We start from the raw sequence: 53,145 nt of genomic DNA, 5'->3' as shown, positions 1-53,145 counted from the left end.
AAAGCATTTAATTCCCTGACTAGTCCTGCAAACATGACCCCCGAAATGTTGGAAGCCCATATCGTAGTGATACCCAAAGGAGATAAAGACCCCACGCAAACGGCCAACTACAGGCCAATTTCACTGCTTAATGTGGACATCAAAATCTTCTCCAAAATTCTAGCCAATAGATTGCTAAATATTGTCCCTAACATAATCTCATTAGATCAAGTTGGTTTTGTACCGGGCAGGGAAGCCCGGGACAACACTATTAAAGCCATTAATATCCATCATATAATTAGAACCTCCAAACAACAAAGCTTCTTTTTATCCCTGGATGCGGAGAAGGCATTCGACAGGGTTGCTTGGGACTATATGCACGCAGTTCTGCAGCATATTGGCCTGGGCCCGAAACTGATCAATTTCATTCTATCTCTTTATGAAAATCCCTCTGCGAAAATCAGAGTTAACAGTACCCTGTCGAATGCCTTCTCCATCCGAAACGGGACCAGACAAGGCTGCCCCTTATCCCCTATTTTATTTATCCTAACCTTGGAACCTTTACTCAATAGCATTAACCGAAATCAAGATATTAAGGGTGTAAATACAGGAGATAAAATCAGCAAGTTAGCTGCGTACGCTGACGATATACTGTTGTTTCTCTCTGATCCACACATCACCCTTCCGATCCTCCTAGGAGAATTCCATAGATTTGCCGTTTTCTAACTTCAAAATTAATTTTGGTAAATCGTATGCTCTGAATGTCTCCCTCAAATCAACTGTGGTAGCACAGTGTAAAACAAACTTTCCTTTCCAGTGGAATTTAAACAATATCACATATTTAGGTATCAAGATCCCGAGCGACTTAACCAATCTCTATGTTGATAACTACCCGGCCATCCTCAAAAAGATTAATGATGATTTAAAAAATTGGAGTAAACTGCCTGTTTCCTGGTTTGGAAGAGCTGCAATAATTAAGATGAACGTCCTACCTCGTATTTTATACGTGTTTCAGGCCATTCCAATAGGTCTCCCTCCAGCTTTCTTTAGGGCGTATAAATCCGCATGCATTAAATTCCTATGGGGCCTACACAGACCTAGGGTCAACTATGCACAACTCATCCTCCCCAAACATTTAGGGGGGATCGGTTTACCTGACGTACACAACTATTATGCCGCAACCCATTTGACCAGAATCGTAGACTGGAACATCCATGCACAAAAAAAAGATTGGGTATACTTAGAGTCCTTTTCCACTAAACTCCCCATACACTCTTTACCATGGCTAAATCAAAAGCTGACGTCGATTCACACCCACTCATCGCCCCAACGCTGAGATGCTTCCGCGCTATTTGTGCGAAACATTTGATTTCTTCGGTCCCGGGCCCGCTTACTCCTTTGAAGCTTAATCCAGACTTCCCTCCTGGCATGTATGGACACTTTCTCCGAGAACACTGGTCATTTGATTTAATCCTACTACAACACTTCTACTCTAATGGACAAATACTTACAGCTGATCAATTAGCGACAATACATGACATGCCCCCTATACCAAGCTGGACTTTCCAGCAAACCACGCACTACTTACGCTCTGTCGCTAAAATAAAAGATTGCTCTAGAAGACTGACACCCTTCGAATCTTTGTGCATGTCATCCACATCTCAATCACATCTCATTTCTCAAACTCAATCACTCCTCTTCCATAATCATACACCCAAATCTCTTAGAACATGTATAACTTGGGAGAAAGAATTAGACATCACTTTGTCGTCGGAAGAATGGGAAACTATACTTCTCCACATACACAAAGGTTCGCTTAATGTCTGTACCCAAGAAAATGGCTATAAGCTTTTCACACGTTGGTACAGAACTCCGGAACTCTTGCATAAGTGGAGCCCGAGTACCCCTGAAACATGTTGGCGCTGCCAGATAGCAAAAGGCACACTTTTACATGTTTGGTGGGATTGTCCCCGAATTCAGCCCTTTTGGAAATCAGTCCATAAAATAATTCAGAAGTTCACCACTTACACCCTACCCTTTTCCCCAGCACAATTTTTGTTACACCATACTAATTTAGGCACTTCAACCTACCGAAAGTCCCTGCTTATTCATTTAATTAACGCTGCTAAACTTTGTATTCCCAGACACTGGAAATCCCAAACTAGCCCGTCCATCAAAGACTGGACGATGAGAGTCCAGGCAATAGCTGACATGGAGGAACTTATACACATTTCGAAAGATACCCCGCATAAATTCACCCAGAAATGGGCTTGCTGGAAGGATTTTGAGACTACATCAGATTATAAGCTCATTTTTCTCAATCCTTGAATGAACGGCTGACACTGTCCCCATGTTTCCCAAATGTAATTGATCTGGTTGTATTTTTTAATACTGTCACCCTATAACCTGCTAGAATTGCTTATAACCCGTTTATGCAGTGCATTATTGAACTTTATGTGGTTGGTACCGCAAGATTTGAGGTGCCCCCCCTGTAGTTCTTTTGTCCCTAGACCCGTACACTATATTTAGACTCTTTTTTTGTCTTATGATAGCTGAGATGTTATACTTCATTGATATTTACTGATGATTGTTTAAGCTACTTCCCGTACTTCACTCTCGCCTCCCTTCCACCTCTCTTTCAACCCCCCCCCCCCTCCATCCACTCCATCCCCTTTCTTCCCCCCTCTTCTTTCCCTGCCCTTCCTACAATGCCCGTCCCTTCCTCTCCCCCATTTTTCCTTACCATTCTCCCATGTTCTAATCGCAGATCTAAGAGTACCTTGTAATGTAAACGGTTACGCATGACATAAGGCATAGATCCAAAATGCTCTTGTTACAGACAACATAGGATGTTTATACGCTAACACCTTCCGTTTACCTCATTTGATTAAGACTGGAGATTTTGTTTTGCTTTTTTTCTTCATATGCTGTTTACAACATACGTGACTTTGATTGTATGAAAATCTGTTATTTGTTTTCTTATTTACAATAAAATATTTAAAAAAAATAAAAATAAAAAAAATCTTGTTTACCTTGTGATATGAGGATAAAGTCCTCCATTTTTTTAATGTCCTCTATTTTCCTAAGCCAGTGAGTAATGAAAGGGGGGGGGGCATTTTTTCCAATAGAGAGGGATGCAGGATTTCGCCGCATTTATCACGTGCCGTAAAATAGATTTTTTGTACTTCTTAATGGGAATCTGTGAATGGTGCAAGAGAAAGAATGCAGCCTCTTCCGGGATGGAGAAGTCTGTGAATTTTTGTGTTATGCATCGGATCTCTGTCCAGAAGTCCACCAAGCTGGGGCAGGACCAAAAAATGTGGAGCAACGTGCTCCACGTGCTCCATGTGCTCCAAAGCTTCTTCTCCACACCTCCAGCATATGTTCGAGGAACAGGGGACACATTTATGCAGCTTTGATGGTGTCAAGAAGTGAAGTTTAAAATTTGTCTCCTGTATCTTCCTGCACAGTGAGGTTTTCAGAGCCAAAGTTATAATGCGTTGTCTCTGTGCTGGGGAAAACGAGCAATTAAGGTCTTTTTCCCAGTTGGACAGACAGGTTAAGTGTGGGGATCTGTTTGAGAGAGAATGTGGGCCAAAGGGCCTTCGCTCCTGCATAGAGTCTCAAACTCCGTCTGAGGGCGAGCGAAAGTTTGAGGATTGGGGATGGAATGGAGAAAATTATGTTGTTGCGCCGCTCTCCAAAAAGGCAGTTGGAAAAGCCCTGTCGGATCTGTTAGGGTTGAGAAAGAAGGCCATTTTCCGTCAATGACGAACTTAGAAGCATGGCCTAGATTGGAATTTCAAAGTGGGTCCCCGGTTCAAAGTTTGGATGGCCACGTATAGGGAATAGGGGGAAGTCAAAGACGTGAGTGTGTTTTGGGTAGCGATCAGGTGACTGACTTTCAATGAAGCCCCTATAGTGGGATGTGACGTCAATTCTGTGGGTAAATCCTTAAAGCACCACATGGCGCTTCTTAGCGGAATTCGGGAGTGAAATTGTTCTAGTTGCACCCAGAGCTTAGAAAGTTTGTTTTGATTCCAGTCCAATACATGCCCCAGATGGGAGGCCAGGTAGTAGCGTTGCAAGTCAGGGAGAACCAACCCTCCCTGTTGTTTAGACAATGTCAGCTGTGACCGCTTAAGTCTGGGATTTTTGTGGGCCCAGTTAAATTGAGTGAGCAGGGATTGAGCTTGCTTAAAAAACAGGACTGGAATCTGGATCGGGAGAGCTTGGAAAAGATAGGTAAATTTAAGGAGTATGTTCATTTTAATGAGATTGCATCTCCTGAACCAGGAATGGAGGCCAGAATGCCACCCGTGAAGCAAACTGCAGATCTTAGTGACAAGGGGTGGGGGGTAGTTCAACATAAACGTACGCGCGATGTCCGGTGGAATGTAAGTACCTAAGTTCTTAAGGGCTGTATGGGTCCATTTATTTAAAAAATTGGACTGCAAGTCTAGTAACGTTTGCGGGGGGGACTGCAACCCCCATGGCCTCTGATTTCAAGAAGTATCCTGTATATCTGGAATTCCCGAAGGAGATTTGGCAAGGAAACTCTGGGATTCGTCAGCGAGAACAGCATGTTATCCGCGTAGGCAGATATCTTGCACTCAACAGTACCCATTTGGAGTCCCGTTATGTCTGAGTTTTGTCGTATTGTGGAGAGAAAGGGTTCCAATGACAGTGCGAATAATAGGGGCGACAGGGGGAAACCCTGTCTGGTCCCATTCCTGATGTCAAGGGGAGATGAGAGCACCCCATTCGCTTTGACTTGAGCTGAAGGGCGTAAGTATATCTTACTTATCCATGCCAGCATCCGTTCACTCAGACCTATATGGCGAAGGACCGAGAACATGAATGTCCATTTGACCCAATCAAAAGCCTTTTCGGCATCAGTACTCATGAAAAGACAAGGGGTCCCAGATGACTTTGCTTTATGGACCAGGGTAAGCACCTTAATGGTGTTGTCCCTATCTTCCCTGGTGGGAATAAAACCTAACTGGTCAATGTGTATAAGGGACTGCAAGTGCTGTGCCAATCGCGTGGCGAGGATTTTAGAGAATAGTTTTAGGACCAAATTTGGGAGGGAAATGGGTCTGTAGCTCCCACATAGGCCTGGGTCTTTGCCCTCCTTAGGTATCAACGAGATGTGAGCTCTAAGGGCATCCTCAGGAAAATCCCCATTTGAGCTCAGAGTATTAAATAAATTCACCAAGCGCGGGTCGAGAATAGGGAGGAAGGTCTTATAGTATTGTGCGGTATATCCGTCAGGGCCCGGAGCCTTACCCACCTTCGGAGGTCCCACGGCCGTCTGGACTTCTTCCAGTGTGATCGGGTCCTCCAAGTACTCCCGTTATTCCGATGAGAGGGTTGGTAGACCAGAATCGGTTACATATCTGTCTATATTGTCCTGTCCGGACCCTGAATCGGGCAGGTTGTAGAGATCAGAGTAAAATTTCTCAAAGACTTTGGCTATTTGGGTTGGGGTAGAGGCCCTCTGGCCATTCTCATCTATCAACTGTGGTATGTAGGATGCAGATTTCAACTCCTTTACCGTCCGGGCTAAGATTTTTCCGCATTTGTCCCCTGACTCCTACGTCAGTTTACGACAAAACTGGAGTGCCGCTTTCGCTTTAATGGAGTAGGTCAGTAATCTGGGTACGGAGTGTCCCCAATTCAATCTCTAAGGTCCGTGAGGGGGCATGTTTATGTTTCGCTTCCACAGAGGCAAGTGCACAAAACAGATTAGCAAGCTGTTCCTTCCATGCTCGTTTGATGCGCGCCCCGTGCCTGATAAGTACCCTGCGGAGTACTGACTTGTGAGCCTCCCAAATTATCCTGGGTCGCAGTCCTGCGTTTAGTTTTCTTGGAAATAAAGGTCCAATTCCCTGGTCACATCTGCTAAAACTTCTGGTATCTGGAGGAGGCTCTCATTAAGGTGCCAGAATAATGTAGGTAAGGGCTACAGGAGCGTGGTCGGACCAAGTAATATGGCCGATGGAGGAAGAGCTCACCAAGTGCAGTTGGTCATGTGGAATCAAGAAGAGAAGGGGGAGGGAAAGGGGGGCAGCAAGGGAGAGGGTACAAACATGCGGAAATGTCAAGTCCTTTAGCGCACTCAGACCAGCAATCACCCGGACCCCATCAATTTCAACTCCTCCCCTCCATGGTCACCACATCAAGATGAAAGAGGAGCAGCCCCGGTCAGTGCATGGAAAATCCGGTAGGCAAGGGGCTGGGGCCACCATCCCTCCATCCAATGGGAGACTTCACCCGAGCAGCAGTTCTGGGGCCCGCCAATTAGGGTCTCTCCTGCATCGCCATCGGGGGCTGTGTAGAGCATCCAGAGGGAGGCTGGGACCGCCCAAACAGTAAGGGGTAAATCCTCCAGGGGGGTCCAGAGTCAAACTGGAGGGAAGCAGTGTCTCATAACAATAGGCTCAATAAATAAGTCATCCAGGGTGTCACCGAAAGCTGCAGAAGGCAATGTCGGCAAAGAGTAGGTGGGGCCAGAGGGGGGGGGGGGGGCGAGGGGCGCAACCAGGGGGAGGGGACACATATAGGCGGGAATGTCAAGCCCTTCCAGTACAGTGCACTAGGTATCTCTCAGAACCCCCAAAGTGCAACTCCCCCTTCTAAGGTCAAGACTCCAGAAGGGAAGATGAGCCGCCCTGGTCTGTACATGAAAGAACCTGCTGCCAAGGGGTTGGGGCCATCATCCCTTCCTCCAATGGGAGATGCCACCGGCATAACAGCCCTGTGTTCTGTCAAGTGGTGCCCCTCCCACAATGTCGTCGGGGTATATGTGGAGCATCCAGGGGGAGGCAGGGACCACCCAAACAGTGAGGGGTAAAGCCTCCAAGGGGGACCGGTGTCAGACAGGAGGGTAGTGGTGTCTTGTACAAGTTGGTTAATTAGACAAGTCATCCAGTGTGTTCCTGTGAGCAGCGGAAGGAAAGGTCGGTAAGGATTATGAATGGGGGGGGGGGCACTGGAGTGCATAAAACTGCCACCAGATGACCGGGGGCAGAGAGGGCAAGGGGATGAAAGTCAGATCTGGTAGGTGGGGGGGTGAGGAGTGTCCCCCATATTACTCACGTTGGCCATCCCTAGAAGCTAAGCGCTCTGTATACCCAGGACGTTCTTCTGTATAATCTAGCCTATCTGTATACATTAGCCTGTCTTTTGTACACATTAGCCTCTCTGTATAAACTAGCCGGTTCTCTGTATACACTAGTCCGTCTGTATACACTAGTGTATACAGATAGGTTAGATTATACAGAAGAACTGGCTGGGTTACACAGAGAGGCTAGTGTATGCAGACTTGCTAGTGTATACAGACGGACTAGTGTATACAGTAGACCGGCTAGTTTATACAGGGAGGCTAATGTCTACAGAAGACCGGCTAGTTTATATAGAGAGGCTAATGTGTGCAAATGACAGGCTAGTGTATACAAATAGGCTAGATTATAGAGAAGAACATCTTGGGTATGTAGAGATGTATACAGTGTGCAGAGGCTAGATTATAGAGAAGAACGTCCTGTGTATGCAGAGATGGAGGCTAGGGTATACAGAGAGAGACAGGCTAGGGACAGAGAGAGGCTGGGTTACAAAGAGAGGCTAGTGTATGCAGACTTGCTAGTGTATACAGGCGGACTAGTGTATACATAGAGGCTTGGGTATACATAGAGATAATGTATAAAGAGATGGTAGTGTATACAAGAGACAACCAAGAGTATGCAGTGAGGCTCGTGTATACAGAAGACCGGCTACAGAGAGGCAAATTTGTACAAAAGACAGGCTAGTGTATACAGATAGGCTAGATTATACAGAGGAAGGTACTGGGTATGCAGAGATGGAGGCTAGGGTACCCAGAGAGAGACTGTGTTACACAGAGAGGCTAGAGTATGCAGAAGACCGGCTAGTTTATACAGAGAGGCTAATGAGTACAAAAGACAAAATAGCGTATACAGATAGGCTATATTATACAGAACAACTTCCTGGGTATGCAGAGATGGAGGCTAGGGTATACAGAGAGAGAAGCTGGGTTACACAGACTTGCTAGTGTATACAGACGGAATAGTGTATACAGAAGACCGGCTAGTTTATACAGAGAGGCTAATGTGTACAAAAGACAGGCTAGATTATACAGAAGAACATCCTGGGTATGCAGAGATGGAGGCTAGGTTATACAGAGGGAAAGGCTGTTTTACACAGAGAGGCTAGTGTATGCAGACTTGCTAGAGTATACAGACAGACTAGTGTATACAGAGAGGCTATTTTAAACAGAGAGACTATGGAAAACTGAGAGGCAAGAGACAAGCTGACAGTGAGGCCGGGGTATAACAAGAAGCTAGGTTATACAGTATAATTGGAATGAGGCTGGGGTAATAAGATTGGCTTGGGTATACGGCGAGGTACACCCTAGAAAAGAAACTGAAAACAGAAAAGTCAAACAAGGCAATACAGATAGGCTAATGTTATTCCCCTGAGCCTAGTGTATACATAAAAATGGCTAGTGTATACAGAGAGGCTAGTGTGTACAGATGACAAGCTATTGTAGAGAGGCTGGTGTACACAGAGAGATTAAAGTATACAGAAAGGCTAGCGCGTACAGAAGACAGGACTTTATTTTTTGCTAATGCAACTACTTCTGAATCCTGTAAAGCGATACATTGCTTTTTTCATAATTTGGTGCTATTAAAACGTCAGTGGTGTGTTGTCAGAGGTGATATCAATGTGACAGTTAATGTGGAGAACTACAAATATACAAAATAGAACAAAAGAGTGCTAAGTTTATTTTGTTAAGTTATTGACTGACAGACCAATAGAACAATTTACATGGTTTAATATTGCAGAGCGTAATTTAACAGGAAAGAGATCCAAAGCGTTAGTTGCAGTAGCTTCATAAAACTGAGAAATCGTTGCATTGCTCTAAATTTAAAAGTTGTTCCGGTAGCACTGAGAAGACTGATATTAGATGAGTGATCTACACATTTCGTTTACTATTGCAGAGAGATACCGGCTAAATGTTAATATCTTAATATGTGCTGCGTGTAAGGTAGAAATAAGATGGTTTTGTGTGAGTTGGTTTACCAGGATTTAGAGATAGTAATCTGTTTACTCTAATAATAAAGATAGCAAAATAACTCAGATTAATATTGAGACAGTATATACAGGTCAGGTTTAAGTGGAAATACACAAAATATATATGATTGCGGCATAACACGAAAGAACAGCAACGACGTGTCTAGGTTTTTATCATTCTTGTTCATTACATTTCTTTAATCATGTAATGAATATACTCCAAATATAGCATAAGGATGAGAAAGGATAACAACTGGCAGAGGATGACATGGGAAAAAGACAAACTGCATTAGAATTGTGAATGTGAATTAGAGATGAAATGTCAATCCCCATTGGTTACCTACAATTAACCATTAATACAGTTAACACGGCTACATACAGCAAAGTGTGAGCTAAGCATCTAAATAATCCTTAAAATTGCAGCGATTAAGTATTGTAGTTGAAAAGAGATTGGAAGCGTTAGTTGCAGTAGCTTCAAAATGACTGAGAAATACTTTCATTACTCTAAATGTAAAAGTTATCCCGGTAGCAGTGAAGTGGACTGATATTAGATGAGTGATTGTTGTAGTACAAATTCAGTTTCCTATTACGGAGAGATAACAGCTTACTGTGAAATGAGCAATTAAACTGTTCACATTGCATTACTCTTAATATGTGCAGCGTGTAAAGAAGCAATAAGATGGTTTTGTATTATCCTAAAATTAGCAGTATACGTAATAAAGGTTAACTGGATTTAGACATAGCAAACTCTATAATCTAATTTAGCCAAATTAGAAAGGATAATATTGAGACAGTATTGAGACAGGTCGAGCTTAAGTGGAAATACACAAAATATCTAGCTTACCTTTACATTGTTCAATAGAACGTTGCAAAGTAATACCAAGGCAGAATGACGGAATAGCAATTATAGATGATTAATGTAATCATGAAATATCAGCAACGACGTGACTAGGTTTCTATCGTTTTTCAGGATCCTTACGTGTCTTTAAGGATAAGAAAGTATAGTATTATGACATGGCTAATAGACAGATTGCATTAGAGATGTGAGATACTAACATGTAACCATTAATACAGGTAACACGGTTACAAATGGTTATCAGTGTGACAGTTAATGTGGAGAAGAAGTAATATACAAAATAGATTCAGAAAGAGAATCCTATTGCATAGAGGTAGCGAGAGATGGTTGCATTATTCTTAATGTGCAGTGTGTAAAAGGTTTTAAAAAGATGGTTTTGTGAGAATTTGGCTTTAACGTAAAATTAGCTGTAGACATTATAACTATGGTTAGGTTTACAATGATTTAGAGATAGTAATCTCTATAATATAAAAATAATAAGTATAGCAAAACAAATTAGGAAAATATTGAGGCAGTTTAACCACTTGCTTACTGGGCACTTAAACACCCTTCCTGACCAGACCAATTTTCAGCTTTTGGTGCTCTCACACTTTGAATGACAATTACTCAGTCATGCAACACTTTACCCAAATGAATTTTGTGTCCTTTTTTTCCCACAAATAGAGCTTTCTTTTGGTGGTATTTGATCACCTCTGGGGTTTTTATTTTTTGCGCTATAAATGAAAAAAGACCGAAAATGTTGAAAAAAAAACGCATATTTCTTTGTTTCTGTGATAAAATTTTGCAAATTATAATTTTTTTTTCATAAATTTTGGCCACAATTTATACTGCTACATATCTTTGGTAAAAATAACCCAAATTAGTGGATATTATTTGGTCTTTGTGAAAGTTAGAGAGTCTACAAGCTGTGGTGCGAATCGCACAAAATTGATCACACCTGATGTACTGGTGGCCTATCTCATTTCTTGTGACCCGAACAAGTCAGGAAAGTACAAATACCCCCCAAATGACCCCTTTTTTGAAAGTAGACATTCCAAGGTATTTAGTAAGATGCATGGTGAGGTTTTTGATGTTGTCATCTTTTTCCCACAATTCTTTGCAAAATGAAGATTTTTTTTTTTTCTCACAAAACTTTCAATGTAATAGGTTATTTCTCTCACATGGCATGTGTATACCACAAATGACACCCCAAAATACGTTCTGCTACTCCTTCTGAGTATTACGATACCAAATGTGTGAGACTTTTACACAGCCTGGCCACATGCAGAGGCCCAATATTGAAATAGCACCATCAGGCGTTCTAGGAGCATAAATTACACATTTCATTTCTCAACCACCTATTACATTTTTGAAGGCCCTGGAGCACCAGGACAATGGAAATGCCCACAAAGTGACCCCATTTTGGAAAGCTAACACCCCAACGTATAATCTATGAGGCATAATGAGTCGTTTGAATGGTTCATTTTTTTTCCAGAAGTTTTGGGAAAATGTGGAAAAAAAATGAAAACGCATTTTTTTTACGCAAAGTTGTCCATTTATAAGATATTTCCAACACATAGCATGTACATAGCAAAAATTACACCCCAAAATACGTTCTACTACTCCTCCTGAGTATAACGATACCAAATGTGTGAGACTTTTACACAGCCTGGCCACATACAGAGGCCCAATATTGAAATAGCACCATCAGGCGTTCTAGGAGCATAAATTACACATCTTATTTCTCAACCACCTATTACAGTTTTGAAGGCCCTGGAGCACCAGGACAATGGAAATGCCCACAAAGTGACCCCACGTGGCACTGACAACACGTGGCACTGACAGATGGCACTGGAGGCAGATGGCACTGGAGGCAGATGGGGCTGACAGATGGGGCTGACAGATGGGGCTGGCAAATGGGGCTGACAGATGGGGCTGGCAGATGGGGCTGGCAGATGGGGCTGACAGATGGGGCTGGCAGATGTCGCTGGCAGATGGCACTGGGGCTGGCAGATGGCACTGGCAGATGGTGCTGGCTATTTGCTCTGGCTAATTGCTCTGGCAAATGGGGCTGGCAGATGGCGCTGGCAGGTGGCGCTGGCAGGTGTCACTGGCGCTGGCAGGTGGCACTGGCAGGTGGCAAGTGGCACTGGCAGGTGGCACTGGCGGCACTGGGGCTGACGGCACTGGGGCTGACGGATGGCGCTGGCAGGTGGCACTGGCAGGTGGCACTGGCAGGTGGTGCTGGCAGGTGGCACTGGCACGTGGCACTGGCGGCACTGGGGCTGGCGGCACTGGGGCTGACGGCGCTGGCAGGTGGCACTGGTGCTGGCAGGTGGCACTGGCAGGTGGCACTGGCAGGTGGCACTGGCGGTGGCAGGTGGCACTGGCAGGTGGCACTGGCGGCACTGGCACTGGCGGCACTGGGGCTGACGGATGGCACTGGCGCTGGCAGGTGGATCTCGCACTGGCAGGTGGCAATGGCGCTGGCAGGTGGCACTGTCACTGGCGGCACTGACGTCACTGGGGCTGACGGCACTGGGGCTGACGGCACTGGGGCTGACGGATGGCACTGGGGCTGGCAGGTGGCACTGGCGCTGGCAGGTGGCACTAGTGCTGGCAGGTGGCACTGGCAGGTGGCACTGGCGGCACTGGGGCTGACGGCACTGGCGGCACTGGGGCTGACGGCACTGGCGGCACTGGGGCTCACGGCACTGGCGGCACTGGGGCTGACGGCACTGGGGCTGACGGCAGGCACTGGCGCTGGCAGGTGGCACTGGCGGCACTGGCACTGGGCTGACAGATGGCACTGGGCTGACAGATGGCACTGGCACTGGGGCTGACAGATGGCACTGGGGCTGACAGATGGCACTGGGCTGACAGATGGCACTGGTACTGGGGCTGACAGATGGCACTGGGGCTGACAGATGGCACTGGGGCTGACAGTTGGCACTGGGGCTGACAGTGTAACAATTTATCACTTACAGATCGCTCTCCCTCCTCACACGCTGTCTCTGTGTGAGGAGGGAGAGACACGGCAATGGGAGATGATCTCATATGTTTACATATAAGATCATCTCCCATTGGCAGCTGCGATCGCGCTGTGAACGGCCGCTTTGATTGGCCGTTCACGGCGATCTGTATTTGCCTGTCTCCGGAAGACACGGCGAATACAAAACTTCCGCGATGCGTGCCCCCGGCGGTGCGCATTGCGGAAGTAAACACGAGGCCGTCCAGGGACGGCCAGGCGAAGGAACCCGTCTGCTCTAAGGCCGTCATTCGGCCATAGGGCGAGCGGGAAGTGGATATATAGGTCGAGATAAAGTGAATACACAAAAAGGATCAAGGCATAGTTGCAAAGTAATATCTTCATTAAGGCAGAATGTCGGAATAGCAATGAGATTAGATGGTTGCAAGATAACACGAAATATGAGCACGGCTAAAATACAGAAAAACAGTACATAATTTAAGAGTACAGTAGAATATAGTATAAATTATTTAAGATTCAATTGACTTAGCTTGAAAAAATAGAAGTTTAAATCGTTGAGTAAATCGTTGAGTAAATCGTAAATTTATCAGATAAGTTAACTCTGAGATTATGATTAATTTGACAGTTCCATTACGTGGTCCTTTTCCACTCGTATAATCATAATATAATATCAGTAATTGCTATCAGTAAATGTTAAAATTGTAAGATGGCTAACATTAGGATGTGGAATTGATATGGATTTAAAAGCGGTACATTAATTTTCTGAAGCATATGGCAGAAAGACACATTTTGCTGCGGTAAATAGAAATGTTTTGTCATTGTGTTTTAACTGTGACAGTTAAGGTGGACAAAAAAAAGTAATACAGAAAATAGAGTCAAACAGTGGAAACGTTTATTTGCTTATACAATACAACTGTTTTATTGAGATGTTAGACTAGTTTTATTCTCTACATATATGCTTTATAATATAGGCGACCAATAGGACATTTAAATGGCTTAATATTGCAGGGAAGAAGTATCGCTTTTCAACGGTAAGAGATTGAAAGCTTAGCTTGAAAATGGCCGAGAAATAGTTGCGTTAGTCTAAATTTAAAGGATATGCCGGTACCACTGAAAAGCTTATATTAGACTAGTTGATCTTTGCATTACACAATCCTATTATAATTATTATTATTATTACAATCCTCAGTTAATGTCAGAAAAGCAATAAAACTGTTTACATCGTTAGCGAGCGATAGTTACATTACTGTTAGTATATGCAGCATGTCTGGTAGCAAATGGATGATTTTGTGAACATTTTGCATTACCGTACAATTAGCGGTAGACCTCATCGAAGTGAATAGATTTAACCGGATTTTGAGATAGTACTCTCTATTTCTAATAATAAATAAATCAAAATAAGTCAGATTGGTGTTTTGTCAGTGGTGATATGAATGTGACAGTTGATGTGGAGAATTAAAAATATTGCAAAATAGAGCAAACGAGTTACATGGTTTATTTTGATGTATGATAGTTTTATTGCATGCTTGATGTGGATGATTAAAATCGTGTAGTGAGTATAATCTATATTTAGCATAAGAATGAAAAGACATAACATGGCAATGAGACAAATTCCATTAGAGATGTGAGCTAGATGAAATGATGAAATGACTCTGTATAGCCCAGATTGTCTTCTGTTATCACTTAGCCACTAAATTCACTAGCCTCTCTATATACACCAGCATGTTTTCTGCTTTCTGTATACATTACTCTGTCTTCTTTATACCCTGGCCTGTCTTCTATATACACTACCCTCTCTGTTATATACTAGTTTCTCTGTATACACTAGCCGGTCTTCCGCATACAATAGCCTGTCTTCGATATACACTAGCCTATGTTCTGAATACACTAGCCCGTCTTCTGTCTTCTGTATGCCTTAGCCTGTCTTCGGTATACACCAGTCTCTCTGTAAACTAGCATCTCTGTATACCCCAAACTGTCTTCTGTAAACACTTGTCTCTCTTTATAGCCTTTCTAGCCTTTCTTCTGTACACACTAGCTTCTCTGTATACACTAACCAGGCTTCTATATACAATAGCTTCACTGTATGCACTAGCCTCTCTGTATAATCTAGCCTGTAGAAGCCAGCCTTTATTCTGTACTCACTAGCCTTTCATCTGTATGCTGTAGTCTTCTATATATACTAGCTTCTCTGTACACCCTTGTAAACACTGTGTAAACTAGCCAAACTTATGTATACACTCGCCGACTGTATACACTAGACTCTCTGAATACACTAAACCCTCTGTATACCACAGCCTGTCTTTTGTATACACTGAACTGTAAAAAATAGCTAGAATACACCAGCCTGTCTTCTGTACCCACTAGACTCTCTGTATACACTACCCAGTCTTCTGTATACACTGTCAGTTTTGATGTATACCCAAGCCTGTCTTCTGCACACACTAGTTTCTCTATATGCACTGTCCTTTCTGTATACACTCGACTCTCTCTATACACTAACCTCTCTATATACACTAACATCTTTGTATATACTAGCCTCTCTTTAAACTAGCCTCTCTGTGTACCCCAGCCTCACTGTTTTCTCTAGCATCTCTGTATACTCAAGCCTATCTGCATACACGAGTCTGTATTCTGTATACACTAGCCTCTCTTTAAACTAGTCTCTCTGTATACCCCAGAATAACTGTATACTCTAGCCTCTCTGTATACACTGGCATTTCTGTATACATCACCCTATCTGTATTCACTAGCCTCTCTGTATACCCCAGCCTGCCTCTCTATATACACTAGCTTTTCTTCTGAATTTAATAGTCTCAGTCTCTCTCTATAACCAAGCCTGTTTTCTGTATACATTAGCATGTGTCCTGTATACACTAGCCTGTCTTTTTTATTCTCTAGCCTCTCTGTATAAAATAGCCTGCCATCTAAATAAAATACATACTTTGTATTCCCAACCTGTTTTCTGTATAATCTAGCCTACCTTCTGTATACCTTAGCCTCTCTGTATAAACTAGCCTTCCTTCTATATACACTGCCATTTATGAGGTAAACAAAGAGTCTAGTGTACATAAACGACAGGCTGTGTCCTGTATACACTAGCCTGTCTTCTTTATTCTCTAGCCTCTCTGTATACAATAGCCTGCCATCTAAATAAAATACATACTTTGTATACCCAACCGGTTTTCTGTATAAACTAGCCTACCTTCTGTATACCTTAGCCTCTCTGTATAAACTAGCCTTCCTTCTATATACACTGCCATTTATGAGGTAAACAAAGAGTCTAGTGTACATAAACGACAGGCTAGAGTATAAAGAGAGGATAGGGTATACAGAAGAAAGCCTAGTGTATACAGAACACAGGCTAGTACCCTGAGCCTGGGTGAGAGACGATGAGGAGCATTAGGAGGGCTTGGTCTTCCACATCCGACCAAGTGTTCGGCTTGGTTCGGCACACAACACCCACTGTAACAGTGCTAGGTTTCTGTATTACAGAAACAGAACACCAGCAATAAGGGGTATCTTCAGGTGTATACTGTGCAGGAGGCACACAACACCCACTGTAACAGTGCTAAGTTCCCAAGCAGTAAAGACACTGTCCCTGCCTATCGTCCTCTTTTCCTGACCACCGCAACACACTATACAAGGCCGCCACGCTGGCGGCCTTATATAGTGTGGGGTGTGTACTAAACCCCCCTGAGCTATAATTGGCCACAGAAATCCTGCCTCTGGTCAATTGTGGCTCTCCTCTCAGAGGAGGTCACATCTGTTCTTATTATATAGAACTTATTTTGCTCATCGTAAACTTTTTCAATTTGGTCGAACGGCCAGACGCAAGTTGCCCCCGGTGCGGGAACATGGGGGGAGACATGATGCACATGTTTTGGAGATGCCCGAAGTTGATCCGCTACTGGACGGAGGTGACAGGAACCATTGATCGGGTGTTTGGAACCTCCACCAGGATGGAGGCGAGGTATTGTCTCCTGGGATTAGTTGAAGGAGTTGGAAACCCGGGAAGCAGCCAGATGGCAGTTCTGAGATGCCTATTTCAGGCAAGGAAACTGATTGCCCAACCTTGCTTAGCCTCCAATGTTGGCAATGACCTTTTTTTTTTTGCTTGTTTCCCAAGATGACCATGTTGGCGTTTGTCAAGATGGTTGAGAGTGCCCGAAGAGATCGCCTATGGCCCCATCACCTTGAAAGTGCCCAATCTTGTCTGATCTGGGAGGCTAAGCATTGTCGGGCCTGATTAGTAACTGGATGGAAGACCGACTGGGAATACCAGGTGCCGTATGCTTATTTCTTGATCATACATCACGGGACACAGGAGCTTCATTATATAGTGGGTTATATAGGCACCTCTGGTGACTGAACACTGGTTAACCCTCAATTAAGGAGAATTCCTCCCCTATATAACCCCTCCCATATGGGAGGCACCTCAATTTTTTCGCCAGTGTCTATGGTGGTTGGTCACGTAAAACATGTGCTATGAAGAAAGCTCTGTGCAGGTCCCTGCGGGGGCCTAGGGGCTACAACAAACCGGATCCATATCTCGGGCCGATATTTTGACTCCCAAGATGATATGGTACCTGGGCCTCGTCATCTGAAGAAACAAGGTTTTGCCTGTAAGTCCTCTCCTATTGGAAGACTGGGCTCTGGGAAAACCAGACTTGGTGTACTATTTACATAGTGGCACGAAAGTTTCTGGCAGGGTCTTTTACAAGGTCCAGGTAGGAGGTTCTTCTGAGAAGGAACCCCAAAAAAACCTGAAGGTTGGCACAACTCTGTCCGCCGTGATGGGTGAAGGCTGGAATCTGTCTGTTTTCAGCAATTCCTGCGGCGAAGACAGGTAAGGGAAGTTAATCCTATATAAATTATATTATGGATTTCTTCATTGAGTAGTTGTATGTCTTACCTGGTTTCCACCACTAGAGGGAGTAAGAGCAGCCTGATGTATACTTTCAGATAAACACGCTCAGTGAAGCCTGGTTCTCCCAGATGACTCACGTCTCCACTGCAATCTCTGCCACAATGAAGGTAATACAGGGGTCCCATGTAGTCTGGGGGTCCCATGCAGCTCCGATATCGATTCCCTTCCCCCCTGGATACCGGCGGTCCTCGTGCATGTGCGCACACGTGTGCACGCGCGCCAAGTGCGCTCCCGTGCTAATGGAGGAGGGGGGAGTGTGGTTGCGAGCCGTGCACGTCGTTGTGTACGGCGCTGTACTGCGCAGGCGCCAGGCAGCATTTTTAAAAAGCCCAGAGCGTAAGTTGGCTGTAAGTGGAGACACAGGAGCTGTGGGCAGTAAGCATCCCAAGGGATTGGATCCAGGCAAACCTAAGACACCTACTCATCATCAGGTTGTGTAGTTTAAGCATATATATTTATTGTGAGACTTTAAGCACAACAGTGATTGCACTTTGTACTAGTACCTCTGCTTTGTAGCTTAGGACTATGTCTCCTCGTAAGAGGGTCTCAGGGGGAGGTAACAAGGGCATTGGTAAGTCACCACCTAGGTCTAGGGGTTCTAAAAATGCTTGTAGGTTACCATCCCCCCCTGCAAGACTGGAGCCAGCCTCACAGGATGTGTCAGTACCCCTGTCAGGTTTTGCAGCCTCTCCTAATATTTCAGCCCCGGTATACGTCACCGAGGACTCCCTTAGGGCTACATTGGAGGGTTTTGAAGGGAGAATCATGAATTTTATTTCAGCTTCCTTGAAAGATAGCAGGAAAAGGGGTAGATCCCCTCCCTCTGCTGAGATTCCTCTTTAAGATGACACTTCTGACAATGAGGAGAGATCCCTATCTTGGGACAGGGATCTTGAGCAGTCGGATGAATCAGAGGAAGAGGAGAGAGTCCCCTCCTCCCAGGCTCTCAGAAAACAGGTGCAGTATTATACTGAATTGGTGCGTACCACATTCAGAATGCCTGCTGCTGAGATCGCTACGTCCTCTGTTTCTTCCCTGGGAGTCAGGAAAATCCCACAGACAGCCTTTTCCTTTCACATTTATCTCTTAATGGATAAATTGTTGTATGAGGATTGGGGACATCTTTTTGCTCCTCCTAAAAGGTTTTCTATGCTTTATCCTCTGGAGGAAAGTTTCACCAAGAAATGGGGGGTCCCATCTGTCGATGCGGCTGTTTCTTGCGTGAATAGAAACCTGACCTGTCCTTTGGATAATGCTCAGGTATTTAAAGATCCAACTGATAAGAAGCTGGAAACATTATAAAAAGCCTCCTTTTCCATGACTGGCGCTGTAGTGCAACCTACAGTCGCAGCTGTGGGGTTGTGTCAGTTCCTCAAGGAACAGGTTAAGCAGATGCTTGGCCTCCTTCCCAGTGAGGAAGTGGAGAGTTATGCAGAAATACCTCAAATTCTGTGTTTCATGATTGATGCGATTTTGGATTCTGTCCAACAAGCATCTCGTTTGTCTCTCCTGTTGGTACACATGCGAAGGGCCCTATGGCTAAAGAATTGGGCAGCTGAGCTATCATGCAAGAAGCATTTGATTGGGTTCCTGTTTAAAGGGGAACATTTGTTTGGAGAAGAATTAGACAAATTCGTCGAAAAAATTTCAGGGGATAAATCTACTCTCCTTCCAGTCAAAAGGAGCAAACGTCCATCATTCAGGCGTTCTCTCTCTCCCGGAGCATCAAGCTCTAAGCAGTGGCGACAGCCTTCTCAACCCCCCTCTACAGGAAAGGCTCAAGGCCGGGCCCAGGGGCAGAAGAAATCCTGGGGGCAAAAGCCTGCCAAGCAGAGCCCAAAAGCTTCTTTGTGAAGGGGCACCCCCGCTCGGCCGAGTGGGGAGAAGGCTCCTGCAGTTTGCGGAAGCTTGGCGGGAAGAGATCCGGGATAAGTGGGTGGTCTCTTCGGTATCTCTGGGCTACAAGCTGGAGTTTCAGGAGATTCCACCTTCTCACTTTCTAAGGTCAAGGATCCCCAGGGACCCAGTAAAGCAAAGACCACTATTTCTGGCCTTAGATCACTTACTATCCCAGGGGGTGATAGCAGAAGTGGACCCAAAAGATCAGGGTTCGGGGTTTTACTCGAATCTCTTCACCGTTCCAAAGCCAAATTAAAGTGTCAGACCTATTCTGGATCTGAAGGATCTGAACCGGTTTTTACGCATCCGGTCCTTCCGAATGCAGTCAGTTCGCACTGTGGTCTCCTCCCTGCAAGGGGAAGAGTTTATGGCATCAATAGACATCAAGGATGCATATCACCATGTGCCAATATTTCCCGCACACCAAAAGTATCTAAGGTTTGCAGTAGAGCGGTGCCATTTTCAATTTACGGCCTTGCCGTTCGGGCTCGCTACGGCCCCTTGAGTCTTCACAAAGATTCTGGACCCTCTCTTGGCAAACCTAAGAGCTCAGGGTATAGCCGTCATGGCTTATCTAGACGATTTGCTTCTCATAGAGAAAACAGTAGCGCTCCTGAACCACAGTGTTACCAGAACGCTAGAACACCTTTAACGCCTAGGTTGGATTATAAATCTAGAAAAGTCGTCCCTACAGCCTGCTACCAGGTTGGAATACCTGTGTATGATTATCGACACCGCTCAGGGCAAGGTGTTTCTACCAAGGCCAAAAGCCTTGGCCATTGGGGATCTGGTGCACCTAATTCTGGGCAGAAGATCTTCCCCCATTCGGTTGTGCATGAGACTGTTAGGGAAAATGGTCGCCTCCTTTGAGGCCGTTCCATTCGGCCAGTTCCACTCAAGGCCTCTGCAAAGATGCATCCTTGCGGCTTGGAACAGGAACCCCCAGTCCTTGGATCTTCCTATGCGTCTATCCCCAGGAGCACGCAAGAGTCTCGTCTGGTGGTTACAAACCGAGAATTTGCTGAAAGGCAAAACTTTTCTTCCTCTTCCATGGAAGATTATTACGACAGATGCCAGCCTGACAGGCTGGGGAGCAGTGTTGGAGGAGACGTGCTCGCAGGAGAAATGGTCTGTGATCGAGAAGCTATTGCCCATAAATGTCTTGGAGATCCGGGCAGTTTATATGGCTCTCATAAACTGGTCTTTCAGACTACAGGGTCTCCCTGTTCGGGTTCAGTCTGACAATGCAACAGCAGTGGCCTATATCAATCACCAGGGCGGTACCAGGAGTCTGGTTGCGCAAGAAGAGGTGAATCGCATACTTGTCTGGGCAGAAAGGCATGTTCCATGCCTTTCTGCAGTCTTCATTCCAGGAGTGGAAAATTGGCAGGCGGATTTTCTGAGCCCCAAGCAGATGTGCCCAGGAGAATAGGCTCTGCACCCCGACGTGTTTTGGAACATATGTCGCAGGTGGTGTACTCCAGACGTTGATCTGTTTGCGTCCAGGTTCAGCAGAACTGGACAAATTAGTGACAAGAGATACACTCGCTCAGGGGTCGGATGCTCTGACAGTTCCCTGGGATCAGTACAATTTGATTTATGCCTTCCCCCCGTGCCCGCTTCTGTTGCGGTTCCTGGGAAGAGTCAAGAGGGAGACAAAGTCGGTTCTTTTGGTAGTCCCGGCTTGGCCCAGGCGACCGTGGTACGCAGAGATCATGAAGTTGGCAGTAGGCAGGCCGTGGATCCTCCCTCTCCGGCCAGATCTGCTCTCATAGGGTCTAATTTACCATCCTGCTTTACACTGTCTGAATTTGACGGTTTGGCTGCTGAGACCCACATTCTGAGAGACCGTGGGCTTTCAGGGCCAGTCCTTTCTACTCTGGTCAATGCCAGAAAGCCGGCCTCCAGGCTTATTTACTACAAAATCTGGAGGGCGTATGTTTCCTGGTGTGAACTCAGGTAATGGCATCCTAGAAAGTATGTCACTAGCAGGATCTTGGCCTTCCTCCAGTCAGGCCTAGAAATGAATTTGGCCATAAGCACTATCAAGGTGCAGATTTTGGCCTTGTCAGTGTTTTTTCAGAAGCCACTTGCATCACATTCCCTGGTGCAGACTTTCATCCAGGGGGCTATGCTGATAAGGCCGCCAGTCAAACCTCCGGTATGCCCATGGGATCTGAATATAGTTCTCTCAGCTTTGCAGGGGCAACCTTTTGAACCTTTGCATCAGGCTTCGTTAGTTCTTTTGACTAAAAATTTGGTTTTCTTGGTAGCCATATCCACGGCTAGAAGAGTGTCAGAACTAGCAGCTCTCTCCAGCAAAGAGCCGTATCTAATTATTCATAAGGACCGGGAGGTAATGCGTCCCAACAGGTTCTTTCTGCCTATGGTGGTTTCAGGATTCCATTTGAATCAAGATGTAATCCTACCATCCTGTTTTCCGGACCCACAGTCTGCAGAAGAACAATCTTTGCACACTTTGGATGTGGTAAGGGCAATCAGTATCAATCTTCAGGCAACTGCTCAGATAAGGAAAACTGATTGCTTATTTATTTTGCCGGAAGGCCCTAGGAAGGGCCAGGCGGCATCAAAATCCACTCTCTCAAGGTGGATTAGACAGATCATTTCTCAGGCCTATAGTGTTAAAGGGAAGATCCCTCCTTTTCAAGTGAAAGCACACTCAACTAGGGCTGTAAGTGTTTCTTGGGCAGTGCATCACCAGGCCTCCCTGGCTCAGATCTGTAAGGCTGCAACTTGGTCATCAGTCCACACATTCACCAGATTCTATCAGGTGGATGTCAGAGGGCAAGAGGATATCGCCTTTGGGCGCAGTGTACTGCAGGCTGCAGTTTAGGTCCTCCGGTCCTTGGCAGTCTATATATTATGATCTGTGTCTCCCTCCCCTCAATCTGAGCATTGCTTTGGGACATCCCACTATGTAATGAAGCTCCTGTGTCCCATGATGTATAATCAAGAAAATAGGATTTTTATATACAGCTTACCTGTAAAATCCTTTTCTTGAGAGTACATCACGGGACACAGGGCTCCCGCCCCTCTTGGGTTTTACGTGGTTTCCTATTGCTTTGCTACAAAACTGAGGTGCCTCCCATATGGGAGGGGTTATATAGGGAGGAATTCTCCTTAATTGGGGGTTAACCAGTGTCCAATCACCAGAGGTGCCTATATAACCCACTATGTAATGAAGCTCCTGTGTCCCGTGATGTACTCTCAAGAAAAGGATTTTACAGGTAAGCTGTATATAAAAATCCTATTTTTTATGTTGTTGGCGTTGACCTGTTTTTTTCGCTTGTTTCCCAAGATGACCATCTTGGCGTTTGTCAAGAGGGTTGAGAGTGCCCAAAGAAAGTGCCTACGGCCAAATCACCCTGAAAGTGCCTGATCTTGTCTGATCTCGGAGGCTAAGCATTGTCGGGCCTGATTAGTAACTGAATGGAAGACCGACTGGGAATACCAGGTGCCATAGGCTTCTTTTTATGTTGTTGGCGTTGACATGTTTTTTTTTTCCGATTGTTTCCCAAGGTGACCATCTTGGCATTTGTCAAGAGGGCTGAGAGAGCCCAAAGAATTCTCCTACAGCCACATCACCCTGAAAGCGCCCAATCTCATCTGATCTCAGAGGCTAAGCAGGGTCCGGCCTGGAAAGTACCTAATTACAGGTGCCGTAGGAATCTTCAGAGGCTAAGCAGGGTCAGGGTCAGATGGGAGACCGCCAGGGTCTATGTTGTTGGTGTTGACCTGTTTTTTTTCACTTGTTTCCCAAGATGACCATCTTGGCGTTTGTCAAGAGGGTTGAGAGTGTCTGAATAGAACACCTACGGCCACATCACCCTGAAAGCGCACAATCTCATCTGATCTCGGAGGCCTAGCAGTGTACGGCCTGGTTAGTACCTGGATGGGAGACCATCTGTGAATACCAGGTGCCGTAGGCTTCTTTTTACGTTGTTGGCGTTGACCTGTTTATTTTCGCTTGTTTCCCAAGGTGACCTTCTTGCTGTTTGTCAAGAGGGTTGAAAGTGCCCTAAGAGATCGCCTATGGCCACATCATCCTGAAAGCGCTTGATCTTGTCTGGCCTGGGAGGCTATCCAGGGTCAGGCCTGGTTAGTACCAGCATGGGAGACTGCTTGGGAATACCAGGTGCCGTAGGCTTCATTTTATGTTGTTGGCGGTGACCTTTTTTTTTTTTTTTTTTTTGCTTGGTTCCCAAGGTGACCATCTTGACATTTAACAAGAGGGTTGAGAGTGTCCAAAGAGATCACCTACGGCTCCATCACCCTGAAAGCACCCGATCTTGTCTGATCTCGGAGGCTAAGCAGTGTCTGGCCTGGTTAGTACCAGGATGGGAGAACGTCTGGGAATAACAGGTGCCATAGGCTTCTTTTTATGTTGTTGGCCTTGACCTGTTTTTTTTTTCACTTGTTTCTCAAGGCGACCATGTTGGCGTTTGTCAAGAGGGTTGAGAGTGCCCGAAGAGATCACCTACGGCCACATAACCCTGAAAGCACCTGATCTCGTCTGATTTCAGAGGCTAAGCAGCGTCAGGCCTGGTTAGTACCTAGAAGGGAGACTGCCTGGGAAGACCAGGTGCCATAGAAGGATCTGGCCTGGTTAGTGTCTTGATTGGGAGATCGCCTGGGAATACCGGATGCCGTAGGCTTCTTTTTATGATGTTGGTTTTGACCTGTTTTTTTTTTAGCTTGTTTCCCAAGGTGACCATCTTGGCCTTTGTCAAGAGGCTTCAGAGTGTCCAAAGAGAGTGCCTATGGCCAAATCACCCTGAAAGAGCCCAATCTCATCTGATCTCGGAGGCTAAGCAGCGATGAGCCTGGTTAGTACCTGGATGGGAGACAGCCTGGGAATACCAGGTGCCGTAGGCTTCTCATTATGTTGTCGGCGTTGACCTGTTTTTTTCCCCTTGTTTCTCAAGGTGACCATCTTGGCATTTGTCAAGAGGGTTGAGAATGTACAAAAAAATTCCCTACGGGCACAACAACCTAAAAGCGCCCAATCTCGTCTGGTCTCAGAGGCTAAGCAGGGTTGGGCCTGGTTTGTACCTGGATGGGAGACCGCCTGGGTTTTCCAGATGCCGCAGGCTTCTTTTGATGTTGTTGGTGTTGACCTGTTTTTTTCGCTTGGTTCCCAAAGTGATCATCTTGGCATTTGTCAAGAGGGTTGAGAGTGCCTAAAGAGATCGCTTACAGCCGCATCATCCTGAAAGCACCCTATCTCTGATGATCTCGGAGGCTAAGAAGGGTTGGGCCTAGTTAGTACTTGAATGGGAGACGGCCTTGGAATACCAGGTGCCGTATTCTTCTTTTTATGTTGTTGGCGTTGACCTGTTTTTTTTCGCTTGTTTCCCAGGGTGACTATCTTGGCATTTTTCAAGAGGGATGAGAGTACCCAAAGAGATTGCCTATGGGCACATCACCCTGAAAGCGCCCAATCTCCTCTGATCTCAGAGGCTAGAAAGGGTCGCGCCTTGTTAATACCTGGATGGAAGACCGCCTGGGAATACTAGGTGCTGTTGGCTTCTTTTTATGTTGTTGGCGTTGACTTGTTTTTTTTGTTTGTTTCCCAAGGTGACCATCTTGGTGTTTGTCAAGAGGGTTGAGCGTGCCTGAAAAAATCGACTATGGCTGCATCACCCTGAAATAGCCCAATCTCATTTGATCTCAGAGGCTAAGCAGGGTTGGGACCTGGTTAGTACCTGGATGGGAGACCGCCTGGGATTTCTCGATGCCATAGGCTTTTTTTTTAAGTTGTTGGCATTGACTTTTTTTTTTTTGCTTGTTTCCCAAGGTGACCATCTTGGCGTTTGTCAAGAGGGTTGAAAGTGCCTGAAGAGATTGCCTACGGGCACATCACCCTGAAAGCACCCGATCTTGTTTGATGTTGGAGGCTAAGAAGAGTCGGGCCTTGTTAGTACCTGGATGGGAGACCGCCGGGGAATACCAGGTGTCGTAGGCTTCATTTTATGTTGTTGGCGTTGACCTGTATTTTTTTTCGCTTGTTTGCCAAGGTGACCACCTTGGTGTTTGTCAAGAGGGTTGAGAGTGCCTGAAGAGATTGCCTATGGCCACATCACTCTGAAAGCACCCAATCTCGTCTGATCTTGGAGGCTAAGAAGAGTCAGGCCTGGTTAGTACCTGGATGGGAGACCACCTGGGAATACCAGTTATTGTAGACTTCTTTTTATGTTGTTGGCGTTGATTTGTTTTTTTTTCCGCTTGTGTCCCAAGGTGACCATCTTGGCATTTGTCAAGAGGGTTGAGAGTGCCCAAAGAGATCGCTTGAAGCAGCATCACCCTGAAAGAGCCCTATGTCTTCTCATCTCTGAGGCTAAGAAGGGTTGGGCCTAGTTAGTACCTGGATGGGAGATGGCGTTGAAATACCAGGTGCCGTATTCTTCTTTTTATGTTGTTGACATTGACCTGTTTTTTTTCGCTTGTATCTCAAGGTGACTATCTTGGCATTTGTCAAGAGGGTTGAGAGTGCCCAAAGAGATTGCCTATGGGCACATAACCCTGAAAGCGCCCGATCTCCTCTGATTTCAGAGGCTAAACAGGGTTGGGCCTTGCTAGTACCTGGATTGGAGACCACCTGGGAATACTAGGTGCTGTAGGCTTCTTTTTATGTTGTTGGCGTTGACTTGTTTTTGTTTTGTTTGTTTACCAAGGTGACCATCTTGGTGTTTGTCAAGAGGGTTGAGAGTGCCTGAAGAGCTCGCCTATGGCCACATAACCCTGAACGCACCAGATCTCGTCTTATCTCAGAGACTAAACAGGGTCAGGCCTTGTTAATACCCGGATGGGAGACCACCTGGGAATACTAGGTGCTGTAGACTTCTTCTTATGTTGTTGGCGTTGATTTGTTTTTTTTGTTTGTTTCCCAAGGTGACCATCTTGGCATTAGTCAAGAGGGTTGAGAGTGCCTGAAGAAATCTCCTACGGCCACATCACCCTGAAAGAGCCCAATCTCATCTGTAGGGATGACCGAACGGTTCGCCTGGCGGTCGTTTCGCGGCGAATTTCGGCTGTTTGCGGTCCGTCCGATCGGCGGACTATTGCCGCTGTTCACCTGGCGAACTTCCGTGTTTACTGTGTAAAAGAACTTTGACCTATGATGACACATCCATCATGTGGTACAGGGCAGCCAATTGAGACATTACAGAACATGGACACTTGGACATTCCCCCTAACTTATAAATAGACCCAATCCGGTGGCTATTTTACATTCTTTCGTATGTCACTATAGGGAGAGGTTGCTGTGTGGAGCAGGGAGAGACGGCAGTGACCCAAATTGCTAGCTATTAGGTCCACACAAGTTCTTTTAAGGACTGGTATGGTATAGGTGTTAGGTGTAGTTCAGGATATAGGTTTGAGGCACTGCTATTCAAGTCATTGTTGCAGCAGCCTGTCTTTTGTCAGTGTAGAGAGAGGGACAGGATGCTGTGTGCAGCAGGGACAGTCAGTTTAATCATTAGCTGTTACCATTAGGTCCACAAAAGTCCTTTTCAGGACTGGTATGGTAAAGTAGTACAGGATATAGTTTTGAGTGCTATTCAAGTTATTGTTGCAGCAGCCTGTGTTTTTCAGTTTAAATAGGGACAGGCAGGAAGCTGTGTGTGGCAGTGAGGGACAGTCAGTTTAATCAGTAGCTGTTACTATTAGGTCCACAAAGGTTCTTTTCAGGACTGGTATGGTAATAGGCTTGTACACGTATAATATTCTTTCTTCAGTACAGTCTGCTAATCACAACCTACTAGTTCCACAAAGGTCCTTATAAGGACTGGTAAGGTATAGCGTACTACAGTACATAGGGTTGAGTGAGGTACAGTCTGCTATTTCTTAAGGACTGGTATAGGTCCACAATATATAGGGTTGAGGTGCACTACTGCTGACTGCTGTCATATTCTGCAGCAGTCCTTTATGAGTATAGGGACTGAGGTACAGTCTGCTAATCACAACCTACTAGTTCCACAAAGGTCCTTCTAAGGACTGGTAAGGTATAGTGTACTACAGTATATAGGGTTGAGTGAGGTACAGTCTGCTATTCCTTAAGGACTGGTATAGGTCCACAATATATATGGTTGAGGTGCACTACTGCTGACTTCTGCCCTATTCTGCAGCAGTCCTTTATCAGTATAGGGACTGAGGTACAGTCTGCTAATCACAATCTACTAGTTCCACAAAGGTCCTTCTAAGGACTGGTAAGGTATAGTGTACTACAGTATATAGGGTTGAGTGAGGTACAGTCTGCTAATCACAACCTACTAGTTCCACAAAGCTCCTTCTAAGGACTGGTAAGGTATAGTGTAGTATAGTATATAGGGTTGAGTGAGGTAAAGTCTGCTATTCTTTAAGGACTGGTATAGGTCCACAATATATAGGGTTGAGGTGCACTACTGCTGACTGCTGCCCTATTCTGCAGCAGTCCTTTATCAGTATAGGGACTGAGGTACAGTCTGCTAATCACAACCTACCAGTTCCACAAAGGTCCTTATAAGGACTGGTAAGGTATAGTGTACTACAGTACATAGGGTTAAGTGAGGTACAGTCTACTATTCCTTAACCACTTCAATACAGGGCACTTAAACACCTTCCTGCCCAGACCAATTTTGAGCTTTCAGCGCTGTCGCACTTTGAATGACTATTGCGCGGTCATGCTACACTGCACCCAAATGAAATTTTTATCATTTTTTTCCCACAAATAGAGCTTTCTTTTGGTGGTATTTGATCACCTCTACGGTTTTTATTTTTTGCGCTACAAATAAAAAAATACCGAAAATTTTGAAAAAAAAATGTTTTTTTTGTTTCAGTTTCAAAACTTTGTAAATAAGTACATTTTCTCCTTCACTGATGGGCACTGATGGGGCTACACTGATGGGCACTGATAAGGCGGCACTGATGGGCACCAATGTGGCACCAATGAAGTGGCACTGATAGGCAGCACTGATAGGCGGCACTGATGGGCGACACGGACGGGTGACATGGATGGGCGACACGGACGGACACTGATAGGTGGCACAAATTGGCACTGATAGCTGGCACGGATGGGCGGCACAGATGGGCATGGATAGGCGGCACAGATGGGCATGGATAGGCGGCACAGATGGGCATGGATGGGCACTGATAGGCGGCACAGGTGGGCACTGATAGGCGGCACAGGTGGGCACTGATAGGTGGCACAGGTGGGCACTCATAGGTGGCATTGGTGTTATACTATAGTAATGGATGCCAATCAGTCCCAAACAATAATGCATGCCAATCAGTGATGCCCATTGTGGGCACTGATTGGCATCCATTATTGGCACTGATTGGCACCCATTGTGCTGACTGGCATCCCTGGTGGTCTAGGGAGGATTACCTTTTCCCTGGTGGTCTGGTGGCGTCCCTGGTGGTCCAGTGAGGGCATCCTCGAGGGGGCTGTGCTGATAATCGATCAGCACAGACCACCCCTGTCAGAGGAGCAGCCGATCGGCTCTCCTCTACTCGCGTCTGACAGACGCGAGTGAGGGAAAGCCGATCACCGGCTCTTCCCATTTACACTGTGATCGGCCGTGATTGGACACGGCTGATCACGTGGTAAAGAGTCTCCGTCGGAGACTCTTTACCGAGATCGTAGTTGCCGGGTGTCAGACTGACACCCCGCAACAACGATCGCCGCGATGCGCGCCCCCGGGGGCGCGCAGCGGCTCATAATCCTGATCACGTCATATGACGTCCGGTCAGGATTATGCAACCACTTTGCAGCCGTCAATTGCCTATAGGGCGGGCGGCAAGTGGTTAAGGACTGGTATAGGTCCACAATATATAGGGTTGAGGTGCACTACTGCTGACTGCTGCCCTATTCTGCAGCAGTCCTTTATCAGTATAGGGACTGAGGTACAGTATGCTAATCACAACCTACTAGTTCCACAAAGGTCCTTAAGGACTGGTATAGGTGTACTATTTGGTGTGCAGTATATAGTTGTGTAATACACGTATAAAATACTTGCACATACTTGACTTCCTCCTGGGGCTGCTTATTATGAGGGGCTCCCACAATCCCTGTGCTATGCTCATTATGAGTGGCTCCCACCATCCCTGTACTATGCTCATTATGAGGGGCTCCCACCATCCCTGCGCTGTGCTGACTTCCTCCTGGGGCTGCTTATTATGAGGGGCTCCCACCATCCCTGTGCTATGCTGACTTACTCCTGGGGCTATACCTCTGCTGTGCATATTATGAGGGGCTCCCACCATCCCTGTGCTATGCTCATTATGAGGAGCTCCCACCATCCCTGTGCTATGCACATTATGAGGGGCTCCCACCATCCCTGTGCTATGCTGACTTCCTCCTGGGGCTGCTTATTATGAGAGGCTCCCACCATCCCTGTGCTGTGCTGATTTCCTCCTGGGGCTGCTTATTATGAGGGGCTCCCACCATCCCTGTGCTATGCTGACTTACTCCTGGGGCTGTACCTCTGCTGTGCATATTATGCGGGGCTCCCACCATCCCTGTGCTATGCTCATTATGAGGGGCTCCCACCATCCCTGTGCTATGCTGACTTACTCCTGGGGCTGTACCTCTGCTGTGCATATTATGCGGGGCTCCCACCATCCCTGTGCTATGCTCATTATGAGGAGCTCCCACCATCCCTGTGCTATGCACATTATGAGGGGCTCCCACCATCCCTGTGCTATGCTGACTTACTCCTGGGGCTGTACCTCTGCTGTGCATATTATGCGGGGCTCCCACCATCCCTGTGCTATGCTCATTATGAGGGGCTCCCACCATCCCTGTACTATGCTGACTTACTCCTGGGTCTGTACCTCTGCTGTGCATATTATGAGGGGCTCCCACCATCCCTGTGCTATGCTCATTATGAGGGGCTCCCACCATCCCTGTGCTATGCTCATTATGAGGGGCTCCCACCATCCCTGTGCTATGCTCATTATGAGGGGCTCCCACCATCCCTGTGCTATGCTGACTTACTCCTGGGGCTGCTTACGGTGCAGGTGTCAGTGCTGTATATCACGGTGCTGGTGTTAGTGCTGTATATCACGGTGCTGGTGTCAGTGCTTTATGTACACTGCTGATGTCAGTGCTCTCTATCACGATGATGGTGTCAGATCACTCTATCACGGTCAAGGTGTCATTGCTGTATGTCACACTGCTGATGTCAGTGCTCTCTATCACGGTGCTGGTGTCAGATCACTCTATCACGGTCAAGGTGTCATTGCTGTATGTCACGCTGCTGATGTCAGTGCTCTCTATCACGGTGCTGGTGTCAAATCACTCTATCACGGTGCAGGTGTCATTGCTGTATGTCACGCTCGTGGTGATCATCTCCTGCACCCTCGTCTTTGCCTACCCTGAACTTCCCTCTCCTCCATTGCCTTCATGCGCTCCACAGTCCTGAATTGTCACAATTTCACATATAAAAAAAGAATGCTTGCAGTTGTCGATCCCAGATTCACCTCATACATGTGTTATGTCATTGGCCATGTGGTGGGACTATGTTTGCACAGCTAGTAATTATTTTGGGGCTGCAAATTTGACCTGTAGGTTTGCAAAGTTCGCCTTCCATTGAAGTCAATGGGGCCCGCCGCGAACGTTACAGTTCGCGAACTATTTGCCGCGTTCGCGGTCGGCGTTCGTGAAACGTCCCGTCGGAAGTTCGTCCATCACTACTCATCTGATCTCAGAGGCTAAGCAGGGTTGGGACCAGTTTAGTACCTGGATGGGAGACCGCCTGGGATTTCCAGATGCCGTAGACTTCTTTTTATGTTGTTACCGTTGACCTATTTTTTTCCGCTTGTTCCCAAGGTGACCATCTCTGCGTTTATCAAGAGAGTTGAGAGTGCCTGAAGATATTGGCTACGGCCACATCACCCTGAATCTGTTCCATCTCGTCTGATCTTGGAGGCCAAGCAGGGTCGGGGCTGGTTAATGCCTGGATGGGAGACCGCCTGTGAATACCAGGTGTCGTGGGCTTCTTCTTTTTTTTCAAATATAATTTTTTCTCCAAACAGGGGAAGACGGTCCCCCGAGTACATAATGCAATAGAGAAATACAGAGCAAAAAGCAGCTGAACAATACTTGATACAGGTAAATTCGCAACTGTGAGTCTGCCTTCCATCAATCATAATGATTCGAGGCACGGATAAAGTACTGTACCAAGTTCCAGAGTGACACAAACCCCAGGTCCCTTCAGCATAATCCATCCAGAGGGGGGTGTGGGGCCGCCATTCCCAATTTTCCACTTTTTCCAAAAGAGAGAGGGGGTGGAGGGGTGAGAGATAGGGGAGGAAGGCAGAAAAGAGAAGGGATGAAAGATCAGGAAAGGAGAAGAGGGGACGAGACACGATGGCAGCCACTGCCCAAAGGGCCAGTCAAGGAAAGCTCAGAGTACTAAGGCGATAGCAGGCGACATCCTTCCAGCGAGAATATAAAGGTATTCCAGATGTCCCAGGTTTGTTTAAAAAATTCTTGTTTACCTTGTGATGTGAGGATCAAGTCCTCCATTTTTTTAATGTCCTCTATTTTCCTAAGCCAGTGAGTAATGAAAGGGGGGGAACATTTTTTCCAATAGAGAGGGATGCAGGGTTTCGCCGCATTTATCACATGCCGTAAAATTGATTTTTTGTACTTCTTAATGGGAATCTGTGAATGGTGCAAGAGAAAGAATGCAGCCTCTTCCGGCATGGAGAAGTCTGTGAATTTTTGTGTTATGCATCGGATCTCTGTCCAGAAGTCCACCAAGCTGGGGCAGGACCAAAAAATGTGGAGCAACATGCCCTCTTCTTCTCCACACCTCCAGCATATGTTCGAGGAAGAGGGGAAACATTTATGCAGCTTTGATGGTGTCAAATACCACCTGGTGAGAAATTTAAAATTTGTCTCCTGTATCTTAGTGCACAGTGAGGTTTTCAGAGCCAAAGTGATAATGCGTTGTCTCTGTGCTAGGGAAAACTAGCAATTAAGGTATTTTTCCCAGATGGACAGACAGGTTAAGTGTGGGTGATCTGTTTGAGAGAGAATGTGGGCCAAAGGGCCTTCGCTCCTGCATAGAGTCTCAAACTCCATCTGAGGGCGGGCGAAAGTTTGAGGATTGGGGATGGAATGGAGAAAATTATGTTGTTGCGCCGCTCTCCAAAAAGGCAGTTGGAAAAGCCCTGTCGGATCTGTTAGGGTTGAGAAAGAAGGCCATTTTCTGTCAATGACGAATTTAGACGCATGGTCTAGGTTGGAATTTCTATGTGGGTCCCCGGTTCAAAGTTTGGATGGCCACGTATAGGGAATAGGGGGGAAGTCAAAGACGTGAGTGTGTTTTGGGTAGCGATCAGGTGACTGACTTTCAACGAAGCCCCTATAGTGGGATGTGACGTAAATTCTGTGGGTAAATCCTTATAGCACCACATGGCGCTTCTTAGCTGAATTCGGGAGTGAGATTGTTCTAGTTGCACCCAGATCTTAGAAAGTTTGTTTTGATTCCAGTCCAATACATGCCCCAGATGGGAGGCCAGGTAGTAGCGTCGCAAGTCAGGGAGAACCAACCCTCCCTGTTGTTTAGACAATGTCAGCTGTGACCACTTAAGTCTGGGATTTTTGTGGGCCCAGTTAAATTGAGTGAGTAGGGATTGAGCTTGCTTAAAAAACGGGACTGGAATCTGGATCGGGAGAGCTTGGAAAAGATAGGTAAATTTAGGGAGTATGTTCATTTTAATGAGATTGCATCTCTTGAACGAGGAATGGAGGCCAGAATGCAACCCGTGAAGCAAACTGCGGATCTTAGTGACAAGGGGTGGGGGGAAGTTCAACATAAACGTACGCGCGATGTCCGGTGGAATGTAAGTACCTAAGTTCTTAAGGGCTGTGTGGGTCCATTTAAATCGAAAATTGGACTGCAATTCTAGTAACGTTTGCGGGGGGACTGCAACCCCCACGTCCTCTGATTTCAAGAAGTATCCCGTATATCTGGAATTCCTGAAGGAGATTTGGCAAGGAAACTCTGGGATTCGTCAGCGAGAACAGCATGTCATCCATGTAGGCAGATATCTTGCACTCAATAGTACCCATTTGGAGTCCCGTTATGTCTGAGTTTTGTCGAATTGTGGAGAGAAAGGGTTCCAATGACAGTGCGAATAATAGGGGCGACAGGGGGCAACCCTGTCTGGTCCCATTCCCGATGTCAAGGGGAGATGAGAGCACCCCATTCGCTTTGACTTGAGCTGAAGGGCGTGAGTATATCTTACTTATCCATGCCAGCATCCGTTCACTCAGACCTATATGGCGAAGGACGGAGAACATGAATGTCCATTTGACCCGATCAAAAGCCTTCTCAGCATCAGTACTCACGAAAAGACAAGGGGTCCCAGATGACTTTGCTTTATGGACCGGGGTAAGCACCTTAATGGTGTTGTCCCTTTCTTCCCTGGTGGGAATAAAACCTAACTGGTCAATGTGTATAAGGGACTGCAAGTGCTGTTCCAATCGCGTGGCGAGGATTTTAGAGAATAGTTTTAGGACCGAATTTAGGAGGGAAATGGGTCTGTAGCTCCCACATAGGCCCGGGTCTTTGCCCTCCTTAGGTATCAACGAGATGTGGGCTCTAAGGGTATCCTCAGGAAAATCCCTATTCGAGCTCAGAGTATTAAATAAATTCACCAAGCGCGGGCCGAGAATAGGGAGGAAGGTCTTATAGTATTGTGCGGTATATCCGTCAGGGCCCGGAGCCTTACCCACCTTCGGAGGTCCCACGGCCGTCTGGACTTCTTCCAGTGTGATCGGGTCCTCCAAGTACTCTCGTGATTCCGATGAGAGGGTTGGTAGACCAGAACCGGTTACATATCTGTCTATATTGTCCTGTCCGAACCCTGAATCGGGCAAGTTGTAGAGATCAAGTGAGATCAAGTGAGTAAAATTTTTCAAAGACTTTGGCTATTTGGGTTGGGGAAGAGGCCCTCTGGCCATTCTCATCTATCAACTGTGGTATGTAGGAGGCAGATTTCAACTCCTTTACCGTCCTGGCTAAGATTTCTCCGCATTTGTCGTTGACTCCTACGTCAGTTTACGACAAAACTGGAGTGCCGCTTTCGCTTTATAATGGAGTAGGTCAGTAATTTGGGTAAGGAGTGTCCCCAATTCAATCTCTTAGGTCCGTGAGGGGGCATGTTTATGTTTCGCTTCCACAGAGGCAAGTTCACGAAACAGATTAGCAAGCTGTTCCTTCCGTGCTCTTTTGATGCGCGCCCGGTGCCTGATAAGTACCCTGCGGAGTACTGACTTGTGAGCCTCCCAAATTATCCCCGGGTCGCAGTCCTGCATTTAGTTTTCTTGGAAATAAAGGTCCAATTCCCTGGTCCAATTCCCTGGTCACATCTGCTAGAACTTCCGGTATCTGGAGGAGGCTCTCATTAAGGTGCCAGAATAGAGACCTAGGTGAGGAGTTCCTAGAGAGGGTGTAGGTAAGGGCTACAGGAGCATGGTCAGACCAAGTAATATGGCATATGGAGGAAGAGCTCACCAAGTGCAGTTGGTCATGTGGAATCAAGAAGAAGTCTATCCTCAAGTATGATTTGTGAGGGGAAGAGCAAAAAGAGTAGTCCCTTTCCCCGGAGTGTTGCAGACGCCAGACATCAACTAATTGGTCATTCAATAAACACTTAGTAATCCGCTTTCTAGAGGAAATGAGGAGCAAGAGGCAGAAGTGTCAACCAATGGCGAAATGGGACATTAAAGTCCCCACCTAATATCAACTGGCCCTCCCGAAAGTCACATAATCTGTGCAGGGTAGTTCTGAGGAACGTGTCTTGGTGATCATTGGGAGTGTACACAGTGGAAAATGTAAAAAGGAGCTCTCCAATGTGGCTCCTAAGAAAAAGATATCTGCCCCCAGGGTCCACCAGAGAATCCTAGAGAACCCAGGGGAGCCTGCTAGAGATCAGAATGGAGACTCCCTTGGTCTTAGAGGAGGGGTTAGTAGAGTGGTAGACCTTAGGGAAGGATCTCGACCATAGAAAGGGGAGGCTAGTATTTTTAAAATGTGTTTCTTGTATAAAGGCCACATCAGTACAGGAAGTCTTCAGTTCTCACAGGAGGATCCACCGTTTTTCAGGGGAGTTCAGTCCCTTAACATTTAGAGAGGTGACCTTGACTGAGTCTGCCATCGCTCCTCTGGAGGGGGAGGGGGACGTCAGAGAAAAGCAAAGAAAGTTGAACCAAGGTAGGTATTGGGTAGGTAATGGATGGCGGGAACTAAGGCAAATGGAAGGAAGGGTAAGGGGAAAAAGAGGCCGTGCACCTCAACCCCAGGGGGAGAGGGAAATTAAGGGTTTTCCGCACTCAACAGTACAGGAAGGGTATACTAAAACAGCACAATTATGCTATAGCGCTTACCAGATGTACACTGGGTTTAAAGCGCCGTCCCACTTGGGTTGGTGGGTAGACAGGTCGGAGAGGGAGCCCCCGGATCCCAGTCCCCCCAGTCCCGGCAGTGGTAAATGTCACACCTGATACCGGTATGCAAATAAAAGACAATCAGTAACATCATAGAACCAAAAAAACAATAGTATAATCAAAACAGCACTGAGGGGTCTCCACGGCTCACCCTAAACGTAGGCATGCACGAGGGAGCCCATCACAAAAGAAAAGGCATCACAGAATGGGATCCACCACCCCCCGTCCCATACCCCAAAAGTACATGCAGCCCCGAACAAATGCATTTCTCCCTTTGGCAGATTGTCCTCTCCTTACCCCCTCTCCCCCGTCCATGCCCCGGGGGAAAGGGGGGAGGGAAGGGGGGGAAAGGGGGATAGAAAGGGGGAGGGAAGGGGGGAAAGGGGGGAGGGAAGGGGGGAAAGGGGGGAGGGAAGGGAAGGGGGGGGCAGCAAGGGAGAGGGGACAAACATGCGGAAATGTCAAGTCCTTTAGCGCACTCAGACCAGCAATCACCCGGACACCATACATTTCAACTCCTCCCCTCCATGGTCACCACATCAAGATGAAAGAGGAGCAGCCCTGGTCGGTGTATGGAAAATCCGTCAAGCAAGGGGCTGGGGCCACCATCCCTCCATCCAATGGGAGACTTCACCCGAGCAGCAGTCCTGGGGCCCGCCAATAAGTGTCTCTCCTGCATCGCCATCGGGGGCTGTGTAGAGCATCCAGAGGGAGGCTGGGACCGCCCAAACCGTAAGGGGTAAATCCTCCAGGGGGGTCCAGAGTCAAACTGGAGGGAAGCAGTGTCTCGTACCAATAGGCTCAATAAATAAGTCATCCAGGGTGTCCCTGAAAGCTGTAGAAGGCAATGTCGGCTAAGAGTAGGTGGGGGCGAGAGGGGGGGGATGAGGGGCGCAACCAGGGGGAGGGGACACATATAGACGGGAATGTCAAGCCCTTCCAGTACAGCGCACTAGGTATCTCTCAGAACCCCCAAAGTGCAACTCCCCCTTCTAAGGTCATGACTCCAGAAGGGAAGATGAGCCACCCTGGTCTGTACACGAAAGAACCTGCTGCCAAGGGGTTGGGGCCATCATCCCTTCCTCCAATGGGAGATGCCACCGGCATGACAGCCCCGTGTCCTGTCAAGTGGTGCCCCTCCCACAATATCGTCGGGGTATATGTGGAGCATCCAGGGGGAGGCAGGGACCACCCAAACAGTTAGGGGTAAAGCCTCCAAGGGGGACCGGTGTCAGACAGGAGGGTAGTGGTGTCTTGTACAAGTTGGTTAATTAGACATCCAGTGTGTTCCTGTGAGCAGCGGAAGAAAAGGTTGGTAAGGATTATGAATGGGGGGGGGGCACGGGAGTGCATAAAACTGCCACCAGATGACCGGGGGCAGAGAGGGCAAGGGCATGAAAGTCAGATCTGGTAGGTGGGGGGGGGGGTGAGGAGTGTCCCTCATATTACTCACATTGGCCATCCCTTGAAGCTGAGCGCTCTGCATACCCAGGACGTTCTTCTGTATAATCTAGCCTATCTGTATACATTAGCCTGTCTTTTGTACACATTAGCCTCTCTGTATAAACTAGCCAGTCCTCTGTATACACTAGTCCGTCTGTATACACTAGTGTATACAGATAGGCTAGATTATACAGAAGAACTGGCTGGGTTGCACAGAGAGGCTAGTGTATGCAGACTTGCTAGTGTATACAGACGGACTAGTGTATACAGTAGACCGGCTAGTTTATACAGGGAGGCTAATGTCTACAGAAGACCGGCTAGTTTATATAGAGAGGCTAACGTGTGCAAAAGACAGGCTAGTGTATACAAATAGGCTAGATTATAGAGAAGAACGTCCTGGGTATGCAGAGATGGATGCTAGGGTATACAGAGAGAGACAGGCTAGGGACAAAGAGAGGCTAGTGTATGCATACTTGCTAGTGTATACAGGCAGACTAGTGTATACATAGAGGCTTGGGTATAACATAGAGATAATGTATAAAGAGATGGTAGTGTATACAAGAGACAACCAAGAGTATGCAGTGTGGCTCGTGTATACAGAAGACCGGCTACAGAGAGGCAAATTTGTACAAAAGACTAGTGTATACAGATAGGCTAGATTATACAGAGGAAGGTACTGGGTATGCAGAGATGGAGGCTAGGGTACCCAGAGAGAGACTGTGTTACACAGAGAGGCTAGAGTATGCAGAAGACCGGCTAGTTTATACAGAGAGGATAATGAGTACAAAAGACAGACTAGTGTATACAGATAGGCTAGATTATACAGAACAACGTCCTGGGTATGCAGAGATGGAGGCTAGGGTATACAGAGAGAGAAGCTGTGTTACACAGACTTGCTAGTGTATACATACGGAATAGTGTATACAGAAGACCAGCTAGTTTATACAGAGGGGCTAATGTGTACAAAAGACAGGCTAGGTTATACAGAAGAACATCCTGGGTATGCAGAGATAGAGGCTAGGTTATACAGAGGGAAAGGCTGTTTTACACAGAGAGGCTAGTGTATGTAGACTTGCTAGAGTATACAGACAGACTAGTGTATACAGAGAGGCTATTTTATACAGAGAGACTATGGAAAACAGTGAGGCTAGTGTACAGAGACAAGCTGACAGTGAGGCGGGGGTATAACAAGAAGCTAGGTTTTACAGTATAATTGGAATGAGGCTGGGGTAATAAGATTGGCTTGGGTATACGGCGAGGTACACGCTAGAAAAGAAACAGAAAACAGAAAAGTCAAACAAGGTAATACAGATAGGCTAATGTTATTCCCCTGAGCCTAGTGTACACAGAGAGATTAATGTATACAGAAAGGCTAGCGTGTACAGAAGACAGGACTTTCTTTTTTGCTAATGCAACTACTTCTGAATAATGTAAAGAGATACAGTGCTTTTTTCATATTTTGGTGCTATTAAAACGTCAGTGGTGTGTTGTCAGAGGTGATATCAATGTGACAGTTAATGTGGAGAACTACAAATATACAAAATAGAACAAAAGAGTGCTACGTTTATTTTGTTAAGTCATTGACTGACAGACCAATAGAACAATTTACATGGCTTAATATTGCAAAGCGTAATTTAACAGGAAAGAGATCCAAAGCGTTAGTTGCAGTAGCTTCATAAAACTGAGAAATCGTTGCATTACTCTAAATTTAGAAGTTGTTCCGGTAGCACTGAGAAGACTGATATTAGATGAGTGATCTACAGATTTCGTTTACTATTGCAGAGAGATACCGGCTAAATGTTAATATCTTAATATGTGCTGCGTGTAAGGTAGAAATAAGATGGTTTTGTGTGAGTTGGTTTACCAGGATTTAGAGATAGTATTCTGTTTATTCTAATAATAAAGATAGCAAAATAACTCAGATTAATATTGAGACAGTATATACAGGTCGGGTTTAAGTGGAAATACACAAAATATATATGATTGCGGCATAACACGAAATAACAGCAACGACGTGTCTAGGTTTTTATCATTCTTGTTCATTACATGTCTTTAATCATGTAATGAATATACTCCAAATATAGCATAAGGATGAGAAAGGATGAGAAAGGATAACAACTGGCAGAGGATGACATGGCAAAAAGACAAACTGCATTAGAAATGTGAATGTGAATTAGAGATGAAATGTCAATCCCCATTGGTTACTTACGTACAATTAACCATTAATACAGTTAACACGGCTACATACAGCAAAGTGTGAGCTAAGCAGCTAAATATTCCTTAAAATTGCAGCGATTAAGTATTGCAGTTGAAAAGAGTTCGGAAGCGTTAGTTGCAGTAGCTTCAAAATGACTGAGAAATTCTTTCATTACTCTAAATGTAAAAGATATCCCGGTAGCACTGAGTGGACTGATATTAGATGAGTGATCGTTGTAGTACAAATTCAGTTTCCTATTACGGAGAGAAAACAGCTAACTGTGAAATGAGCAATTAAACTGTTCGCATTGCATTTCTCTTAATATGTGCAGCGTGTAAGGAAGCAATAAGATGGTTTTGTATTATCCTAAAATTAGCAGTATACGTAATAAAGGTGAGTAGGTTTCCTGGATTTAGACATAGCAAACTCTATAATCTAATTTAGCAAAATTAGAAAGGATAATATTGAGAAAGTATTGAGACAGGTCGAGCTTAAGTGGAAATACACAAAATATCTAGCTTACCTTTACATTGTTCAATAGAGCGTTGCAAAGTAATACCAAGGCAGAATGACGGAATAGCAATTATAGATGATTGCTGTAATCATGAAATATCAGCAACGACGTGACTAGGTTTCTATCATTTTTCAGGATCCTTACGTGTCTTTAAGGATAAGAAAGTATGATATGGCTAAGAGACAGATTGCATTAGAGATGTGAGATACTTACATGTAACCATTAATACAGTTAACGCGGTTACAAATGGTTATCAGTGTGACAGTTAATGTGGAGAAGAAGTAATACACAAAATAGATTCAGAAAGAGAATCCTATTGCATAGAGGTAGCGAGAGATAGTTGCATTACTCTTAATGTGCAGTGTGTAAAAGGTTTTAAAAAGATGGTTTTGTGAGAATTTGGCTTTAACGTAAAATTAGCTGTAGACATTATAACTATGGTTAGGTTTACAATGATTTAGAGATAGTAATCTCTATAATATAAAAATAATAAGTATAGCAAAACAAATTAGGAAAATATAGAGGCAGTATATATAGGTCGAGATAAAGTGAATACACAAAAGGGATCAAGGGATAGTTGCAAAGTAATATCCTCATTAAGGCAGAATGTCGGAATAGCAATGAGATTAGATGGTTGCAAGATAACACGAAATATGAGCACGGCTAAAATACAGAAAAACAGTACATAATTTAAGAGTACAGGAGAATATAGTATAAATTATTTAAGATTCAGTTGACTTAGCTTGAAAAAATCTAAGTTTATATCGTTGAGTAAATCGTTGAGTAAATCGTAAATTTATCAGATAAATTAACTCTGAGATTATGATTAATTTGACAGTTCCATTACGCGGTCCTTTTTCACTCGTATAATCATAATGTAATATCAGTAATTGCTATCAGTAAATGTTAAAATTGTAAGATGGTTAACATTAGGATGTGGAATTGTTATGGATTTAAAAGCGGTACATTAATTTTCTGAAGCATATGGCAGAAAGACACATTTTGCTGCGGTAAATAGAAATGTTATGTCACTGTGTTTTAACTGTGACAGTTAAGGTGGACAAAAAGAAGTAATACAGAAAATCAAGAGTCAAACAGTGGAAACGTTTATTTGCTTATGTCATGACAGCTGATACTGGTTGAGCAATACAACTGTTTTATCAAGATGTTAGACTAGTTTTATTCTCTACATATATGTTTTTCAGAGAGTTGTATAATATAGGCGACCAATTGGACATTTAGTGTTGAAAATATTTTTATTGAGACATTTCAAGTAAAAACAATAAAACAGTAACCATCATGAGGCAAATGCAAGCAGGAACAGTAACAGGAGTACAATTACGGGAGGCCGGCTAATGACTATCGGCCACAGCCGGTCCCTGACGGGAAACTTGGAGAGCAGAGAAGACGGCCTGCTCACCGATCCACAAGGCCACAGTAGTGAGAAATACTCATGGGTTACTACATGAGGCAATATTTAAACAATAACATAAAAAAGATAGAAAGAAAGAGAGAAGAGAGAGGAGCAAAGTGAAGAGGAGCAAGACGGTAGAGGGGAAAGCTAAATAGCAAGAGGAGAGGAGAGGAGAGGGGGAGGAAGGGGGGAGGGGAAGGAATATGGGTGGGGGGGTAGGGTAAGAAAGAGCCCACAGTGTCCTTATGCGTTCAAGATTTGGTTCATTACGGTGTCAGAGGAAGAGAAGCGGAGCCAGATCGACCATTGAGAAATAAATTTGGCGTAAGTGTCATTGTCCAGTGCCAACATCTCCTCCATTCTCATGGTGTCATTCATAATCGACACCCACCGTGACAATGGGGGAGTGGTCGTCGTCTTCCAATAAGCAGGTATCAGCTGTCTAGCAGAGGACAAAGAAACGGAGCAATCTTTGTCCCTGTGATTTAATAGACCCGGGCAGCATAGAGAGTAATGCAATTTTCGGAGAGATAGGAACCGGAATATCAGCTAAGAGATTATAACATTTAAAAACCTGTGTCCAGAAGGGGCGGATCCTCTCACAGTCCCACCAGACATGCATATAAGTTCCGACTGAAGCCTCACAGCGCCAGCAGGTGGCTGGGGTAGACGGGAAAATCCTGTGTAAAGTAGCAGGGTCCCTGTACCACCTGGACAATAGTTTGTAGTTCTTTTCTTGGGAGTAGCAGGAGATGGTTGACTTATGTGTGAAATGAAAAGAGGTTTGCCATTCCGGCACAGAGATGTCTTCACCCAAATCCGCAGACCACAGCCTGGTGTAATGTGGGAGTCGATCATGTGCTAAAGTCTGTAGTAGGTTATATAAGGAGGATAGTAAGTGTTTGGGAGTTTCTAGGAGCGAGCACAGTTCCTCGAAGTTGGTAAGCTTGCGATGTATTTGAGAGGAGGAGTGTAGGCATTTGGCAAATGTGGACACATGTAGGGCCGTGAGCCAATCTCCGGAGTCTGCCACGGAGACCGGGGTCCCCTGAGAGGGATGCACAAATGTGCGGGCTTGCGGCCATTCTGTACGCTTAAAGGGTCCTAGGGAGGCTGCCCCTGTACTTTGTGGTAAAGCAGGATGGTCAAAGAGGGACGTCAAGGGGCCCGGATCAGAGGAGAGAGTGGTGTTTAGCCCCGTCTTGTACCACATCGTCAGGGAGGCCAAAGTCAGTGGGGACAAGGATGTCATACGAGAGTAGTCCTGTTTATAACCCCATGGAAGAGCTCGGTGATCTACAGGAGAAAGGTCCTGTTCAACAGACACCGAGGCCTTGCAGGAAGGGCGAGAGAACCATTCTATGATGCGAGTCATATGAGCGGCAGTATGGTAAGTCTCAAAGTCAGGGAGGCCTGTTCCTCCCATAGTCTTCGGGATCGTTAGCAGTTTCAATTTAACCCTGGGGAGGCCCCTGTTCCACATGAATCTGATTGCCAGCGAGCGTAGGGAGATAAAAAATGATTTGGGGACGTGGATGGGGATTGTTTGAGATAAATACAGGAACTTGGGTAGAGTGTCCATCTTTAGGATATTAATCCGTCCGAACCAGGGCAAGGGAGATCCCCCCAATTCCTCGAGGTCCTTCCATATACGGTTAAGCAGGGGGATATAATTCAGGGAAAACAAATCAGCTAGGTTGGAGGGTATAACGACCCCTAGCTAAGAGATCCCCTTGGCCTGCCATTTAAATGAGAAGTTGGATTTCAGAAGGGACAACATGGAGGGGGTAAGGGATATGTTAAGTGCTTCTGTCTTAGAGATGTTGAGCTTAAAGTTACTATAGATACCAAAACGTTGAAATTCACTGAGTAGGGATGGTAAGGAGATGTGTGGATTCTGAATATACACAAGGAGGTCATCAGCATACAGGGAAAGTTTGTGATGTGCAGACGGAGTTTGAATACCAAGAATGGAGGGGTTTTGTCATATGGCACAGGCCAAATGCTCAATGATGATGACAAAGAGGAGGGGGGACAGGGGGCAGCCCTGTCGGGTACCGTTTGCAATGTCAAAGGGAGCCGATGTGGTACCGTTGACCAGGACCGTAGCTGAGGGTCGGGAGTATAGGGACATAACTTTAGAGATGAAGGGAGCTCCGAGACCAAGTTGTTCTAGAGACAGCTGTAGAAACCTCCAACTGACCCTATCGAAGGCCTTTTCAGCGTCGAAGGATAAGAGGCAAGCTCTCAGGCCTTTACGTTGGATCAGGGATATGAGATGTATCGTCTTGGTGGTGTTGTCCCTTGCCTCCCTGCCAGGGACAAACCCCACCTGATCATTATGAATAATTTTAGGTAATAGAGGGGACAGACGGGTGGATAGGACTTTTGCGAATAGCTTAATATCTATGTTGAGCAGGGAGATGGGCCGATAGCTGCTGCATTGGGATGGGTCCTTGCCTGGTTTAGGGATAATAGAGATGTTAGCAGATAAAGATTCCTTGGACGAGAGGTTAGAACTGTCTACCGAGTTAAAGGCTTTCGTCAGAAGGGGTGCAAGCTGGGGGGCAAAAGTTTTGTAAAACCGGGGTGTAAAGCCGACAGGGCCCGGGCATTTCCCCACTTTAAGGACTTTAATAGCCTGTAAAAAGTCAAAGGTAGTAAGGGGCTCGTCCAAGGTCGCTGCGTCCACAGTGTCAACAGTAGGTAGAGCGGTCTCCAGGATATAAGCCTGCATGGGGTCAGAAGATGGAGGGGACCTAACTGGGGGGGTTGCATGCGGAAGGTTATAGAGCTGTGAGTAGTATTGCCTGAAGGACGCAGATATCCCAGAGGTGTTAAACGCTTTCGTATGGTCCAATCGAACGATGAAGGGGATAGAATGTCGCGGGGGTCTAGGATGAATGATCCTAGCCAGGTGCTTACCACACTTGTTTGCCAGTGAGTAGAAGTGGTTCCGCGCTTTATCCCTGGCGATCAGGGAGTGCGCGTCTAGGAGCTGGAGTAGGTCCCTGCGGGCATTGGAAAGCTGAACAAAAACAGCAGGGTCCAAATCCTTTTTGTGAAGGGGTTCGAGGTCCGCAATGGTAGTATGGAGTCTGCGTATGTCATGGGCTCTGGCCTTTTTAAGGCGAGAACCGTGTTGTATAAGGGTACCCCGGAGCACACATTTGAGAGTGTCCCACTGGTTCATAGGGGAGGTAGTGTCAGCGGAATGGTCACCTATAAAGTCTTTAATGGCCTTAGAGACATCCGCCATACACATGGTGTCCCGCAGCAGATTGTCGTTAAGTCTCCAGCTCGCTCCCCGACGGGTAGCAGGGGGGTGGACCAGAGTCAGGTAGACGGGGGCATGGTCGTACCACAGAAGATTACCGATCGAAGTTTGGAGAGGTGTGTCAAGTAGGGAGGAGCTCAGAATCAATATAATAAGTGGCACCATGGGCGAACCCTGATGGGTGTGGGAGTGGGAATAGAGGTCGGGCAGGGGGGGCAAGGGAAGAAGCAGAGGGTGGGAGGGTACAAGCAGAGGGAAGACGGAGGGAGGAAAAAAGGTAAGAAGAGAGAGAAAAGACAGCATAACAACCTCGTATAGGGAGTAGTAAGAAATTTAGGCAGGGTTACCCGTTCCCGATAAAATAAACAGGGGTATATAGAATACAATAGCTGTAAACATCAATCGTGGGAAACAGGCCCAAGAGGTTTGGTATAGAAAAATAGTGAGTAAAACAAAAACAAAAAAGGCCACTAGGTGGCTCCAAAAGGGAAGCAGCATACAGGAAAAAAGCCTGTCATAAAGGCACAAATCGGTGCGCCCCACAGCGATCATAGGAACACTGTGGGGCGCACAGCAAAAAAAAAAAAAAGGAAAAAGAAACAAATAAAGAACCCGTAAAGGGGGGGCGAGGAGCAGAATCACCAAGCCGGGCAGCTCCCAGCACCCCGACCCCACGGGTAAACCGGAGTCAGTTGCGACCTGAAAAGTAAACCAAATAACATAACAACGTAAATTATTCTAGCAGTCATCAATAAATGCATTTGTAAACCGGCATGAAATAGAAACATCTAGAGGAGACATAACAACAAGTGGTAAGTATGGCAAGGGCAACCCAGGGGGGGCTGCCGCAGATAGTGGGGTGCGGGAACAAGTCCCGAGATCAATCCAGGAACAATCCAATAAGGCATAACTGAGCACCCCAACTATAAGGAAAAGGGAGGGGACGCACAGCAACAGAGGGCGCAAGAAACATACAAAAAACCTGTAAACAAAAGGGTTAATCAACAGTAAAGCTATTCGACCCGCTCGGGTCCAAGCACATCATGGGGGAGGACCCCAAAAGTGAAGAAAGAGAACAGGTCCGGGTGGGCCCGCAAGCACGGGTCAGCCGTTAGGATCTTGAGGCAACGGAGATCGAGGGGTGCGCCTGCGACCTTGTTTCTGCCACTGCGGAGTGTAGGGTAGACCAGATGTGGTCGGAGCAAATGGCCAATCGGGCAGCACGACTTGAGGCAGTTCAAGTGTACTGAGGAATGTAGGCAGGTCCCCCAATGTACGGAATATGGCGGTTTTACCCGCGTGGTGCACTCGAAGGTGGAACGGAAAGCGCCACTGGCATTTAATTTGTCTTGCTTGTAGGAGCTGCGTGAGGGGTCTCAGGGATTTCCGCATTGCTAGAGTTTGGCGGGAGAGATCAGGAAGGAGCATGATAGGCGTGTCGTTGAATAGAATCGACTGTTGTGTGCTGGCGGCCCTCATAATGTCCTCCTTTATTTTGTAGAAATGGACACGGCAAAGAGTGTCACGGACAAAGGAGGGGTCAGGGGTGCGAGGACCCGATGTACGGTGCACCCGGTCCAGTTCAATCGGGTCATCTTTGGGTCGTTGGAGTATCTGGTTAAAGATGGCTGTAGCCGCAGCAGGTAGATTCTTGGGGTCAACCGACTCAGGTATCCCCCGTATGCGTATGTTGTTGCGGCGACTGTGGTTTTCGAGGTCATCCTGCTGATATGAGAGTTGCTGGAGCAGGACAGTGTGGGCATTGAGGATCTGGTCGTGTGACTGTATAGTGTCCCGCAGGCCATCAACCGTGTTGTCCACATCATCAAAGCGTACCCCCACATCTTTTCTCAAGTCCGAAATCTCCTTCCGATATGTTTCCTCAATCCTATGCACACAGCGTTCAAAGTCATCTTTAGTGGGAAGGGACCTCAGGTAGCCATGCAGGGATCTGATTTGCGATTCCATGTCCCACCCATCCCCTGATCCTAGTGAGGCTTTCGAGCGGCTTCTGGTAAGCCTGGGGGAGAGAGAAATGTCCTTGAGGTGTGAGAGTAAGTTGTGGGAACGCACTTGAGATTTCAGGGTCGGTTCAGAGCTCGCTGGGGATGGAGGAGCCGGCGGCTCTTTAGATGCTGGGCGGTGCTGTGAAGACAACCTTCCATGGCTGAAGTAGTCATCCAAATCCCCTCCTGGGTGACGGCTACTGCCGCCCCTGTGCGCCTTGGGCTTGTCTTTCCCCATGGAGCTGGTTATGGTCCGGTTTACGATCTAAAAACGATTCAAGTGGGGCCGGGGGAGCCAGGAGCCGAGTGCGGCCCGACTTACCGCTCCATACGTCAGGCCAGGCCCTTACAGAAGAAAGTACAGGTCAGTTAGTTAGGAGGGGCTTGCATACGGTAAGATGCGATTATATAGGCATAGGCATGCGACAATGCGAGGTAGCATCCACAGTAGTAATTCTGAGAGGTATACTGGCTTGCGATCTGAGAGGATGGAAAGTTCATCTAGGTAGGAGCAAAGGAAATTTGTCAATCCCCTGTTGCAGTAGAATAAATGAATATACGGTGAAAGCCAGAACAGGTCCGTAAGCAGGGGGAACAGGAGGCTGCAGGGGGTACTTGAGGCAGGATGCTTGGTACAGCGAGCCAGGAAAGCAAATTAAAGGGAGCAGTTCAACAGGGATGTAGAGCCACAGGGAAATGGCATGCGAAGCAAGTCTCCTAGAGGGGGGGATGTGGGGGAGCAGCTAGGCCAGCGTAGGGAGGCAGATTTTAGCAGTGATTGTAGGCCGGAGCGGCCGCAGAACGAATCCCCGGGCAGCAGCCGCAGGAAACTCCGGGGATTCCTAGGCCTCAGTAGGCCGCACTAGGCCGGAGCCGGCCGCTGGGTCCGTGGGAGTCCGAAAACGCCTCAGATGAGTCCTGGGCGAAGGGGGAGATGATGGTGGGGGACCGATGGTAGCCCCTTACCTCTCCCTCCGGTGCAACAGCGGCGTTCTCTGGCGGTCCGGTAGGCCCAAGATGGCGGCGGCCGGCGGGGACTCAATCGGCGGGTCCGGGCGGCTAGGAGCCTCAGCGCTGAAGAATACAGGGCCCGGATCACTTGGCGGCACCCCAATTGGACATTTAAATGGCTTAATATTGCAGGGAAGAAGTATCGCTGTTCAACGGAAAGAGATTGAAAGCTTAGCTTGAAGGGGGCGCATGCGCGGAAGCGTCCAAGATGGCCGCTTAGACCGGGAGCTCCGCGCCACCCTGGCCTAACGCCCGCCGCAATAACGTTCTGAGCCCTCGTTTTTGCTAGCGAACGGCTCCATCTGGCTGGGGACACCTCAGACTACCCCCTGATGTCCGGATCTCTGGCCCGCCGAGGCCTCACACCCTCTCTCAATACAGCGGCAGCGCTGACAGGCCGATCCAAGATGGCCGCCGTTACCTCACAAGGCACAGCCTGTACTGAGGAATCCATAGTGGACCAGGATTACACAGCCTCGCGCCCCTCAGCAGCTTCGGACAGCACAGTGAGTGAATATCAACCCGGGGCCCCCTCCCCAGCATCCACGGACTCCCTCCTGAGACACACTGTGGGGGAATGTACCCCTTCCCCACAGCATATGCTACCACACAGCCCTGCTCCATGGGACACAGATGCCAGAGACTCGCTCTCACCCACCACAGACCTCGCCTCCATGATGACTGCATTTTCCCAAATGCTGACTAGAGGCTTGTCTCAAACAGCTACACAGATCACAGCCTCCATCCATGCTGATCTGCAACAATTGGGGACCAGGACTGAAGCGATCGAGCTTAAGTCGGATCAATCATGCCTACGCATTAATCAAAACACAGCCAGGATACAAGAACTACAGGAACATTTAGAGACCGCCACAGCTAAAATTGATGACCTCGAAAACAGGTCGAGGAGGTATTATTTCCGTGTCAGAGGCCTCCCTGAATCTATCAAGGACACCCATCTTGCAGTCCAGGACCTCATCAAAAGCTTAATCCCCACCATCCCACCGCATCGTCTAGAATTAGACAGGGCACACAGGGCTCTGCAACCTCCTCGCTCAAACGGTCTTCCAAGAGACATTATAGTGAAACCACACTACTACTCAGTGAAAGAAGAAATAATGAGGGTTTCCAGAACCTCAGAAACCCTGACTTTCCAGGGTCATTCAATTCAAATCTTCACCGACCTATCACCATACACAGTCCAAAAGCGACGAGCACTGAAACCACTACTTCAAGTTCTGACGAGCAAAGAAATCCCTTATAGGTGGGCCTTTCCTCTCCGCCTGAACTTTTCATATCACAATAAACCTTACCACTTCTCAACATTCCAAGATGGAGAACGACTCCTACTACAATTGGGATTGATCAACCAGGAGCTGCCACAGACTTCCACACCGAAAGGAACCTCATCGTCTAAATGTCCCTCACCGACAAGCCCCCTGACGCAAATATGGCAGAAGCAGATGCCCAAGAGATCGAGGGAATCCCCACCAACATGAACCTCCACCTAGACTGTCCATATTTTGCTGGAAAATGACTTCCTCATGGATTGTGCTCAGGGCCGAACTCTCCCCAGGCTGGGTTGATAATAGGTCCTGTTCCTCCTGGAGGCATCTCCAGGCTTGATCCTCAGAGGAAATTTTCTCCACTCTGCCTCTGATACGAAGATTTTTATTTTTATTTTATTTTTATTTATTTTTTTTGTCTTACATTTACTTCTACTACTGTGCCTGTACTACCCTCCTCTCCCTCTGTAATATTATTTATTCAATTTTTCCTTCTGACTTTTTGGCTTTGTAATTGATGCCTTTTTTTTTTACATTCTTCTTGCCAATGAGTCATAGTCATCCACCCCGTGGGGGAGGAGGAGGGTAGTCGCTCATAACATGTATGTTCCCTTTGCCTCTTTGAGCCAGGGCTCAGATCATTTGCTAGTAGAGCCTATGAGATCATCAACCTCTGCAGGGAGTTGTCCAGGGTGGGTACAATGCACCTCCCTTTAACCCCCGATAGGAGAACACTAGTTCAGTCTCCTACCGGGGTTCAACTACAGCAACCCATTAGGGCCGCTTTGATTTTTCTTTGGGTAGGGCTCGGGGTTACGGGTTTTTCTTGGGGATTTTTTTTCTTACACGTTTTACTAGTTTTTTTTATTTTTCTTTATTGTATACTTTTTTATTTTTTTTGTCATTTTGTACAATGCATATTCTGATGTATTTTCTTTTTATTCCTCTTTTCTCTATCTCTTTTTTCTCTATCCCTTTCTCCTTTCCCCCTCCATCTTCCTCTTCTCATCCTTCCCAGTCTCCCCTCCCTCCCCTTCCTTTCTCACTTATACAGGATCAGGATCTGGTTGGATTCTCCTCGTCTCTATCCCGCAAGCGTTTCTTCAGCGGAACTGGCGCCAATTCCTATCTGCCAGGGACTACTTCAAAGACAGGTACTCCTTTTACACATAGCACAAACTATTCCACGCTCTTCCCATGAATACTACCACACAGTCGAAATCTAATCTCCGTATAATGTCCAATAATGTTCAAGGCCTTAAAGTGGTTCTGCACTCAAAATACAACATTTGCCCATTCTGTTGCCTATAGTTAATATATCTCATAATGCCACCTGTTTTTTTTTTTTGATTCACCTACCTTTTGTAATCTTCAGTACTTTATTTCAAACCCCTGCGGCGATGGGCGGTCTCTTGCGGCGATGGGCGGTCTCTTGCGGGGATCAGCGTAATTTCCTGTTGGAGATCACAGGAGACAGTGCGGCTAATGCACCCGACATCTCGCGAGATTTCGGGTGCTACAGCCGACATCTCGCGAGATTTCGGGTGCTACAGCCAACATCTCGCGTGATTTTGGTAATTACAGCCGAGATCTCGCGAGATCTCGGCTGTAATTACCAAAATCACGCGAGATGTTGGCTGTAGCACCCGAAATCTCGCGAGATGTCGGCTGTAGCACCCGAAATCTCGCGAGATGTCGGGTGCATTAGCCGCACTGTCTCCTGTGATCTCCAACAGGAAATTACGCTGATCCCCGCAAGAGACCGCCCATCGCCGCAGGGGTTTGAAATAAAGTACTGAAGATTACAAAAGGTAGGTGAATCAAAAAAAAAAAACAGGTGGCATTATGAGATATATTAACTATAGGCAACAGAATGGGCAAATGTTGTATTTTGAGTGCAGAACCACTTTAACTCCCCAGTGAAACGGCGCAAAATCATGCAACAATTTCACGCCCAGAAGGCGGATGTTGTTATGATGCAGGAGACGCATTTCCCTATTTTTTACAACCCCAATTTCATTAACAAAAACTTTTCTCAATTTTACTTGGCTAATGCATCTAATAAAACGAGAGGGGTAGCGATTTGCTTTGCCAACAAAGTTCATTTTCAACACTCCAAAACGATCAGAGATCCAGAAGGCCGCTACATCCTGGTCTCTGGGACACTTGACGCAGCAACATATACGTTCGTTTCCTACTATGCTCCAAACTCCCGCCAGGACTCTTTCTTTGCAAAGACTCTCACAGCACTGAAACCCCATCTTAAGGGGATTGTGATCCTGGCGGGAGATTCGAACATTCCTTTCGACCTCTCCTCAGACAGATCCAACTCTGCAAAACCAATGCCCAAACGACCTCCTAAATGCAGTCTTCGTGTTGCACAATACATCCAATCAACAGGCCTGATAGACATATGGAGGGAGATGAATTCCCGATCCGAGACTACACACACTTCTCTGCCCCTCATAATACACTAACCAAGTTAGACCATATCTTTATTCCTCCACAATTAATTCCTTTGGTTGAAACCTCCAAAATGTATGACTCCTCTCTTTCCGATCACTCCATCGTTGCATTAACTCTCCAGGGGGGGGGGGGGGTGTTAAACGACCGTTTCAATGGCGTCTTAATGAGTCACTATTGAACAATCAGGCCCACTGTGCGGTATTGGACTCAGCCCTGACGGACTACTTCGCAGACAACAGCACAGATTCGATTTCACCAGGCTATCTGTGGGCGGCGCACAAGGCGGTCATGCGGGGTAAAATAATACAACTCTCTGCCCGGCTTAAAAAAGAACACTCCGCAGAACTTATACGGCTCACAGAGGAGTTCCGTATGCTTAGTAAACGCCATAAACGACACCCCACCCCAGATAGCCTGGCTGAACTTGATAGGGCACGAATTGCACTTAATCTTCTACTCACCACCTCCGCAGAAAAACATCTGCGCTGGACGGGAGCTCGCTTCTATTATCAAAAGGATAAAATAGGCGCCAAACTCGCAAGTAAATTGTGTCCCCGGACTCGTACCTTGGTCTTCCCCAAAATTAGACAGTCTTCGGGTACCCTTACACAAAACCCTGTGGAGATTTTAAAATCATTTCATGATTATTACGAAAACCTCTACACCGAGACACCCCACTCACATTCTAAAGCTAGGAACCAGTTCCTCAAACACCTCGACCTACCTTACATACATCAAACACACAAAGAACTAATGGACGAACCCTTATCCTCTGCCGAAATATTAGACGTAATAAAATCCCTGAAATCAGACTCAGCCCCGGGCCCCGACGGTTACCAGTCAGATATTACAAAACATTTGGATCAAAGTTAGCTCCCTATATGGCCCGGTTCTTCAATTCTCTCCGGGATGGAGCCCCCCTCCCGAATGACTCTAACACAGCATTTATCTCTGTAATACCGAAACCTGGTAAAGACACTTGCGAAGTGGGAAACTACAGACCCATATCGCTGATCAACAATGATCTTAAAATCACGACTAAGATACTGGCAAACAGAATGTCCAGATTTATACCTAATTACATTCATAAGGATCAGGTGGGCTTCATCCCGGGGAGACAGGGGCCGGATCAGGTGAGAAGGGCAATTGACCTAATATCACTGTTGAATTCTCGATGGGACGGGGGCTCGGCACAAGAAGGCCTTCTGCTGTCTTTGGATCTGCAGAAGGCATTTGATTCTGTTTCGTGGCCATATCTTTTTGAAATTCTCACTAAATGGGGTTTTGGGGCAAGTTTTTTGAAGATTCTGCACTCCCTCTACTCAACCCCGTCTGCTCAAGTACGTT

The 53,145-nt window shown here is 46.5% G+C and overlaps 8 pseudogenes; all 8 read left to right on the top strand.

Moving 5' to 3' along the window:
* Positions 1-23,090: 23,090 nt before the first annotated feature.
* LOC143995729 (5S ribosomal RNA) lies at positions 23,091-23,209 on the top strand (annotated as a pseudogene).
* Positions 23,210-23,553: 344 nt separating this feature from the next.
* Positions 23,554-23,672, top strand: LOC143995726 (5S ribosomal RNA; annotated as a pseudogene).
* Positions 23,673-23,998: 326 nt separating this feature from the next.
* LOC143995727 (5S ribosomal RNA) lies at positions 23,999-24,117 on the top strand (annotated as a pseudogene).
* Positions 24,118-24,218: 101 nt separating this feature from the next.
* Positions 24,219-24,337, top strand: LOC143995720 (5S ribosomal RNA; annotated as a pseudogene).
* A 162-nt stretch (positions 24,338-24,499) lies between these two features.
* LOC143995711 (5S ribosomal RNA) lies at positions 24,500-24,618 on the top strand (annotated as a pseudogene).
* Positions 24,619-25,589: 971 nt separating this feature from the next.
* LOC143995734 (5S ribosomal RNA) lies at positions 25,590-25,708 on the top strand (annotated as a pseudogene).
* A 101-nt stretch (positions 25,709-25,809) lies between these two features.
* LOC143995715 (5S ribosomal RNA) lies at positions 25,810-25,928 on the top strand (annotated as a pseudogene).
* A 319-nt stretch (positions 25,929-26,247) lies between these two features.
* On the top strand, positions 26,248-26,366 carry LOC143995733 (5S ribosomal RNA; annotated as a pseudogene).
* Positions 26,367-53,145: the final 26,779 nt, after the last annotated feature.

This window comes from Lithobates pipiens, unplaced genomic scaffold (genome assembly GCF_037356315.1).
Source record: "Lithobates pipiens isolate NorthernLeopardFrog02 unplaced genomic scaffold, aLitPip1_a1.2 Scaffold_188, whole genome shotgun sequence".
Taxonomy (NCBI): Eukaryota; Metazoa; Chordata; class Amphibia; order Anura; family Ranidae; genus Lithobates; species Lithobates pipiens.
Note: the sequence above shows the minus strand (reverse complement) of the source record. Positions and strands in the feature narration are given on the sequence as shown.